The following is a 72,089-nucleotide window of genomic DNA, read 5'->3' on the forward strand; positions in this document are numbered from 1 at the left end:
TTATTTTCCAGGGGGCAGGGCAGATAATCCAGAAAAACTTGAGAGATTTTGTGACGTGAAAATGTAGGTCAGTGTGTGCAGAAAGTGAATTGTCAGCAAGTTCTGGTTAAAATGGAACTTCACTGGAGTTTAGTCTGAAATGAAGTGAGAATGCCATCAAGGTTCCCCTGACACTGTCAGCAAAATACTCGGTCAAAGAATCACTCACTAGCACAGATAAGTAATACATTATTTACTGTTCCAGGAAACACAGTAGTTTTCTGCCTGTTTCAACCAGATGAATCTTCTGTGGAACCCAATTCAACTGGCCTGAGGCAAGGGTAAAAAACATCAGTTGTTCTCAGTCCATACATTCAGGACCCCTTCTTTGGGATGTTAAAGGATCCTTTGTAGAGCTCTAGCTGGGGTTTAAATATACTTACAAGCAGAACAGATCAAACCTGACCTCTTACAAAAATGAAAACCCATTGAAGTTTGAGATAAAGTCTGAGAAATATTCTTCATCTGGAATGAAATGAGCTTGGCAGCACATATAGCTCTGACTAGTAATCTACATGTAAATCATGTAAAGCAGCCCCATGATGTGAAAAGCCTTCTGTGTGTCAGTAATACTGTATTATATGAAAAGGACAGTCTAAAGCCAAAAGATGTGGGAGAAAATACATATTGATAAAATTGTATATCTATTTTTCTTGGCAGTAAAAGTGCTCACAGGAAAATGGGAGTCTGACTCCAAGAGAATGTGGCTCAGAGATCTACAGCCAACACTTTTCGTTAGGGTTGTTCTTCCCCACCCTCTGTCTTCTCAAGTAATGATTTTAAACAGAATATTGTGATTTAAAATAAATGTTCTCACCTCCCACAAGAATATACTCTTCTCTTTCCTTGTGTAAAGGTTGTAGCTATTGAAGAATTTGTTCTTTTTTGCAGCACATGCCTCACAATTTGTTGCTTTACTCTAATTTTGTCTCATTATCAAAACATAGCCAGTTTTGAGCTTTTGGGGGGAATTTGTGTGAATTTCTTTTACACTTTAAAAGACAGGTGACAAGTTTTGCTCTTAATTTTGTGAGCTTGACTGAACAGTACACTATGTTAGTTTCTTCCAATACATGTACTGTGTTAGCAGAAAAAATAAAATTTACCTGTTGATATAAAAAAGCAATTTTTCATTTTTCATTAGGGAGTTTCTTCATGAAGTTATTTTTTTCTTTATATTGCAGCTCTGCAGTTAACAATCCTTTTACTGTGGAATAGCATTGACACATTCTTGTTTCTCTCCACAGGGGATGTTCACAACTGTCTGCTTCAGGCATATAAATTAGGCATCTTTAGTTTCCCTGAATTACTTCTCTGCTTGTGTTGACCTCATTTCACAGACAACCAAAAGGAGCTACGGCTTTTACTTTTGGTCCTCTGACTGGAGACTGCATTAATTTTCCCAGGCAAATAGTTTGAATGCCCATTCCTCCCAAGTGAATTAATTACCATCCTTGCTGTGAAATGGTGTTCATCCTCAGTGAGGCTGTTCAAACAGTGACCTATTAGCGACTCATTTCTTGGGGTTCTTCATATAGTGGCCACACCACATGTCACAGTCATTGCCTTCAGAGTTTCATGTGCATCAGGTGTTCCCTCTGCTGTGTTTGGACCAGGAGAGAGCTTTGTGGTACAGAAATCTGCACCTTGTGCATAAGCCTGTGGGATCAAACCCACCTCTGACTCATCTCATAAAGAATCAGCAATGGTGCTACCTAGACCTAGAAACATTTCATAACCAAGCCTATGCAAGTTTGCCTATGCAAATATTTTAAAATCCTAATAATGGTATTTTTTTTCTCTCTTTCTTCTATCTTCTTGAAGCAGAAAATATTTGTTCAGGTCTGCCTATATTCTTTAATGGGTCAAAATTGGTGTGGAAGGGATCACTCTGACCTCAGAGTGTTTTGGGGAAGCACAAAAAAATTTCTTATTTTATAAATTATGACCTACTGCTTCAGCTTGTGCTCAAATCTCTTCTTCTTATTTAATCTACTTCTCTAAGAACCATTGGGCCTGATTTTTTTTCCCCTGATAGGGCCTACACTGGGCCACCTCAAGGAGAAATATCTGTATTTATACATATATTGAAATCTAGACTGAAACAAACCAAATTCTTCTAATCCTTTGTCACAGAAAAGAGTTACCATTCCCTTACTTATTCTAAGATGTGAAAAATGCAACTTCTTTATATGTGAGATATATTTTTTATGACCTTTAATAAAAGTTCCAAGGTAACAATGATTTCCTAGTATATCTGAAAGTGTATTGCACATTCAATTAAATGATTAAAACAGTCTGAAAGTCAGTATCTGTTTAAGCCAAGGAATCTCCTATACCTCACACTAAGGTAAGTCAAATGTCACTTTCCAGAAGTCATTGGAATTAACTTTCTGCAAAACTTGAGCAAATGAGATCAGATTGGAAACCAATTTCTAAGTTACTGATAAACTTCTGTGGTTTTTATTTTCATAACAGAATTATAAATATGCCATTTGCATGTCTGAGGATTTCTACCATATAACTCATGTATGAGAAACATTCCTTCCCACAGTTGCAAAAACAGTACACATCTGAATAATAATAATTCTAAAGGTCTGACTTATTGTGGTTGTGACTGAGAGGTGACTTAATCCCTTAGAAAAATAAATTAAATGCAGCTATTATAAATGTCAGGTGATGGGAATTAAACAGAATGGGTTAGTTCAAATCCTTGAGGTAATTAATAGAGAATTCTGAGATACCTGATGTTTATAAAAATCTTAAATATAAATCTTGGTTTATTGGAAAACATATTTTTATATTAAGTCTTTCAGATCATTAAGGAGTGAATTGCCTGGAGATATTGTAATTTACTGTAAGAGAAATTTCAAGAGGGAAGTACTTCAAAGCAAAACTGTTAAAACTAAAATATCTCTTCCCTTATTATACAGTCGTTAATGGGAGAAAACAACTGAAAGGTGGATTTTCTTTCATAATTTTACATTTAAGACTTTGAGGTCACCAACTGAAGCTTGAGAAGGCCAGGGACAGATGTAAGTACATTACAAGGGAGTTAATTTTAGAATATTTCAGGGAAAATCATATTTCTAATGCAGTTCTGTATTTCTGAAGGCAAATCAGAGTTGAAATCTTTCTGTTTTCTATATGCCTATAAATATACTGAGAGAAAGGGAGAGAGGAATATCATATATACATATGTAGACGTAGTTATGTATATATTCCTGGTGACACATATTTAAATACACAGATGCACATATATTTGTACACAGATTTAGAGAGACAAAAAGGGAGGCAAGAAAGATTCTGTTCTGCTGTTCAAAGTCAATACAAAGATTTTAATGGAGTTTATTACCTTTCATTAAAAGTTGGCTACATTAAATATTTTTATTTTTAAAGCTAAGATGGGGGATTAGAGAACACCTCCCCCCACCAAAACCTCTAATTGCCTCTATTGTCTTTGTTCAGCAGAGGCAGCATGTTCTTCAGGATTCAAACTGGGTGTAATGCAAATCTGTTGACATCTACAGTTATCCTTAGGGTTGCAAACATTATTCCTACATGCCTTTGCAGAAGAATCCAGTAGAGAATGTTATCACCATCACCAGAGAAATGGTACTGTCAACAACTGCCAGTGCAATCAGACACTTATCTTTTGATGTTCAGTTACCTTCTGCTTGTTAACCTTGTCAAGGAGGGGCACAGAGGGGAGCACCAACCAAATGAAACCTGCAGTAATTACTGTAATTCGGAAAGAAATATATTCACTGGAGGCAGGCAGTTCCACCCTCACAATCAACCTTTCTGCAACTCAAGGAAAACACAAACATGGCCTGGCTCAGACAAATTAGGCATGAACAAATGTTGCACATTAAATGAGTTAAAGGACCTTGCTGAAAATTACAAGGGCTGCTTAGGGAAGCAATGAATCCCATTAAGGCAGAAACAGGCTTAAAAGCAAGTGGGCTTTGCAGAGACACTTACATATATATTTACTGTACTTGGTTATCTTACCCAAGGCAATTCTGGCCACAAAACTGCAAATATATCCAGATGATAATAGTATAATGTTCTTTGGGAGACATTCAGAGGGAGAAAAAGAGATCATCAGCTGGATGCTGTGAAACTACTGCTTCAAATACCAATACCTGCCTTGTCTGTAGCATTTTCCATCAATCTAATTTCAAGTGCCTTACAAAAGGATTTAGAAATATCTTAAACAGTTAGATGATTTAGAAAGCTAAGAAGAATTTGAAGTTAACTTTAAAAAAAAAATCTTCAAACAAACACCCAGTCTTAAACATAAAGGCACATTCTCTTTTTGCTGGCATTCACCAAAGTGCAATCCTATTGCAAAACATATGTAAACAACTATAGCCAAAGGAATTGTCAATACATTACTAGTTCTCTTTTTGCTCATCAGTACAGCTAAATTATCTTTTCTGAAAGAAACACTCTCTTTTAATATGCATTAGCCTTTCCTCCCACTGTAATTATGGGAGGACTAGTGGAAATTATTTTGCTTTAAACTGCAATGACAATAGATTTTCCCCATTTCTTTTTTTCCTCAGCTTTTGTATCAAAGAAATTCATAAAGAACAATGCTATGGAAGGTTTGGGGTCTTTTTTGTCTTTATCCTTGGTCCACACTGAAAGAAACACTAAAAACACTAAAAGCAGGTTTTCATTAAAATCTGTGCAGCTTCCAATAGTGTTTGAAGGTGGAGTCAGCAGGCGACAGGGAAGAATGTCATATGAATGTGTAAAATATGCATATTTGTAAATATGTTTTGAATACAAAGGTTAAAGAGAGGACAAGCTGAGCTAAGTCACAAAAGCATTATGAGAGGATGGTGGAAATACAGATCATAAGGTGCCATGTTCAGCATAAATCATGCAGCATGTAATACATAATAAGGGTTATTCATCAGGAGCTTTGCAGCAGCCTGTAACATCTCTGCAATCAAGACAACAATAAACCCTACAAAGTGGGAGCAATTTCCATCAGAGCGAGAGTGTCCCCTCCCTCATCTTTATTTTTAAATGCATGATGATCACATGCTAATTGTGTAGACCTGTTACTGTGAATGACAAATAACCACTTCCAAAAGGACATTATGGCTAACAGCTCTTTAGGGGTCAATTTTGTTCCCCATCATTAAAATCCCCATTCTGTACAGAATTAGGAAGTATAGTCTTGCCACAGGAGCTTGTTGTCCAAAGAATAAATAGAGCATGTTGGATTAAGGGCGAGCAAGTGCCATATTGAAAGCGATCTGCTGCGCACAGACTGAAAAGCTAGTGAAGGAAGCTGCTGCTTGGAGACATGGAAGGATTTGGGAGAGGAGCAGGGGGGTTTTAGAGTGACCAGCCCACACACTGCAAGGGCAGTTTAAAGGATTATTTCACCTCTGAATTACTCCAGGCTTTTTGCTCTGTGCAGAGCTTGTTCTGCTGGTGCTCTGGGATGGCAGAAAGCTGTGTGCTTGTGTTACCTTAATGCTGGGTTCCCTGTGGCAGGCTCAGTGCCCTTGCTAGCCATGCCAGCCAGCCAGCAGCCAGAGCAGGAAGAAATTGCATCTGCTCTGTAGCTGAGGAGACTGCCTGTATCTGCTGAGAAATGAAACATATGGGGCTTTAACCCCAGCTTAGGTGGCGACACCCTCTGAGCAGTACCTGGCACATCAGAGATGTTTTGGAACTTCTCAGCAGTTAACAGGTCTAGTCACTAGTGGGCTATGATTTTGCCAGGCTCTCAGCTTCTGAGGGATATCTGAGTAACAAAAGAAAGGAATAAAACTACCTGAGAAAAGAAATATAAAACAGAAAAGTGCAGTTAAATATCCCCTCTGATCTGAAACTTCAGGCCAGCAGAAAACAGTTCAAGCAAGCCTCAGAACCTCAGGGTAGCATTTTAGGGAATGCTATATCACTTAAGGGGATACAGTGTCTTGTCAAATTTCCTTTAAAATCAAGGAACCGACTATCAGAGATAGAAATATGAATATATTCCTCAACACATATTTAAAAAACAATGTTATTGAAAGATGGTGGAAACGGAATATGTTCTGTGTCCAAAACATGACTGAATAGTCTCACAGTTTATGTGGCCAATGAAGGTGCAGCTTAGGACTGAGATCTGCACCAAAGTATTGTTAATTTTGTTATTAACCAATGGCATAGCAATTCGAATTTAAAAGGGGCCTTAATAGCCCTGAAGTCTGGACTGTAGCTTGCAAAGGCTGAAAATGTGTCACTCTGAAAGGAGAAAAGGATGCAAAATATAGCATCAAAAGGAGTCCTCAGCAGGTGGGTGCAGAGTGCTGAGAACACTATGTAGCATGTTGTGGAAGTCAAAACAGCCTCAAAGGAGACAGGCTAAAGCAGCAGCAGGTATAATGTCATGCAGCTGTGATGCTAAGCATGGCTTATGTGTTTGTGGAAGTAGAGCTTTGAATGCAGATTTAACTTATTGAGAACCCCTGAACTGAGTTGTCTGATTTAGGTACCTGCTCTGTGCTAGATGGAGAGAGTTCCTTGCACAGCTGATGGCAAGAGACCAATACCCACTAGAGCAATTCATCCCCTCCTATGACACCTGAAGAATTATGCATTTATGTTTGTTCTCCTTTGTTCTATGCTGGCCTTTGTCATAAAATGCATCCAAAAATGTACCAGTTACAACCTAAATATCAAGCAGAAATCTGTTGGTTTGGGTAGTTTTACTGCAGTCTAGGTCCAGATTTTCAGAGTCAAGGTGATTGAATAAGAACATAGATTTACATACATAAAAAATGTACTAAAAGTACTATATAAATAATTTAAATGGTTAATTTCCTAATATCATTTATTTAAATGAATGCAATAGCAGTAATATTTTCATGAAACATCATGCTGAGGTCCTCAGCAGAGGAAGAACTTTGACTTGTTTGAGCAAGATCAGAGGAAGACACAAGATGATGAGAGGGATAGAGCTTCTCCTATGAGGAATTTGGACTGTTCAGCATGGAAAAGAAAAGGCTTTGAGGTGACCTAATTGTGGCCTTCCTGTATCTGAAGGAAGTCTGCAAGAAAAATGGAGACAGGCTTTTTGCAAGGGCATGTAGTGACAGGACAAGGGGGATGAAATTAAACTGAAAGAGCACAGGTTTACATTAGATATTAGGAAGAAATTCCTTAGCGTGTGGTCGGTGAGTCAATGGAACAGGTTTCTCAGAGTGGTTGTGGGTGCTCCATCGGTGGGAGTATCCAAGGGGCTCTGAACAACCAGGTATAGTGAAAAGTGTCTCTGTCCATGGAACTAGATCATCTTTAAGGTCCCTTTCAACCCAGACCATTCCACAATTATGTGAATCAATGACTACTATTTTATGTTTTTCTGAAGAATACTATTAAATTATAACAAACCAAGTAGTTACCAAGTCACTGTTCATTTGCCTTTGCCAGAGTAATTTATGTGTAGAACAGCGTCCTTCTAGGGTTAAATTTTATTCAAAATTTTTTATCTCAAGCCTTTTTAAGCAGAAGAATGGGATTCAATCCCAGATGTTTTTCTAAAGTTTAAATTGCTGCAGCACAGGTCTAGTGACAACATTGGAATTTGTACGTGGCAGTGGATTTGTTTCAGTATTAAAATGAAAAGTAGACTTGTCTAATGAAGAAAAAAATTCAGTCAAATGTAGACCTTGTCAATCACATAGATTAACAAGGGTGGGAACAGTGCCTTCAAAATGCTGTAAGTAATCAAAAAGATGAGATTCTTTTGAACATTTTAGTGCTCAGGAAAGCTGTTTTTCTGACAAGAAAAAAATATTTCTTTCAAGATTCTTTCACCTCAGAACAGGAACCAGTACATCTTTTATTCATATTATCTGTAGAGCTTGTCGTTCTTGTATCTGTATCTTAGGAGCTTTCTCTCATCCACTGAAATAACCAAAAGTGCTAGCTGGTATTTTTCATCTGACATCAGGTGAATTAAATGTGGACAATAGGAATTGAATATTTATATAATAATAGGTAGCAGACCTGACATGTTAGGGTCACTGATTACTGTACCAATTTCCCTTACAGTTTCATTGCTACTGCAGAATTCTTCATGCACTTACCTGCATGAAATCTTTCTAAAGCTGGTGAGTACAATTTGTTATCACCTCTTGCAATACTTACCCCTGCAGCCCGCTGGAGTTACAAGCCTAGCCCAGATCTGAGACAGCTTTGGGGGAAATATTTCAGGGTTAAGGCAAAAGATCCCAAAAGATGCTCTAACGCCCGATGTGGTCCAAGACATTTATTCCATAGGAGGAAGAGGGAAAGAGAGCGAACCAGGAAGGAACAGGGTATTATCTAGACCCCTGTTCAGGAAGAGCCAATTGGCTCCCAGCCAATTGGGTCCATAAAGGAAGGAAGAGTTAAACTAATATGGTTCCAGCTACAGGGGTCTTTGGGGGCAGGGAGACCATTCCCCAGAGTGGTGCAACAACCTCTGACTTGTTTTAGCTCTAAAATATCTCTCTTGGCATTCAGCTGGGCTTCAGCACTGCCAGGCATCAGTGATTCTCACCTTAATGTACACTTATCTTCACAGTTTCCTCAGCGACGAAACAGGCATGCACATATACAGTCCATAATTTTAGTTCTCCATGTGAAAGCTGCTGGCTATTTGAGATGCTACTTTTCTTCTAGCTTCTGATACCCTGAAACCACAGGAAAGGTATAAATACTGAACAGTAATAAACTAGAGGAGACTTTCCCAGATAACTTGGGAATGTAGAGCATACACTGATAAGAAAAGGACGAGTGTCTGTTGACCTGATGTAGCACAATACTGAATTCAATATCTCTCAAGCAGAAGTAATGTAATTCGTTAAAGGCAAATAAACAAAACCTCGAAAAGCACAAATTAATTTGTCTTGTCAAAGATTTCTGTGACAGAAAGAAAAATGAAGAGTGGATGGTGGAAAGGGAGGTCACTAGATTGGGGCTTTTGGCTTTTCTTTGCCATGGTTCTGGGCAGCGGGGATGTCCGGCTAGCACGCTGCTTCTCCGCTGGACTGGGGCCACCATGTGTGTTTGGAGCTCTAGGGGTGAGCCTCTGTGTGGGTCTGCCGTGCTGTAGCCAGAACCTGAGGCGAGACAAAGGGTGAGAGAATGGCGCTCTTTGCCCAGCAATGGTGAGAACTCTTTATTCCCGCATGGCTGCAGCGGTGGACAATGCAGCTGTCCTCAATTCCGCATGGGCAAAATGGCACTGGGATTAAATAGGGGGCAGGCCAACAGGGGTGGAAGCCCCCCTCGCCCAATGGGGACAGAGGACAGGGGAGTGATGCGGAACACGGCATCCTATGGGAACATAACAGGGGTGTGTACAGCATTCTGGGACAAATGGGATTACAGAGGTGGGGTGATTGATACAGAGCTTTCCGAGGGGAAGAAGGGAGTGGTTACAAGATTGACATATGTAATCTCCTGTAGCAGACAGCCTGGAGCGAACCATTATAGGGGAAAATAGGGGTACAGAGAACCGATCTAACTAACATTTATTAAATTCTCTAACTGAACCCACCTGGGATGCAACACTAGATTGTTGGATTAGAACAGATATTTTTGAGAGTGGTAAAAAAGGAACATTGCCATATTAAAATAGCTAAAATTTCTAGGGTATAAAACTGAAGAAACTCATATTTATGTAAATAAATAAGCATTCAGAAATTTACTTAAAAACCAGTATTTCATGTGTTTTCCCCGAGACAGAATTTTTTGCAAAGGGTAACAAAGTCTCCCTATAAAAGAACAACAAGCTGGTAGCATATGTGATTCCTTATATCTTCCAAAATGTTAGATTCCTGGATGAAAGCAAACAGAAGATCTCCCATCAAAAGATTTTCCTTTAATTAAAAATTGGATTAGAAAGCAAATCAAACTACAACCTCTAGCTATCTGTACTGATAATGAAGGAAACTTGGGCAGGAATGTCTAAAGCTGTGGTAATGACAAAGGAAAGAATATATGCAACACTGCATTTCCCCTCAACCTAGTTTCGAGAATTTATTTGAGACCACATGCTTGTAAAGTGTAACAGGCAGCTTATTTCTGGTAAGGTTTTAGGATCTCACAGATGCTTTCAAGAAGGAAGAAAATAGTTATCTCTGCAAAAGCAAAGTGCTGTAAGTGACCTTATAAGCTATTGAGTTTCTTTGTTGCCAAAGAAATCAATAATGTAACAGTGTGTTTGGATATCAGAGAAGCAGCACTCCTTTCTGTGATCTCTCAATTCTGTAAAATGAGCTTTTGAGACTAAATTCTCTTATGTAAAGAAATTTATTGGCTAAAAACATCTATTTTTTTTTCCATGGCAATTCCTTGAATGTTTTTAAATTTTACACAACACAGAAGTCTAATATATAATTGCCTCGTAAAAATAAGCATAATTACCAGACTGATCATCTGCCTTTCCGTCATCAATTACATTATTACAGAACTAACATTTGAAATTAGGCCTTTTTGAAGCTCATCAAGAGTCTTTGACTGATGAGGAAGATTTAATAAATATCTGGGAAAAAATTAATTTATATTGGTTTAATTATATTTTTATGCTAATTTAGTACTGGGTGACTTGATTGTCTAAATTACTGGTGCTCGTATGTCTGAGAAACTTTCAAAGGTACTTATACTTTTGTGTGACTTAAGTCCTTTTAAAATCCGTATGCCCGTTAAGTAATGACATCTGTTTGGTAACACAAATGCAACATTGAAATTTTTTTGTCCCACTAATGTAAATTTATGTACAGAAGTCAAATTGATGCTGTTTGAGGGATAGCTATGAGATTGGCATGTGATCTTTACAATCATGATGCTGTTACTTGCAATTGCAGAATAGTATTTAAACAAAAGTTCTGCATAAGGATTTTTTCTTTCTTTTATTTTTTTTTTTAATGCCCCCCAAGTCCCAAAGGGAATTTACAGTGTGCTTTTTCATGGCAATCATTTACAGTATCATCAGTTTCCACCTGCAGCTATGTCTTATCCAAACAATCACCAAGATTATTAATACGTTGAACGAACAGGGAAAGATTCAGTATGAATCTCTGCAGAAATTCTTTGGGAATGAATAAATACTCAGAGTAAATGTTGGCTGGTTTGATAATTTGATAACTAATTTTCATGATATGAAAATATATCCAGTATGTCTGGATTAAGATCACCAAAATAAATCACAAAACAACTTCCTAGAGATTTCTGATGATAATGGCATTTGACCTGTGGTATGAACCCTAATCAGAATGTTGCTTTGTCATCCTCCTGAGCTATTTATTCATGCATTTTTCAAACTAATTTATGATTGATATGAAAGAGACCTGCTGTCCTTGTCTGATTAAGATTCATGTCAATAAACTTCCAGTTGCTTCATGACCTTGTTCACTGCTGATCCCATGCCATATCAACATTTTGGCAGAAGATCAATGTCAAGTATGTTTTCACCTCACAAACCCAGCTTTACTTGCTTTATTCAGTCTCTGATCTGCTGCCTGCAGATGTTTTGATGTTTGTCTTGATGTTTTTCATCGTCTCTATAGGGTCTTTTTTTTCCCTCCAGCTTCTGTATCCTAAAGTATGCCATGCAACTTGTGCGCTGGCAAGACCTTTTCACAAGCAAAAGTTTCTTGTGGAGTGTTTATTTTGCTGCTTCTGATGTACTCAAAGCTTGACAGAAAGGAAATAAACAAGTAAAATATGTTAACTAATCAGGTTAATATCTCTTTAGCCCTGATCAAGAAAGATTAAATAAATATTGCTTCTGTTTGCCTTTTGGAATAATAACTCCTGGGGCATTTTACATGAATAGCTGTAAATAGAGATGGTGAAAGTCCATTTTAGAGACATACACAAAAAACAACAGCACCCTGATAACTGCATGCCAGTCTGATAACTGCATGCCAAGCCCAAGATTACAGACATGTCTGCCAGTTACTTTGAAAGGTATGTGTTCCATTAATCTTCAAATTTGTTGGCACTGATAGGTAGAGGACAAAATGAACCCTTGCCTGAAGTTTAAAGTGTTACATTATGCCTTAATTTACTACATATATGTAGCTCATGATCAAGAATAAAGGTGTTTAAACTGTGTTTTCTCCACTGTCTCCTTAACAGAACATTTGATCTTCACAGGGTTGGTGTTTAGGAAAGATTTGGCAGTCCCAGCCTGCAGGATGTGAAGGAAATTACATCTCTCTTGTGACAGTTTAGACCCTGTTTAGGATTTAATATTTGCAGTCAAGGATTAATTGCTAACAACTCTTTTATCCTTTGAAAATGAAGCAGGGTTTTAGGCATTCAGCTCCATTTGGTGGCTAAAGGGGCACTTTTAGGTGGTAAGATAATAGGAATCCCATCCTGGAGCCTGTATGTTTGAGAAAGGGTATATGGAAAACATACTGACAATTCCTATTGGAAAGAGCAGAAAAATGTGTCTATTGAGATGCCTAGCAAAAACTGGAAAAGTAGGGAGATTTCCTTTTCTGTAAAGCTTCAAAATGTTATTATAACTCTCCCAATATGTATAAAAATATTTTTAGTCATTACCACCCAAAATCATGGTGAAGGATGGAGTTGAATGGAAGCAGAGAGACTGAAACTGATTTAAAATGAGGTGTCAGTGAAAGCACAGACATTTTTAGAAAAGACACTACAGAGAACAGCAAATTTTATTTATTCTTTTTCAATTCCAATGCCTGTAACTCTAAAACACAATACTTTTAAGTCATCTAAATGGTTTTCCTGGCTGTATTCATTTGGGCTCTGAAAGTCAGGAGGGGTCTAGACCTTCAAAACATGGGTTAGTCCAGGGATTGTGAGTGGGTAAGGTCTTCACCTGCAGAAAGTCTGTGAAACACATTAAAAGTCAGCAGAAGGCATGTATTTCTGTCCCTGTGTAAAGGACTTTGGTTTCAGGACCATAAACTAAGCAGAGGGGAATCTAGTTTTAAATCAGAGAAGATTTTGGCTCCCCATAATGCTAGAAGGCTATAGCTCCACTTTTTCTCAGGCTGCAGTACAATGCCGTCAGCCATTCAGGGTCTCTGCAAAATCAATGAAGCTTCACTAATTTGCATGAGCTGAGAATCTGGTCTGCGTGTTTGGGGTGCAGAAGGGAACAGGGAGATTAACAGGTGCTTCTCTTTATTATGCAAGACCTCCCTGCACAGTTAGTTAAATGAAAACCTCTTAGAATACCTGTGCTTTTCTTGTCAATTAAGGCTACTCCCAAAATAGGTAGCATCCCTTATAAATCCTAACAGCCATTTCCCTAAAAAGTCCATTTAATTTTTATATCCTGTGTCTGTGGAAAATACCAATTTCAGGACAAAGACAGAAATGAGCAGGCAACATTTTTATAATGAATTGCTTGCACTTGGCAGAGCTAATGAAGTATACACCAGCTTCTAGCTATAGAAGAGTTGTCAGCTATTCTGTTGTGTATACAAATATATATCTATATCTGTGCATATGTATACAAACATTGTATTTGTAGCAAGACGTATACTTAATGTATATTTCTTCATCTTAGTTACCCTGCTTTAAGAATATAAAATCTGGAACTCACATTTTCTCACAGTATTTCATAGGCATGAAATTTCCATTTTTCTCTTTGCTGTTTCTAATGGATTTTCAATTTTTTTTTTTTTTTTTTTTTTTTTTAATTTGGGTGGGGCTTTTTTTTTCTATAAAACTGAAATTCTGAATTTTTATATATTCACAAATAATTTCTGTATACAAGGTCACCTTTTCATGTGACTCTGGTATTGCATAAGTAAACACCAGAAGTTTTTTTGAAAATTCTTGAGCCTAGCAATAAACTCAATCTATATCTGAAATTACCATATAATATAGGGGGCATTTGAAATACAAAGTTCTTGCTGACAGTGGGTATTTTAGCACAATTTTATGAAAGAATGCCTGAAGGGTTGGGGTTTTTTTTTTATTATCCATGCTTTCTATTTTTCCTTTCCTTATTGATTCATACTATAATGCAAATCAATGATTACTATTTAGGGTAGATTTAGTAGAATTATTCTTAACAGCTACTTTATTTATACGCAATTAGTTTAAAGGAAGAAGAAAATTAGGTAGGCTAAATATGGGAATATTTTCCAGTCCATTTACTTGTGAATCTCCTCCCCAGGGCATTTCAGTAAGGACAATGCCTATCTCATTATTATGGCTATTGATTTCCTGGATTTTTCTCTTGACATTCCCACTATTGATGACCGTCTACCCTGAATAGCTGGACCAATCCCAGCCTAACTGGAATTCCCTGATAAAGCTTTAATATACCATTTTTAGTAAAGTTTGAAGTAAATGAAATAAAAGTAGAAAATGGGTGAAATGTCTTGTAATTTCTTTTGCTTGAGGCTTGCTTTGAAATTTTTGTGCTGTTTGATAGTGTCTTGTGAACTTGGCCAGGTATTGCTTAGATAAATGAGTCATTACTCAGATGAACACCCACCACCAACAATAAGGGCCTTTGCTTAAGGCTGTAAGAAAGAGAGATTTAAATAATAATTAAAAGTGGTATAGCTAGTCATTGTTCCTAAATTTGTGTTATATCACAGTAAACTAGCATGTAGTAAACTACAGAGAAATCCCCAACAAAACTTGGACTGCTGCCACTCTATTTTTTCGAATGTAACTTGTTTCTCTTTATTTCAGCAGGAATCATTAGATTATATCTAATACCTGCTATATTAATATTATTTTTCCATTATCACAGGTGGAAAGGTGTGAAAATCTGAGGTAGGGATTTCTTAAGAATGTTTTTTTATCTTCAAAAAAATTTTGAAATGAAAATTTGTGAGAAGCAGTTAGCAAGAAGGAATTTACTTTTTTATTAGGTGAGGAAGGATAAAAGTTGGAACTTTTGAAATCTTTTCAGATTTTGTAGGTGTATAATTCTGGCTTTGAAGAAAAAAATCAAAATTATCTTTGGAAATTTAATTATACTAGCAAAATTAAATATGAGCAGAAATAAAAAATAACCCTTTGATTAATCACAAATTGACTTTTTATCTCCAAAAGTGGTCGCAAGTGGTTTCAGTTTGGATTTTAGAATTAGAGCAGAAATCCTTTTGAGTTGTGAAAATATTCTGGATTTCAGAGAATAATTTGGTTACTTGTGGAGCCTTCCCCTTCTGAAGGGGCTGTAATCTGATTTTATGACTTCTCCCATGGGACACCTGATAAAACCCCACAGCTCTGGGTCTGCTCGTTCTTTCTCTTTCTGCTCTCAGCTCTGGGCTCTCTGGGCTTGTTTCAGGCTCCTGGGCCTCTGCCCCCCTGCTCCCCCGGGCATGAGGGTGGCGGGGGGGAATAAAATGGACTCCCCTGCTGAAAACAGAGACTTGTCTCGTCTGCTTTCCCTGCTGCCATTGCGGCCTCCCTGGATCACAATCGTCACTGTAGCCACACGCTGCTACAATTACTTTTCATCTTCTCCATGGAAGCTTTAAGATGAGTGCATGGTTAGGTGAACAAGGGCAGAAAAATTACCTCACTTTTCTCCATCTCTGGTGTCACCAAATGTATGACATAGGACTTCTACCAGTGTAGCCTAAACACCAGAAGTATAAAGGACGTTTCTTATTGTTTGTGAGAGCATGAGGGAGATAAGGAGTGAGGACTAATCATATCCATGGCTTTGCTTTGGATCTTTTCATGCTCCTGTATACCAAATAGAGACAAAATGCTTTTGCTGCTCACTATATTCTTTCAGAAGATGTCCAAAAAGTCTGATTATAGCACAACCCAGCACACAAAGATGGTATTCCTTTCTGTGAAATGAAATGAGCAGGGTTAAGAAGATGCAATTATTCTACCAGTGAAATATTGAAGGGCTATAAGAAACATGAGCATGTGAGTTAAGCAGTACATATATCTAGGGTGTCAACACATTTCCATGAAAAAAGTGGACAACTGTAACTAACCATATAATTCAGAAAACCACAAGCTTTTCAAACAAGGCTTTGATGAAAACCATCATATTCTAAAGACATCACCTGGGTTCACCACACACAAAATACTGCATGCTAAGGCAAATAATCACACATTGAAGGCCATGCAACATCCCCTGCATTCAAAAAGTCACCATCAAAAGATACATTAAAAAAATTGTCTATACAAACATTATAAAAGGCTTTGAAAGTTCTGGTAGTTATATCAAATTCAATGGCTACCAAAGAAAATGACTACCAAACAGCTTTCAATTTCTGTAGTTTGTTTTCAACTTTCACTGAAAATATTTTTATCAGTAATTAAAAACATTTGTGTTAGGTTTTACAGATGAAAATAAGAATATACACATATTCCTGAACTGCATTTTCAAGTTATGACCTTTTTCAGCTGAGCAGAGTTTTACTGATGTATGAAATAGAAACAATTAAATAGACTATCAGATAAATGCTACTCATTAGTAATAGTATTTGATATACTGGACTAGATTGATCAAGGAGAAAATTGTTATCTATCTGTATGTTATCATTTTAAGTGCTTTAAAAATACATGTTTATTAAAACTGAGCATGAGATCCATAACTATTCAGATTTCTAAAAATTTTAAACAAAAAAATCTTATTTCAAAATTATTTAGCTTGAAAATTGAAAGATGCAAAGAAGGAAGGCCTGGATAGAGAGTTGCACATACCACTCTCTTGCTTGTGATGCATTTTTCTCTTGTGCACTGCAGGTGATGATGCCCTACAGGATAACTGGTCCTTTGTTCAGCTAAGAGCATATAATAATATATACACACAGCAACGTGTAAGACTAAGTGACATTCTTAATTGCATTACTTCTTGTAAAAATTGCAATTTCTAAGGTGTCTTGGTGGAACCAAGACACCCAATTTGTTCTAACTGTAATGTCCTCTAGCCTCAGTAATACCTGAATCTCTTAACTTTCACCATTCTGTGGCACAGACTTTTTTCACTTGACTCATGTATTGCAAGACCAGAAGATAAGGTGGCTTAATCCAACTCCTCTCCATTTTCATCCTTCAGTCATTTAGTAGTGTAGCAATTTATTTTTTATCTACCTGGAATCAAATTGACAACATTGTAGTAGAAAGTAGTTTGATCCAACCATCTTCTGGTGATCCATATCTTGGAATATAGAAACATAGAATCATAAAATCTCCTGAGTTGGAAGGGACCCACTAAGATCATCAAAGTCAAACTCCTGGTCCTACACAGGACCACTCCAAGAGTCACACATTGTACAAACACTTGAAATCCATCAAGCTTGGTGCTTCCCTGGGGAGCCTGTTCCAGCACCCAATCACTCTCTGGGTGAGGAATCTTTCCCTAATATCCAAACTAAACCTCCCCTGGCACAGCTTCAGGCCATTCCCTCAGGTCCTGTCGCTGGTCACCACAGAGAAGAGATCAGCATCTGCCCCTCCTCTTTTGCCCACAAGGAAGTTGTAGGCTGTGACAAGGTCTCCCATCAATCTCCTCTTCTCCAGGCTGAACAGAACAAGTGACCTCAGCCACTCCTCATGCAGCTTCCCCTCAAAGCCCTCCACCATAGTCACAGCCCTCCTTTGGATGCTCCCTAATAGCTTTATACCTTTTTTACATTGTGGCACCAAAACCTGCCCCCAGCACTCGAGGTGAGGCTGCCCCAGTGCAGAGAAGAGCAGGACAATTCCCTCCCTTGCACAGCTGGTGATGCTGTGCCTGATGCACCTCAGGACACGCTTGGCCCTCCTGGCTGCCACGGCTCTGCTGACTCGTGTTCAACTTGCCATTGACCAGGACCCCCAGGTTCCTTTCTGTGGCACTGCTTTGCAGCATGTCATTTCCCAGTCTGCACATGCATCTAGGGCTGACCCATCCCAGGTGCAGAATCTGGCACTATTCTTTGCTAAACTTCATACTGCTGCAGATTGCCCAGTCCTCTGATTTATCAAGGTCTCTCTGGAGGGTCTCCTTGACTTCGAAGGAGTGAACAGCTTCTCCAGTTTGGTATTAGCTGAGTACAGAAAGGTGAGTCATTACCCTCCAGTTATGTATCTTATATGAACTAGAAGAGCAACTGCTGCTGTGGCATGAACCCAACTTTTAACCTGTTAAGTTACACCTAAATTAGTACTGCAACTAAATGGCTACCAATGTGAGACAGAAACCCCTCTTAGGAAATGGTGGTGAAATGGTTACTCTTAGTTATTTGTTGTGAAATTTTGTCCTACTCTCTACTGTTCATTTTATTGTGTAGAAAAAAAAACAACCTCAACCCCTCCTCCCAACCCCCCATTTTCTCAAAGAGTTTTGGGAGAAGACAAATTTAGGCCAGAATTTTTTTATTTTTTTACATTAGGATAACTGAGTTCAGTAGACTCAAATAAGGTATGGCATAAAAAATGATGCCAAAACTGTATCATGTAGAATAAATGCTTAAGAGAGAAGGATATAGACTACTGATATGATTTCTGTTTTCAATTTCAATATTGAGAAAGAAGACTGTTTTTCATATTAACTCTTTTCACTAAGGGAGCTATGGAAAGCTTATATTCACCTAATTTGAGCAGAAAGTAAATCACTGAAGATCAATGATCAATATCAGTTTGATATTCATTTTTAATATTAGAAATATAACTTTCAAGGGCTATTGCAACCTACTGACACTCACAAAATGACACTGAGCCCAGATAACACTTGAGGTCTAATCTTGAATTTCTGAAGTCATAGTTCCTACTAATGTTGATGTTGCAAAAAAGACAACCTTGATACAACTTTCATTGGACAAAGCTGATATTTATAGGTATCACTTATATTTAATAGGGGATCAGTATTTATTTTCTTGCAATGCTTGTATGTGTGACCAAGTTTTGATAGCAATGTACTTTTTTGGATGTTTCTGATTTGATAGTTTAATTATTTTTAATACAAACATATGTGATAAACATGTTTATGAAAACATCTTTGTTTTAAAATGCAATTATGATTCAAAAATAAAACCTTTAGAAAAGATGGTTTAACTATTTTTACCATAGTGCAGATATAAAACTAGAAATGTCTTACAGCTATTTTACAGTAAGTTTGGCCAAAGCAATTTTTGAGAAGACCAGTGAAAATCACATTATTGCAGGTTCTATGAAAAATGAAACCACTGGATCTGCTTCATATTTTTTATACTTTCTACACAAAGAAAATATATAGTGATTTTTTTCCACTCTCCTCAAGCGAAAAATAGTCACTGCTGTGAAAATGCCAACTGTTCTCTGCAAAAGTAATGACTTTTCACATGGAGAAGAAAAGTGAAAATAAGTGATTCTTCCAGCAGGGCACTGGAAATATTATGTTAAGTTATATACAATTTTGTCCAGAAGTGAATGTACTTTAAAAAGGGAATTCATTGAAATATTATGCGTCACACAGATTTACATGTTCTTCTGAATAGTAGTCAAGAAATTGCTGTTATTAGCCTTATTTCTAAGTTTATGGTGTAGTCATTAAAGATAATGGCTGAAACAGGGTTATGAGGAGATCTGCAGTTCCTGCACTCTTGATGAAAATTATTTTCTGGTTTTAGTTTTTCTTGTAGCTATTTATTTGATTTTCTTCTTAAGCCCCATTCCTGAAATACAGGTATAGGCTGTCTCAGGATGATAGAGAAGTTGTTTGTCAACTGCTTTTTCTTCTAGTTACTTTTGCAAGACTGGAGCTCTTCATTAAACAGACATTAAGAAAATAGAGGATAAACTGCTGAGATGCTTTCCAAGAAGCTTTTCTTGTAGTTGGCACAGATATGCTGCACAAACTTAAATGGGAATTTTATTGAGAGCGTGGATGGTCTATACGATTGCAGGCAGGAAAAGAAATTCATTGTATTATAGGTTAATTTTGACATGTTCATTTATAATGGAAATCTTTGTACAGAAGGCATTAAAACAAGTAGACATGGCAAAAAATACCATCCATTTTGTAAATCAAAGGCAAGAATTAAATAAGATTTGGAAACTATCTTAAAAAGCTTCAAAAAGTGATTAACTTTGCAAAGAAATGACTGTAGGAAATAATCTCCAATTCAAATAGTTTAGTCCTGCATTACAGATACATGCTTAACACCAGAAGTTCTCAGCCCATGGTTCATGCAGGACCACTTTGTTTTGTCCTGCCTAATCTCCTTTGAAAATGAAAGGAAGGAAAGTAAAACAACCAACCAACAACAACAACAGCAACCCCCCTCCCTGCCCCAAACTTTGAAAACATTAAACCTGATGATAATATTATTTCTACACTAGCCTGGCATTCTGTTTCTTTATATATCCTATTGCTTTTACACACTAACAAGAGAGCAAAGATATCTCAATTTCTCCATGCTCTTTTATTCATTAATTATTTTTCCCTTAGACAATACTGTGTTACGGTTATCTGTCTCTTACTAGCAGAAAACTGTTAAAAGCACCAAGTGTGTCAAAACCAGATAACAGCAGAAATAATACTATCTTTTCTCTGTCTTCTTGCTTTCACTTTCTAGCCAGTGATTCAGAGTGGTGCCTTGATTAAATCTTATCTAGTAATGCCCTATATTTCTTTTAAACTCTCTATACTTTCCACTCAGAGCTGTTTCCTTACTGTCTTTACTCTGACATTGTTCAGAAACCGCAGAGGTTGGGACTATTTGAGGCCAGAATTTGCTATCAAGTCTTTCTTCTCCAGGCCCACATTCTTATTGATAATTATATGTAAAATGAATTTATGCCTACTGCAGCAAAACCTGCTAAGTGATCTGGGTAGGACCTTTTAAAGAAGTAGATCAGGGTCTTTTCTAACTCACATTTCTCGAATAAATATAAATTTAAAATCTTGATGGAATTAATTAAAACTGATTTTTTTTTAATTAATGGAATTATTTGAGATGTTTATTAGACCAAGACCACAACCCTTTCAACCACTTGATCTCCTATAAAACTATCACAAAGTGCTATAATTTTTATTAGCTTTTCTTCATATGATTGCTATATAAAAATATTCACCTTATAACACCTTAGTAAAATGTATTCTTGATCTAAATGTATTTTTTATTTTTGATATGTAACTAGAGAGTCTTATTTCTGATTTTACTTCCTGATATTCTTTGAAGAATAAAATCTTTCTGGAAGCTAAGAAAAAAACATAGACATAATCCTTCTGTTAATAAAGATGGTGTAAATAATGACTTGGTTATTCATTCATGCTATAAACAGTAGAAAATCCTTCATTTCAGCTGATCACCAAAAGGGAAGAGCTCTGTTTTAATTTTCCTGCATGTGGGTTGTAGAGTTAACCCATCCTTTTCTCTAGGGGAAATAAAATTAAAAAAAAAAAAAAAACCAAAACAAAAACCAAGCAAACAACAGGAAAAAAAAATAAACCAAGTGAAAATCTGTCTCAGTAGGATTCATCATATTTCTTTCTAAACTAGGAACCTATAAGATGTCCTTCACACCACAGTTAAGTGTCCCCTGGAACACTTGTTTAAATCTAATGCAGAATAACTAATGCAGAGACTGCAGCTGTGGCACCCTCACCTGTGTTTGGGATGTATTTAGGAAGAGGAAGGAAGGCATTCAAAATAATCTCTGGGGAAGACTTGTCAGCTGACCTGGTCTGTGCAACAGCCTCGTTCCATAAAAACCTTTTCCTATTTTGTTCTTTTGTCCTTTCTACATCAAAACACAAGATCCGCAGGGCTACAGTGCTAAATGGAAAGATTTTGTAAGGTGAGTTTTGGAGCGAACGAATCCCTAAATTCTTCCTCTCTCTTGCTTGAAAATAATATTTATAGAAAAATGGTTGTTCTTTAGTAAATGTAGAGCTACCTATCTTAGATAAATAATGTTTGAATGACAGACTGAGCATCAAGAAAATAGGTAAACAAGGGTTAGAAATGAGCGCGAAGAGTAAATTTGTTCTAACGTGGAACAAGCTGAACCTTGGAAATCTAGACAGTCACTTAAATTTGATAGTATCATGGTCTTCCTTTGACAGTAATAGCTGCAAAAAATTACCATGGCATTATACCATATAATAACGCAATGTATTCTCTCAAAAAGTTAAATACATAATTGTAGAACTTGCACAGCATGTGGATGGTCATAAATGGCATAGAGTGGTTAAAAATGTGTTTCATAGAACTTACACATTCATGTTAGCACCAGTTAATATGTGGTATTCAACACTAAAAAATGATCTTATTCAAAGGGGACTTCAATTTGTGCAATCTCATGACTGAGGTTAAAAAAAAAAACAAAAAAACAAAAAACAAATGTCAGTGTGTCTTGCTATAATTAAAGAAAGAATTGTACTGACTCTTACTGGAGTCTGTGTATTCTTGAATTAAAATAGGTCTGCACATCGGAGAGATAGATTTTATATCTCTTGGGCTATTTCAGCTAAGGTGGCAACTTTAAAAAATAAAATTTTTACTAGCTGACAACAAGGATCACTGCCTTGTATTGATAGCAGGTAGCTAAAAATGTGGAATGTATACCATATTGTGTTGTACAACTGAAAAAAAATCAGAATGGATTCTCTTATCTGACAGAATTCTAAAACTTCAATGCAAACAGGGAGAGGACAATTGGTCAAATACCACTGCAATTACAGGAAACATTTTCATTAGTGAATCTTTTTTGTTCAATGATAGTTTGATAAAAGACATCTTTAATTAACAATATTATATGTCTATATATATATATATATATATATATATATATATATATATGTCTGTGTATATATCTATATATACAGTGGCAAGTCTGTGTGATTGGATAATATTCATTGAAGGGAGAAATAGAAGGAAGCTTATAGTTTTATTATACTTACTAGAAAATCATCTAAGTAGAAAATTGTCTTATGTAAGTGTCTTTTAAATTAAAGTAAATGACAATTATAGGATTACTTTAGTTTTTCTTATTTTGAAATAATCTATTCAATCATAAACTATTCTCTACTTTTTAGATGGAAAAGTATTAATGTAACAAAGATTATTTCTTTTAAAGTCTTGTTATTAATGGCTATTTTTTCCCTGAACATAAATGAAATTCTTGGGTCATGAAGACAGTTAAGTGGCTGGAATGTCTGACGTATGAGGTGAGGCTGAGAGGTCTGGAACTGTGCAGCCTGGTGAACATAGAGCTCAGGGGAGGACATATCTCATCAGTGTGTTTAAATTCTTGATGGGAGAGAGAGAAGAAGACATTTCAATCATGCCCAGTGAAAGGACAAGAGACAGTAAGCATAAGCATAAATACATGAAATTCCTGTTGAACTCTTTCCTGTGAGAGTTGTCAAACACTGGAACATGTTGCCCAGAAAGGCTGCTGAGTCTCCATCCTTGTGATGTTCAAACCCAAACTGGACACGCTGCCGAGCAACCTGCTCTAGTTAACCCCTCTGATAAGGGGACTGGACCAGATGACCTCCAGACTTCTTCCAGCCTCAGTTTTTCTACACTTCAACTATTCTATGTAATGGCACATACATGTTTTTGTCCACTTACCAGAAAGCACATGCAGAAAACTCACAATCCAAATTGTATCTATTTTGAGGTGCTGAAATATGGCAAATTTTCCAGGTAGTGTTTGCATTTGAAGATGTATAAAATAAATCAATTTTCAACTATATGTTATTGTTTAGGTTTCTAAAGATTTTAGTTAAAAAATAGACACTAACCTTGAACACCTTTTTACTTTGCATAGAGACACCAGAGTCTCTACAGGAATACAATGTTTTATCATCTTCTTCAGATATAATTTTTCTTTATGTCTAATCATAATTTCCCTTACTGCAACTTGTCTATTACCCTTCAGTCTTCCAATGTGGAAGTCTTCCCTCTAGGAATCGCCTGGCTTCTGATATATTACAAACTATCAGCAGTATCAGCAGCTAAGGAGCAGGGTGAGCTCCAACTCATGGAACGGGGGCCCATCAAAAGAAGTTAAGTGGTGGTAGCAAAATATGTTACTATCAACTAACAAGGGGATTATTAGAGAAATCTTAGACTGTTTCAACTGCCAAACAATAAAGAATTTAATCCAAACTATACCTTTTGACAGTGGTATGTGAATGATGAATTATGAACTAAGATAGGTTAACCCAAACCTCTTTCACAGTTCCTCAGATTTATTATGGTCAGTGAAAGTGATAAAATGTAAGAGTTTTTAATGGAAGGAACTCAAAAAATTGTGAATGGCAGAGGGACAAAAATTTAGGTTTAAATGCTTAGCTTCATCTGATGATATGTGAGAAGAAGAAATTACAGGACTTAAAGTCCAAGACTGAATTTACTGAAGTGAGAAATCAAACATGAATGGTTTGACTTGTGAGTTCACTATGCCAATTAGGTTAAGGATATCACAGAGATAGCTGTATGCTGGAACATGACTATATTCTTGCTATTAAGGAACTCTAGAATTTAATGAAAGGGATCTAAGAAAAGGAAAGGTGGACAGTCTAGGCCAGAATAGATCAGTATTATACAGCAGAAGCTAACAAAAATCAGCGAAGTTTAGAGAATATATGTGCAGAACTGCATTCTGAGATAAGCATATCTCCATCTGCAAGAACATAAGTAGGCTTGTTTTCCAGTATAGCCCCCCAGATTCAGATTCAGATCAGGAAGGAATTTTCCCAATAGTGCCACCTGCTAGCTTCAGAAAAAAGGACTCTGGGACTTGCAGTGAAAGTTCTGTCATCTGCTAACTACACCAATAACTTCTGAGGGTGCTAGGAAAAAACATCATTTGAACATTTGTTGTAGGTTGGTTTGGTTTAGCTAGGAGGTTAATTAATGGTAGTTAGGTATGTTCCTTGTATACCCCTACTTTTCCCTCACAGTGGTTTGCTCCAAGTTATTTACCGCGGCTGTGCGTTACTTTTCTTGGCCCCAGTCAGCTCTCGAGCACCCGGCTCGGGCGTCTCAGCTTTTCGTCAGGGCCAGGGCTCACCGCAATTCTCAGGCGCTTTTGCTGCTGTGCTCTGGGGTGGGCTGCTGGCCGTGCTTCACCGTCGGCACGAGGGAAGAAACAAAGAGGCAGGAAATTCGGCCAAATCCGTCCGCGTGGCAGCTGGATGCTTTATTGGCTGCAAGAGCTGTGGTGGAAAAGCTGCAACCCGCTCCCAACGTCGCATGGACGAGAATGGCCCCGAGCATGCAGCAGAGTGGGATGAAATAGGGATGGGACAGGGCGGACTGGGAGTTCTCCCGCCCAATGGATACAGATATCTTGGTAATGACGTGTACTACAGTGACCAATGGGAACATGGCAGGGGTGGACATGGGGCTTTGGAGCGAGTGGGACTGCGAGAATGCGGTGACGGTCACAGAAACCTCAGGAGTAGGGGAAAACCCAGGAGGTGCACGAGGGTACCCAGAACCAGAAAACTAACAAAGAAAAAACCTGTAATTTGAACCCAAACCCAGGATGCAACAGTTTACCCCAAGATTTCCCACCACTCAGATCCACAGTTAAATGTCAATCTTCTCACGCCTCCCAGGTTTTTCCTTATTTGGTTCTGTCAGTCAAGGTTTGTTCACTCCCTGCCAGGTATCATCATGTCACCACTCCCAGCTTCTTCATGAAAGTCACGTATCAATCACCCCACCTTAGCCTTTCTATTTGTCCCAAAATGCTGTGCCCACCTCTGTTATGTCACCACTGGTTGTGAAACCTTATCACGTTTGTCCCCATTGGGCGAGGCAGGTTTCCGCCCCTGTTTGCCCACACCCTATTTAATCTGCTGTAACCCTTTGTTGTCCGGTATTTTTGCATTGCATTGCAAAAATGCAATGGGGCAGTTGTTCCGACCATGCATGGAGGAATAAAAGTTTTTCGGGCTTGCAAGCAAAGTGTCCTTCTATCATCCCTTCACCTCCTCTCAGCGTTAGAAGCCACCAAAGCTGCGTTGTCCACACCGCAACATTACCAGGGAGGCAGACGCCGAACCCCTGGAGTGCCTGCACATGTGGCGGGTGCCTGGCCTCTCATGGGCAGTGCTAGCCAGCGCTTCTTGACTGCTTGAGGTCGTAGCAAGCAGCAGCCACAAACATGCACCAGGACAAACAGCATCACTGAATCATGCAGCTCTGGCTTTCAGACGGAGCAAATCAAGGCAGATGTCAAATGGTTTCTTCTGTTCCAGATAAAATCATAGAAGCATCAAGGTCAGAAGAAACCTTTAAGATCACCAAAGTCAAGCTGGTGAAACCTCCAGGTCAGAGAACTGGGTATTCTGAGGATAAATGGTTTTGATATTGAAGACTGAGGCAAAGAAGGCATTAAGCACCTCTGTGTTTTCCCCATCCCCTGTCACTACCACTACCCTCTGCATTCAACAAATCATGGAAATAGTCCTTGACTCTGTTTTTTTTGCCAGTGTAGAAACTTTTTTTGAGTCCTGAATTGTAGCGGCCAAATCAAGTTCTAGTTGTAATTTGGCCTTTCTAATCTTTTCCCTACATGAGCTTGGGACATGCTTAAAGTCCTCCCAAGTTACCTGACCCTCCTTCCAGAGTCAATAGTTTCTCTTTTTTTCCCTAAGTTCCAGCCAAAGTTCTCTGTTTAGCCAGACTAGACTTTTTCTCTGACAACCTGTCTCTCTACATGTGGGGAGAGTCTGCTTCTGAATATTTAACTATTCCTTCATAAAGCACATTCATCTTTCCTGGACTACTTCACCACTGAGGACTGATTCCCAAAGGACTCTGTCAATCAATGTTCTAAACAAGCTGAACTCTGCCTGCCATAAGTCCAAGGTGAAGCTTCTGCTTATGACTGTCCTACTTCTCTCAGTATAGAAAATATTCACATTTCCGGGTCACCGTGCCAAGACAGCCACTGACCACCACATCACCTACTCACCCATTTTTATTCACAGTTGAACAGGTCTAGCAGGGCACCCCCTCTGGTAGGCTGATTCACCAGTTGTGCTAGGAGTTTTTTTTCCACACAGTTTGGGAACCTCTTGGAATCCTTCCTCTCTGTTGTATTGTATTTCCAGCAGACATCTGGCTCAGTTCAGCTCATTTTCTTTTTTTTTTTTTTGTCTTGCAGACCTAATTCATACTGTACCACATATTCCTGTATGATTTTTTAAACTTTTTGAGATGATGCATTATTTCAAACTCTGATTTTTCAAACTTCTATGGGTTTGTAGTATTTTATTTTTTCAGCCCAAGTCTCATCTAATGCAAAACATCATGCTCCATTAATTTCAGTTAAAACATATTGATTTGCATCAGCAGATCATCAAGCCAATAGCACTTACCTGAAATTCATTTTCATAATGCTTGTGTTGACAAAATCTGTGTATTAGCTCCATAATAGCAAGTATATTAGAAAAAAGATGTAGCTCAGAAGATAAATATGGTGTGAGACAGAGTGAAGGTTAGTGGGTCTTTACTGAGAAAGGTTGAAAACTAGTGAGAATGCAAAATGTCAGCCTGAATAACTATTTCCCACCCAGTATGAATTTCAAGAGACATAAATTGAAAAGAGAGAGAGAAGCTAACTTCCGGCAGATGTTAGCAGCACTTTTTTCACTTAGTACATAATAAACATATGGAATGGCCTATCAGGCACTATTGCTGAGGCAAAACAAAAGGGTCATTCAAGAAGCAATCAGATGTTGTTCTGCAGAAGTTGAATACTTAACATAGATGAGCCCCGATGTGCTAATAGTCCTGATGGGCAAACCTCTCACACGAAAAAAATGCTATGCTCTTATATTCATTCAAATGTAAATATCACTTCAATAGCATCTATCTGCTTTTTGGCTTCATGGGGACACTGTTTAATTTCCTTTTTTTTTTTTCACTACAAAGAAAAAGCAATTACTCTTTTGCAGTTTCAACAGAAGAAAATCAACATCTACAACACAGTCTTCCCCTCTTCTACTTGACACATAACTGGCTTAAAGAAGCAAAAGAGATCTGAGATGGCAGCAACTGAGTTGCATTTTTATATGGTATAATACGTTCAGATATTTGAAGAAAGGCAAGTAGCCTTTCTAGCTGTCTCAGAGAAAGTTACCCAAAACAGCTTAAATCAGAAATGCTGCTTTTGAATACTGCCCTTCTAATTAAAAGATGGAACCTCCACCCATGTTTTCTATTTCTTTCCAAAACCCCAAAATCACCTGCTTTCATATCAGTTTCTGAGGAGCAAGCAAAGCAGCTTATCTGTGTGCTTCCAACTGTACCATATGGAGACTTGCAGGTATCTCAGCTGAATTATTCATCATGTTAGTGCTCCTGAAGTAGACTCAGGGTCTATTATTTCACTGATTTATTTTCCTGTCTTAATGTAGAGTGACACCAGATAATACCTTTTGTCTTAGTTTTGCTGCATGCTCTCTGTCAGAGACAAAAAATCCCAAATATCTACCCAAATACATCATTACTACTTTATTATTTGAAAGACTTCCATTTCAAGATGTCAAATTCTCTTTTCAAAAATTTCATGAGCTTGAAAAAGCAACAAAAACATCACCAGATCCTCTCCCCTCACCACTGCTTATTTTCTGTCTTTCCAGCAAAAGTGTTGAGTCAAAAAACAAAAAAAAAACAAAACAAAAAACAAGAAACAAATGAAGAAAACACCCCAAAACAAGCAAAGAAACAAACAAAAAATTCTCTCAGGACTCCCCTAATTGAAAGCAGTATCAATTCATAGCCATTTGCAAAGTCATTGACACAGGCATGTTGCTGTTGCAGAGAGATGGATATCCATTCAGGATAGGCCAAACTGGTAGATAATCTACCTCATGTTATTTCTTGTGTTAGTGGTAGACTCTTCATGGATTAAAGATTAATGTAATTTGGAAATTATAGGTGTTCTGAAATGCAAGAAATGTTTCGATCCTGAAAACATGTACAGATGGATAATTAAATGAAAACAGAACAAAAGAGCTGTCCAAACTCTTGTTACAACAAAAGGTTGGAAGAACATAACAGTAAATTTCAGAAATTACATTTATATGTATGCTCTTGGTTAAAAAGAACCCAGACCCATCCTCCCTCCGCCTAGCATGGAGTAAATTACTCTTACTCTTATTATCTTACTCTGAGAAAATTACTCTTATTTTGTTTAACAACTTGTTTGTACTCAGCAAAAAGGAAAACTGTAGCACAAAAACCTTAGCACATTTTCTGTCCCTGAAAGCATTCAGTTTTCCCAAAAATATATACTGCCTAATCAGAATCAAAATGGTTTCTCTAATTTCAAAAAGGATCTAATTTTAATCACAATTTACTTTAAAAGATATATTATTAAAAAAAAAATCTAATACTGAATGTGCTCTTCGTTAAAGAGGCTTAGGTAGAATTTATTGACTAGTGATATATTCACTGAGGATAGAGAACAGTACACATAATAGTTTTGTCCTTGGACTTAAGCAGTTACAACCTAGTTTTCATAATAGAAAAGTAGTGAAAAAATAGTGAAGTGCTTTTCTGATGAATATGTGCCATATTTTATTTCCTTGTAAAAGGAAGCAAATATGTTTTGGTATGAGTTCTCATTTGCTTTTATTTTTTTCTTTCCCATTTCTATTTCCCTACTCTCAACAATACTTTTTCTAATGTATAATAATGAGAATATAGCTTTAAAATACTAAAGTAAATGTGAAGACTTTAAATAGGTTTTAATTTCAGTAGCATTTTCACTTCCACCAGCTAAATAATAAAGAAATTAAAAAATCAAATAATATAAATATTCAGTTATTTTTGTGGCATGAGAAGATCGTCAGTTGATTTAAAAAGACTTCCCCATGTTCTACTACTGCACACTAGGTATATGACAGAATGGTAGGCTAGGACTGATTACCTAGTATTTCTCTTTCATGTATTGGTCCATTACTTAAACAGCAGCATTTTCTGTGGCAGAACTGTATCCCCTGTGTTCTTAGCCTCATTGGCTGGCTGCAAAAGAGGTCATAAAACTGTGGCTTGAATATGGTCAGAAAGTAATACAAACCCCCTGACACTTTTCTTTGTGGAATTTTACAGCTTGTGAGATTCTACTTTGAAAGTAAGAGGCTGCTTTGCTGTGGGTTTAGAAACTCTGGTGTTGGTTTGTTTTAAGATAGTCTTATAATCCTTAAATATTAACATTCTACTCTCGGATTTTGGGTTCCGACATTCTACCTTTGTAAGCATGTATTTATAATGTAAAAATAATAAAGTGTCTATACATAAAAATGTTACTTTTCATTCATAATAAAGGGATAAAGTCCTGCTCCAGTCTTTGTTCTTCTCAGACAAACACTGTTTACAAAAGTATGTAGTTAACAGGCCATGGGAGAATGGCTTCAAACTGAAAGAGATAAGTTTAGATTAGATATTAGGAAGAAATTCTTTGCTGTCAGGGTGGTGAGTCCCTGGAACAATTTGCCTAGAGAAGCTGTGGGCGCCCCTTCCCTGGAAATGTTTAAGGCCAGGCTGGATGGGGCTCTGAGGAACGTGATCTAGTGAAAGGTGATCCTGTCCAAGGCATACAGGTTGGAATGAGATGATCTTCAAGGCTCCTTTGAACCCAAGCCATCCTATGATTCCTTGGTTTCATAATTCGGTGATAAAGAGATGAATAATTATGCTACCTTTGTAAAAATGGAAATATAACCAAGCAAAATGATTTTTTTAAACTCTGTTCTACAGATTCCCTGTAAAAAAAAGCATTGGGAAAACAATGTTCTTAGATATTCTTTATAGTAATATGTGACTGACACTGTAAGTAGACTTCAGAATTAATATCTCTGTGAACTCTGCTGGAAAGTGATTGAAGAAAACTTGTTTACTATAATCAATGACCTTAAGAACAACTGTTGAAGTAAGACAGGTAGAGAAATGTTATTTGATGAGGAAAAGAGAACAGGAAAAAGAAGAAATTTCTGTGGGTATAGCCGTCAAAAACCTGGTCAGAGTCCTGATTTCCATTGTATTGTTCTAAGTATGCCATAGCCTTTGAACAAAAAGTCATTTAACAAAACACTCAACATTTTGTACTACAGAAAACTACTTGGTACATATCCTCCTAGTTTCATCTTATCCTTTGGGAGCAAACATCTCCCTTGTTGAAAAACCCATGCCAATGTACTCCTTAACAGATGTTATTGGGCTTGCTTTTTCAATTTTTACAATGTTTTGAGATAAATATTTTTTGAAAAACCCATGCCAATGTACTCCTTAACAGATGTTATTGGGCTTGCTTTTTCAATTTTTACAATGTTTTGAGATAAATATTTTTTAGCTGCCAGTAAAGAAAAATATGTTTCTTCAGAGGGTTGCAAAATATAAATGTTTGAGTACCAAAATATACATTGACCTTTGTGCAAGTCTCTACATCTGTACTAATGTGAATTATTTGCTTATCTAAGTATGTGGGGTGTGAGCACCATTCAGCAATACTGTGATGAGCTCAACAAAGATACCTTAGTGCAAGCCCTTTGGTATAATAATAAAGTCTTAGAAAATATGCTCATTTTTAATTGTTTCATTTCTGAGATAACGTCTGCCCAAGGCAAGAGAGAATCGAGTATGTATTTCTCTGGTGTGCAAAAACATTTATTTAAAATATATGCAAATTAACCAAACATTCTCATAAACAGCAATACTGAGCTGATAGATAATGACAGTAAAAGCTGATAACTTAATGGCGAAAAAAAACCCAAAACATGACTGATTAATAGGCTTTAAAACCTTCATGAGAACAGGAAGTCTCAAAAAAATTCTAAACTCTTACAAAGCCATTTCTTGGGCTTCAGAAGTGCTATGTTTTTATTTCACAAGTCAGGAAAGAGTCTTGACAAAAGGGACACACAAAAGATTATGACAATTACCTAATGCATTCTATCTCTTGTATAGGAATTCCTGCTTCGAGGAGAATATATTAGAATGATCTGCTGTGAGGCAAAAATTTCCTGACCCAATAACAGACCAGCATCTCCTAGGGAAATTGGTTAGGCTGACCATGCAGATGCAACATGGAAGAGCAAGCATTATTATAGTAGGAACAAAATGGATGGGAAAATCATAGGAGTGTAGTTTGATGACATGGTAAGTTGACCTCTGTGGAAGTCAGACAGCCACAGAGATACTCCATCGCTCCCCTCTTCAGCGTGAGGGGGTAGGGAGAAAATAAGGTAGAAACAGCTTGTGGTTCAAGATAAAGGCAGTTTCATAAAGCAAAAGCAAAGGCCCTGCAAAATAGAAAAGAAAACCAAAAGATTTTGTTTTTCTACTTCTTAGCCACAGGTGAGGTCCAGCCACATCCTGGGATGTTGGGTTTCAGTCCATGTAGCAGTTACTCCTGGAGACAAATGTCCTAAATAATTAATGCCAATCCTATTTCCTCCTTCTTCCACTTAGCTTTCATTGCTGAGCAGACAACATATGGTATGGAATGTCCCTTTGATCAATTTAAGTCAGCTGTCCTGGCCCTGTCCCCTTCCAAAATCTTGCCCACCTCCAGCCTGCTGATGTGTGTACGTGTAGTGTTGGAGAGTCAGTGCTGATGGTGTTCCAGCACTGCTTGATAGTAGCCAAAATATTGGTGTCTTATCTACATCCTTCCAGCTACCAGTACAAAGCACAGCACTGTAGGGGCTGCTATGGGGAAAATTAATTGCATCTTAGCCAGACCCAATATGAATGCACAAATGTGTTTAGTGAGAGAAAAAAGATAGGAGAGCAGTGGTACTTAAGTAAGGAGAAATCCATAGTAAGGAACATTAGAGTCGCTTTGGAAGAGGAAGCATATGTCTTTCAGCAGAGCTTATTCTATAAAATAGAAAAATCAATGTGGAAAATTATCTAAGGTGATTAAGTCTGAAGTCACTATTATCTTCCTCCTCTTTGCTAGGAAAAAGTCCTGGGGATAGTTGTTATTTACCTGCTTTCTTAGTTACATGAATGAAATAATGTTGTGTGTGATCTTTAAATCTTAAAAAAAGCAGAGATCTCACTGCTGTCAAATCACACTATGTCAAATCACACTAAAGTGTTTACTTAGCAGAGCCAAGAGGCTGTCCAAATAGGTTCAAAAGTAACAGGCTTGGAGAAACACTAAAAGATAAAGTGCTACCAGAAAGAAACAGCTGAGTGGAAAGTGGTAGTTTTACACAGGAATGTTCCAAGAGTAAATGGGGGCTAAAGAAAAATAACAAACAAAATATCAGTGCAGCTTCACAACAGCCTACACCTTCCCCTTGCATGATCGCAGCAGGGAACAGAGTGCTCAAAAAATGCTGAGAGCTGAAATAGCTTCTGCTCAATTAATTCATACAGGTCTTGCTTCTTATTTTAATTTAGTGGAGGTGAGTGAGCTGAAGAGGTTTTAATATGCTGAATGACAATTAGCAAGGGACTATTCTCAAAACGTTTGGGGTTTCATTGCTTGGAACTTATCAGACCCTATTCAGTCGTGGCATCTCAACAAAAAGACCCAGGAGAACAAGTTTCTGCAAAGATTTTTTTCTGCTTCCTAGTTCACCTAGATTGAAAATATCACAGAAACCTTACTTTTCTTACTTTAGTTGAAACACTGCAAGGAAGATTATTGATAGTAGTCATTAAAAGGGACAGGTGTTTTTTCTGGCTGTTGTAACAGCTGGCAGCATAATTCAATCCGATTAATATGTAAGGATTCACATATGGGTGGGTATTTTATGGATGGCTGGAACAAGTGACAACATTTAACAAATTACCTAAAATAGGTCTCAGGATGTTTCTGTTTCTAGTGCTGAAAAAACTGAGGGTTCTATAAGCTTATCTGTGTTTGGAGATTGACTTTCATGCATGTTCACGTTTGCTATATTTCTTTAAAAGCAACTGGTACTTTTGAATTTTGTGATTCTCTCATATCAGTATAAAAAAAACCCCTTATTTTTTTCCAACTAAAAATATTCTCAAAGTTTGAAACTGTGAAAAACCATAGCAAAACAAAGAAATCAGTAACAGTATCCTGTTTGCAGTCAAAGAGCAAATATTTATTTCAGAGTATGACCAAAATTACTTTCTCAGAAACACATAGAATGTAAAATCATAATGTATATATTATATATTGTCCTTAGAAAGACCAATCAAAAGATTTATGAAATTACAGAAGAGAATCTCTTAAATGAGCAGTATGAAAGGTAGTTCAGTGAGAGAGAATGGAGGAACAACCAAAGCCAGTATATTTTATCTGTCATGGGTTCTTGTGAGAAAACAGAACTAGAAAGCTCTCTACAGAGGATTTTCTAAATGTGATAAACTTAGTATATCACCTCTACTTTTGTTGTAGTGCCCATAAAACATCACACTAATATCTACTTCCATGTCATAGTGTTCTCTCTCTGAGTGCTCAGCCATGAAACAGGAAATAATCTTATTTTCCTTTGCCTCAGCTTTCCACACATAAGCATTGTTTTAACCTTTAAAACTTCTGCACTCCTGGGGTCTGAGGTTTGCAGATTTTTAAGCTTTTCCTCTAGGATACTATAAACACACTTGAAAAAGTGACATGTACTACATGTGGGGAAGCATAAGTCATACCTTACACCCCTGAGAGTGAAAAGCAGCTGCTGTAGGCAAATATTTATATGCACCTGAGCAGCTTCTCATTTAAGGACCTCTCCAAGTGAAGTGTGAGGCTTGGCTAAGCACTCTCAACACAAATCCAGCTTTTTTAACTTTTGACTGGATTTACTTCTCCAGCTGCAGAATGAACTGTTTGGTTATAAATGTTAGCCATTAAATTAGCTCGAGGAAGATTGCACTCATATAACAATATAAAAGAGAAACAACTGCACCTCTCCTGTGTGGCATCTCCATGAGCCATTAAGAACAGAGAGGAATTCTGCATTTAACCTCAAGGACACAGAGATTGCTTGATTTGTGTCTGAACCTTCACTACCTCTGAACTCCTATTGGTTTATGCCATGTAGTATCAAAATAAATAGATATCGTTCTGCCATAAGAGATTTTGAACTTAGCCTGTACTAAAATAAAAACAATTTCAAATTCAGGCAAGCTGTAACCTGAAACAAGATGAAAGCCATATGGTTTTTTTACCCTTACTTGGCCAGTTCAGTGTTTTCTGAGTGCCATCTCCCCAATTAATTAATTTTTTTTTCTTATAATGTAGGTTTTGATTAATCCTCCCCCAGGAGGATTGTCTAAGTCTGTTAATGTAACTCTTTATAGCCATATTTTGTAACAGAAATTGTAAAAATCAACATAAAAATAAAATCTAAATTTCATAGAACCTTTTTGCCTGGCAGATGAGGTCTTTCATCACAAAGATCATATATAGATGCTTCAGTGACAGACTTTCTATTAACGAGCTAAACTGAAAAATAAGTCACACAAACCTGGTGCAGCAAATATTGGGACAAAAAAAAATTTGCTTCAAAAGGCTAGAATATTTAGTTACATTCACTATGGACTTTCCTCCTTTTTAATTTTTTTAGAGAAGGTATAGCTAAATTAAGTTAAAATTAAGAACATCCATTAATTAGAAAATGTTTAAATTAAACTACAGAATTTGCTGAGGCTTTTTTTCATTATTATTTTAACAAGCATAGAAAAAAAAGTGCCAGTAATTCACAAATATTTTGGCTGACCAGTTTCTCAATTTGTTCTATAATAAACATGTAGTCAAAAGTGTCAGTTCTGCCTGGAAAATACTTTGTTGTTAGATTGCTTTACACTGACAGATGTGCCAAGAGTAAACTGAAAGGCAGAAGATTGAATTTCGCACAGATTCCAGACTCCAGATTCTTTATTGTTTACCCTGTCTCCAGGTACAGCTGACGCCTCTGTGAGAAATCCTGGGTCTGCTTACAAATGATTCAGTTACTCACAAACTTGTCATAAAAACAGGTGCTCCAATTACATCTACAAGCTTATATCTCAAACTTAAGACTGACATATCCAGTGTTTATAATAATCTTATAACTTCAGAAAAAACACTACATTATGGAGCACAATGGAAAAAAATTGATACCAAAGATATCTGAATAAGGTGAAAGACAAAAGTAAAACATGCCTCCCTTTTGGTTCACGTTAAAACATAAAGTTTACTACAATGTTTTTGTAGTTGATAGTATTTTTCTTTATTTCCTGTATGCTCATCAGAGCAAGAGGGACCATTTATAAAATGATAACAGCTAGCCAAATTAAAATAATTTGAAAATAACTTAATTTTCAATATAGTAGTAAACTTCTAATAACCAAAATTATTTTAAAGTTCACTAAAATTTCCTTCTTTCAGAAATGTTATTTTAAGATGATGACAATGATGATTTTTTTTTTATTATGAAAAGTAATAATGGGAAACAAAAAACCCTTTTCATTTTAAAAAATCATTAAATACCTCTGCTTACCTGTGCATTTATTATTAGAGAGGAATTGATTAGTCTGTGTTACCGACAACCTAATAGAAAAATTTCAATAATACATTCATTAAAATACCAATTAAGAGAGCGTAAATGGCCAGGTTGAACAATTCAGTTTGCTGATCTTGGTAAACTGTACAAAGATTTATCACATTAAAAATAAAATAACATAAACATATTGACTAAAATTATTAGAACTCTGAGTCATATTTACTGCAGCAATATCTCTGATTTTGTGTTGTAAGTGGTCTGTTACAGTCACAGATGACTGAGATTGCAGGTTAAAAAACTGAATTGAAAACTCAATATTCACTGAAATGAATATCCCATAATTTCTCTTCTCTGAAGTATTTCATAAAGCCCCACGGTACTACTACACAATATGCAAATCAGATTAATATAGGATCACAGTCTCCATGACTGTCAGTACAGTAGTTCCCTGCAGCATTAAAGTCCACAAAACCTGATTTTTAATATGTCATGAACAATGAAGAAAATACAGGTTGCATGCAAAAATAGCTACACCTTTTGGAAGGACAACCAACCAGATGCTTTCATTTCTAGGTTGGCAACCATGGGGATGTAAAAAAAGGGGGAAGTGTTAGTCCTGGGACTTTACACCTAGGATTTTCAGTAATAAATGTTGCTGTTAGTGGTACACATAAGGTTTCCAAAAGTTTTTGCCATTGAAAAGGCATGGCTAACTCCTAGTTTAAGTTTTACCTTGTGCATGCTCATTTACAGGCAAAACTCCCTGTGGTGGGAGGGGGTTTGTATTACAATTGTTTTGTTTGATAACACCTCTTACCAGAGCAGAATTTTATAACTTGCCTCATTTAATAGTACTGTTAAAAAAGGTTTTGCCTTTTTCCTACTTTGCTGAATCCCTTTGCAGTGTACAAACTTATCTATGATTCTCTGGGACACAGACAAGCTATACCAGGCAGCTCACGGGGTTCCTCCATGGATGTAAGATCAGGGGCAGAAATCACCTATTTCCTTTCTGCAAGTCTATGTACTAAGCAGAAGTATGATTGGGGCAGTTTCTGTGTTACATTTTTCTTTGTATGCATAGAGAAGTTTGTCACAGAGTTCATTTCCACTGGAAGAAAATCATAACCAAGCTTTTGTGAAGAATGGAGGTGTGAGACCTTGCCCACTGAGATTAGAGCTTCCACTAAAAGAACAAGTGGTCCATGGCAAATATATGTCAAAGCTCAAAGGTGAAGTACACTAGTTAGGTTATCAGCATGCCCTTGTCTTCCCTGGCTTTAGTTTTTCTGGCTGTTTGAAGAAAATAATCACAAATTAGAGACAGATTTATAGGGAAAATTTGGGAAATTAATTACACTAATCTTCTGAGATATGAGAAATAATTATTTTGATACAAGTTTTATTAAAAAGAACTGCAAGTTATTTACCTCAAAGGCACTGGCATGCTTTCAAAATCAAATCAACACGGCACAGACAGAAACCTATTGGAAGTCAGCAAACATGATTTTGACAATTTAGAAGAACTTAATTTTAGTAGATGTTGTACTAAGCCTTTTGTGTTCCTCAAATGAAAATTATTGCTTTAGCAAAGCCAACATTAGTCCTTATTAGTAAGGATTCATTTCCTTAGCTAATGCTGCCAAGGTGAATAAAGGTAGCAGAATCAGTGTCTGCTGATTGAAATACCATCTTTTTCATTTCAATACAATTTTTTTTCCTCAACACAAGATTAAGAGAGAAAACTGTGCTGATTACAACTTCTGTTCTATTTATGCATACATTTACACACCCCATCATTATTTCAACTTGGATTTTTTTTTGTTGTTAAAGGTATTGTAGCCTGGAGCAACTGAAGGAACTAGTTGAGTTGTGTAAATTCCATGTTGTGCAAATTATTATGTTTTTAAATGGAATTAATAGGTGATCGGAGCCTGGGGCTTGGTTGTTTGATTTATATACATATTTTTAAATATAGAATTCATTAAAAGAAATAGCAATTTCTGCTAGATCCTGTTACACATTTAACAAGATTTGTTGATTGTAAGAGGTATTGCAATCTAGCCAGTCTGACTATTCAGCACATAAATAACTATAGATAAAGGGAGTTCTATAAATCAAAATGAAATAACTATGCACCTTTAGGAGACTTCAGAATTGATGGTAATTTTCTGGTAAAGCCATTGTCATTAGGTCAGACTAGCTGACAAAAACAATTTCTCTGTCATGAAGATTATTGAGAACCTGCCTTCATAGTGGATCCTGCAGCATTGGGAAAAGTGGGGAGAAGATGACATTTCAGACACAGATTGCTTTGTGAGCTAATGGACTGAATCTAAGCACCAAGGAAATGATGGAGACTTCCAGTCTACTGAGCACCATCTACTCCATATACACAGGGGTCATGTGCTTTGGGTGACCCTCTCTCCCTTAGACTGTCTTTGTCATCCACTCAAAGCAGATTAACTTTGTTGACCTGACTCTTCAGAGAGGCTCCATGCAAGTATAGTAGTATTCCTGCTCTTTTAGGTTTACAGCAAATAAATATATGAAAATTTCACATGTTTTTGTTTGCAATTTTTTGGTCAAAATGTTTTCAGCTAGGGCAGAGGATGAAGACATTTTTTCACTTTTCTCCTTTATAATTTGAGACATTCAGTTGACCTTGAAAAGTTTTAGCTTCTCTTCTGTGTATTGGGAATAACACTGAGTTCCTAGGATAAGACGGTAATGTCAGAAATTACAGCCTCATAAAACCCTTAATTCTCATCATAAAAATAATATATAAAGTAGAGAACTATGAGGGTGCCTTACATATTGCACTGTCAGGTTTAGGAGCACTACAATAAAATTTACAATGCCTTTTTATTTGATAGTCGGTAAGAAAGAAAGAAAATCTAGCTTAAAAATTGCCATGCTATAAACAAGTGAGAGTTTCTAGGGGTGGAGGAAGGGAAGCAGGGAGCTTGAAATGCTGGGCTTTGGGTCTTTTACTACATCTTTAAAACAATGTTGTTAAGAATCCCAGATGTTCACTCCAGGTGAAGTTTTAAATACACAATAGGCTAAAATGTTGAGAATTTGCTCATTGTGAGCCAAATGCTTTTCTTAAAATATTTGATGATACAGATAGCACAAATACATTTAGGACCTTCTGAGAGCACAATCAGAGAGCACCTAAAGAGCTGTTTCAGGCAGGAGGCAACAGATTAAATCCCATGTGTGTTATGGCCTCAGGGAGTTTTCCCACTGATACTAATGAAGGCAAGTTTTTATTCAGTTTCCCTAGGAAACTTGCATCACCTGTTTTCTGAGCAGTAGTAATCATCTTTTTTGTCACCACTTTCTATTCTGACTATGATTTTCTTTCACGGCTAAAATTCTAGCATGACTCTCTGTACCCAACACGCAGAAGATAATGGTTTGTTGCAACTCCCAGCTGTAGGAACTACCTGTCTAACTTGAAAAAGAAAAGGTCATATTTCTTCTTCCAAATAGTGTCTGAAATGATGGTTGCAATAAAATGACAAATATGTCATATATGATATAACGAACAAGTCTTAATATATCCATTTTTCAACTTGAAGACTAGAATGTAACAGATTTCAGCATCAGTATTTTCTTAAAAGAAATCTCACTAAAGATGTTTACTGTGTAACATTGTATAAAAACATATAAACAGGAGTAGAGTATGTAGAATATGGAAAGATATAGAAAGCAAACATAAATACAAACATTCAAGATCAAAAATAAGGGACATACACAGAGGTGTTTAAAGAATAAATGAGGGCAATTTTTCTTTCCATTTTAGTCACTCATCTTCAACTGACTATTTATCCTAGGAGGGACAGGCTTAGTCATGTCACACTTTGCACAGCATGCTGGCCACCAGAAACTCCTGAAGGGTTAGCCATCCTGCAGAAGCACTTTTTATTCTAGCCTAGCTAGTGGTAGACTCTTATTCTGTGAATCTGTTATGGAATTCAGTGATTAGAAGAAAATATATATAGACTAGGGACCACATGCTATCTTTAGAATGGAGACTCTGAAATGCTGTATTACCTGAGTGATTTTGCAAGCTATCATTCATATTTGTTTAGTTGCAAAACTGTGGCTCACAGAAATAGCTCTATTTTTTTCTTCAGAGATTCACAGTGCTCTGGTAAATATTTTCATACATGGTTAGACTTTCATACATCATTATATGGGCAAAAAGTAAGTCTATCAAAAATTTAAAACAACCAGTTGTTCTGGAAGGCAGCAGATGCTGAACATTTCACAGATGCCTTCCCCCCATTTGTTTGGTTTCACTACTTATGTGGAGATAACTGAAACACATTTTCTAAGCCTTGGCAGTGCACTTGATCAGCACTCTGGTGGCAGATGAGTTTCAATGTAATTGTGTCCAACAGGTGTGAAAGGGCAGAATGGGGCTTTCATTGGAGTGTTTTATGGATGTCTGCTAATTGCATACTGCTTCTCCCAGCACATGCATGAGAATCTCACACACTTGTCATCTCTACAAGGCATGCTAAGGGTTGGGAGATCTACTGTCTGAGGAAATACTGCCTTCTTCCATCGGCACAGCCTGACAGATAGTGCACCCATGGTCAAATCGGTTTGTTCCCAAAGCTAGAGAGCAGCTATCAAACTGCAGTGTACCTATCATGTACCTATTATGTTTGTTTATTTTTAGAGAAAAAAGTACTAATTACTTCAGGTTGCATTTATTATGCTAAGAAGGATAATTTGTCACTTTTTTGTAAGGACTAGAATTTCAGTAATTTCATTTTACCTCTAGTCGGTTAAAATGGCTTATAGAAGGGATTTAATCAAGAATTTCTGCCTGTCCCTGTGAATTACTGGCATGCTATTTGGTTTAAGTTCTTAAGCTTTTAGAGTAATTGAAATGTTGGGTTGAATCTTAGAAAGAATTAACTACTGATATTTTTAGAATATAAATTAAAGCTTTTCTACTTTTCAGTGGATGAGCCTTCTAAATTTCCTTTAAGATTTGTATGCAGTGTCACTTTTAGAGAGAGTTCTTGGCACTGCCAGCCCCCTGAATCTCCTTCACAATATCATTTTAATGAAACATGTGGAAAAAAAAAAAAACAACAAAAGCCCAGACATAATTTTAGGTGACAAAATTCTTCCATATAGTTGCTTTTCTTAAGCAGGTACACAAGTTTATTGTGTAGCTATCAGAGTCATGCAGCATGTTAGGCAACAATACTTAATATCAGCTATTGTCTTGAGGCAGATATTAAAGCCTACTGATTTTCTTTGGCCAAGCACAGTGCTAAAATTAACATCTGAAAATTCAAGACATAAAGACAAAAAGACATATATTAAGATATAAGCTTCTCAAGGGAAAGGTAATCTCAAAGAAAAATATCCCTAAATATTGTTAACTGTTCAGCTGCAGCTAATAAAAACACTGGAATGCTAAGATATCAGCGTATAGATCTATAGCCATTGTTCCATCACAAAAAATGAAATCAAAAAAGATTGAGAGAAAATAAAGCATAAACTTATAAATTCTTTCCAGTGAAAACAAGAGGGACTGCAGTCCACAGCAACTGTTGTAAAATAGCTACTTCAGAGGTAGCTACTTGATTTGAGAAAATTTAAAAGCCCACCTTGCAAAAAGCATGCTCAGAAAATGTATATTTATAATAGTAACTTTCTGTGAAAAGGTCAGATAATTAAGGATCATTAAATGCAAAGACAACATTTTTTTACTACTTTTATGTTAGATGTTATCTTAGCCTGCTTTGTCAGCTAGAGAAACTTGAAAATAATCACTTTTTTCTTCAAGTTAATTTACAGGGAAAGGGAAAGGAACAGAAAGACAGTTTGGCATTGAATGAATACTTATGCTTCTTTAGTCCTGTTGAATTATTTTGTTAACATCCTTGTTGAATTATAAGGTTGTTCTGCAAGGCAAAAAAAAAATAAAAACACTCTCACTGTATTTTATAAGAAACACACCTTTTTACTTGTTACAAACATGTAGTCTGAATATTTTTAGTACTAAAAAATTCCCTCTGTCTTTCAAAAATGACCACATTTTGTGTTATGTGATAGATCCACACTGAAATATATGGGTTAGGTACAAAGAGGGGCCACTGCTCCAGGATGAAGACCCTCCTACAGCAACTGAGCTCTGTCCCATTCACAAACCATGATTTCTTCCTCTTGAGGCCTGCAATGAACACAGATAAACCACAAAGCATTTCTAGTCTCTTTACTTTGCCATAAAACAAGGCTTATTTCACTTCTTTTGCCATCTATGTGAATTTCACACTGCTAGGAGCATCATCAGAGAGTATCCCTGTTAGCTCTGCCCCTTTGAACTCCTCTTTAAAAGCCAATTCAAACTAAAAGAGTAGCAAAAAATTTTTCCAATCATCCTAGATGACAACATCCTGCCATAAGAAGAAGTTTGATCTAAAATGGAACATACTAGCTTACTGGAAAGAAAGCATAGGCAATGAATTATTCAGGATTTCTAGTCAACAACCTTTTATATTGTGCTCTATCCCAGGATAAATGGTTCAGACTCAAGTACCATATTTGTCAACAGTAAACTAAACTTGCTGCCCAAATCCCACACTGACAATGTTAAACTGCTTGTATATTGTTACGGCTGTCATTTAAGGCAGCTAAAGCACAATTCAGAGCAGGGCTGTCCCCGTGTTCCTAACTCATCCCCTTGTGTTTTCACTTCTCATGAACTCAGAAAACTGGCAGTGCCGGAAGAATTACTGGGGCTGAAACAACACCTGGGCACAGGGGATCCCATTGAGAACAAGAGTACCAGTGATGCTGAATGAACTCTGGGTTTCTTTTATTTGTGCATAATTTAAAACATTACTGCAGTCTTTTATTTCAATAAGATTATTTTAGAAATGTAAATCCCTTGGCCAAGGACTGCAGATTATAAAGAGATGAGTCTATTTCCCTGATATGATACTTCAGATGAGCCCATTAGACTTGAACCAGCAGAAAATTAGCTCAGTATTATCGCTACACATACTAATTTTGTGCTTGTCTCTTATTTCTTCAGTGTGTTGAATAGAGTGTTTACAAAACAAAAAAAACCAAAAAAATTAATAAAATAATATCAACATAAATTACCTTGAAAATTCTCTCTCCCAAAAATCTTTACATTAAAGAATATTTGGAGGTAGCTTTTGGGCACTTTAGTAATGGAGACATGAGTGCAGTTCCACTATGTTAAATAAGGACTGACTTAGAGCAGATCATATTGGGACCTTTGATTCCGACTTACAATCCAAAAAAACATTGACCCTTTCAAGTGCACTACTAAATCTGCCAAGTCTTGAAATCAGAAATGTTTTTGGGGTCAACCAGGCCAAATTTTTCTTCTAACTGTTAATAAAAATAGTGTCATAAGTAAAATAAGATCAAAGTGCTTGGCTTCTTATAAAAAAAACAATGGTCTTATCACATTGCTGTTGCCTACATTTGGCAGTGCTTAATTTTATATCCTTCTTTGGAAATGCTTTTCTCTATGAATTCATTCATTCAGAATCAAGGATCCTGCTTCATATCTTAATAGACATTTTCTCTTTGCATCAGGTTATTTTTATTTCAAAATATTTATAGATGGATTTACTTTTAGAGACAAGTTACTGCACCAATCAATTTCTAGCAGATATTCTCCTCTCAGACACCTAGATTTTTACTGGGGTAAAAAAATCCCCAACACTTATTGAAACTAAATGCAAATTTATTATCTTACTGTGTTGTGGCATCAGTCATAAGTCAATTTCTGTGGTGTGAATTATTAGAGCTGGAGAGAACTCTGATCTTTTTCTTGTGTATTGCAATCCCATAGGCCTTTATCATTTCTACAAGGTGCTCATTATACTGTCAGTGATTCTTTGTAATGGCTATTTTTCTGCTTCCTATTCTCAGAAGTATTTCTATTCTGTAGATGACTTTGCATTTTGAGAACTTATATTGACTTTTGGAAACACCTCTTTATAGATGTTGAAATTAATCTCAGTTTTTCTGATATAAATTTTGCATAATTCTTCTAAAACAGCCCACACAATATTATTTTAAAAAGATCCATAAAGAATAAAATGCTCAGATGCATATTAATCTCAATAATATAATGTGAAATTAATCTGTTTGAAATGCGAAAAATATCCATGACTATTTAAAAATAATGAAATCAGATTTCTAATAATTAGGATGTGAATATTAGGAAATGCCAGATTTGACTCTGATTTGTCCCTATGTACAACGTGTTGCTCTAATTATAGCAGGATTGTACTTGATAAAAATATTTTATAAATATCAGCCAGTCTTCCATGTGCTGGTACCCCATGTCAACAAACACAGAGGCAGCAGATACAGACCAGATGGCCTAACTAGGAATGTGTTGTTTACATAAATTTGTATGGTTTCATTGTGTGTTGTGAATGTGTAAACCTGGTCCACATTCCTACAAGTGATAGTTATCCATTTTTGTCTAATTTTTAGTAGCTTGTTTGCACTGTTAGTAGCAGTTTCAGTTTTGAGAAAGTTATTTACATGATCAGTTCCCTCGTTGTACGAATACAAATTAGTTTCATTTTGCAAACTTTTCTCCAAACTTGGAAAAGTAGCTTTGCTAATCAAAGCAAAGATCTGTTCTTGTTGTATACTATGAGCTTAATATGAAACTAAGTCCTAATCTAGAAGACACAATGATTTCCTGGTTTAGTTCTTGTCATAGAATGATAATCACAGAAATGCTGAGGCTGGAAGGCACACCTGAAGACAGTTAAGCCAAATGGTGCTTCTCAAGCAGGGTCAGCTAAAGCAGTTTGCCCAGTACTATGTCCAACTGAATTTTAAATAGCCATGGATGGAAACTCCAAAAAATTAATGATAACCTGTTCTAGAGTTTGACCGCTCCCAAAGTAAAATAGCTCTTCCTTATATTTAAGTGATTTTTTTTTTGTATTGCAAATTGTGCCCCTTAACATTTGTCTTTTCAATGCACACCACTCAAGAGTTTCAATCCTTATTAATTTTCTCCCATCAGTTATTTATACTTTGTATAGTTTGCATAAACACATCAATAAGATTCCCCTGAGCCTTCTCTTGTCTAGGATGAACAGACCTGTTTCTCTCAGACTCTCATATGAGTGATGCTCCAAGGTCTTGATCTTCTTTGTGGCCCATTTTGTTGGATTTGCTCTAGTATTTTCACATATGTCTCTGTCTCTTTTACTGGGGAGACAAGAACTGGACCCAACACTCCAGATAATTCTTACTAGGTCTGAGTAGAGGGGAAGGATGACTTCCTTCAACTTTCTGGCAAAGCTTTTCTTAATGCAGCTCAGCATACTGTGGGTCATCTTTTTTCAAGACACATTGCTCGCAGTCAGCTTGCAGTTCACCAGGACAGAAGACCCTTTTCTCTTAAGCTGTTTTCCAGGCAGACAGGTGCATTCCAGGCACGTAACTTGTGTTTATTTCTTCCCAATCTATAATCACTGGGACTTGTGAATGAGAGGTTCACTCCAGTTGTTTGTAGAAGGTCTCTTCTACTTCTTCAGGATCAGACAGCCAGTAGAAGCACATCACAACATCACCATGTTGTTGTTCCTGTTTATTTTGATCCATAGACTTTCAAGTAGCTTTTTTCGTGTCCAGATCCACAATATGCTATAACTTACAGGGATAAAAATTTTGTTAGTGACTTCTGGCTTTCTTGGACACTTTCTTCAGTCTGTAAACACTTCTGCTGGTAGGACAACCTCTTTAACTGCTGTGTCATTCATCAGAAAAGGAAAGTACCATATCAAACTGTAAAGAATCCCAGTAGCCATCAATCAGATTAGGGGTTTAACTGCTGTAAGCAGGTATCGTATCTTCTGTTTGGTGTGCTTTAACATTTGGAAGAGAGCTGATTGTTTTAACTGTTTTAGTCTGTGTCTCAGTGAGACACAATGCAGTAATAGATCCTGCTGATTATTTGCGTTTCTTGTCTTTGTTCCTATTTTATCATTTAAATCAAGTTATTTCCACTACCTGCAATTTGTGAGCTTTAATTAATTGGCATGAGATTGATTTTGTGTGACCTGTATGATATTTTATCAGTAACATATTTGCACTTTGTGCATCCAATTACAATATCTAGATTTTAGGTAACCATAATTAGCATTATACACTAATGATAAGGTTGCAAGTTTAAAGGAAATACACAACTGCATTGTAAAACTACATGATTTATTAGAGATTTTAAAATAAAGTCCAATTTACATTTTAGCAAAACAGGACACAGTATAATATCTTCATGTCAAGGGAATACTCGTTATTAGTAATTAACAAAAATCAAATGTGCCTCACTTGCAGTCTTTGAAATAAGAATGAAAATGAGGCACAATTGTAAACAGTTTCATGCACCTAGCAAAAAAAAAAATCATCTCTTTTAGGTAAGAGCTTGACTGGGCTGGGAAAAGATTGTACTCTCTTCTAGCAGCTGCCCTTCTTATTTAATTACCAGTAGACATTTTGTAAAATGGTTTTGTAGCTCCAACAAATAATTTGCACATCCACTGCAACAACCAGACACAGAGGGTGTCTTGCATCTAAGGCAGTTTCTGAAAGCACGTAAACTTTTACTGACATATTGATGAGAATCCCTTTATCCTCGCCTTACAATGAACTGATCTAGTGATTATTTAGGGTAATATCTAGATCGCCTAGGCTGGCTGCTCCAACTTAGGTGTAAAATAGTGTCAAAGCAAAGGACACAGTCATTTAGCAATTCAGAGATGCTATGTGGAATCCTGTGTGGTAGGGAAAGTAGGAAGTTAGGAAAGTAGAAAGTTAGGAAAGTAAGGTTGCTCCAAGATACTGATGCAAATGGCTAAGGTAAGGTTCTGTACATTTCTTTTTTTTTTTTTTTTAGCCTGAAGCCCAGCATTTGAGATGGTGATACTTAGTGGTTGCCTGCAGGCTTTCCAGTACTTCATGTTCTCTGGAGAATTGTCCTAAAGTTCCTCTCTTTGCACAGAACACAAACATCTTAGCCTATCCCCTGACTTTTTCATTTTAGATATCAAAGTGAATATTCTGAATCTTACCCTTTGGCAGCAAGGAATTAGGGGATTGCCTTTGGCTGCACAGCTGAGTGATTGAGTGATGTGAGGAAGTGAGTATGTTTGAGAATTTCCCCCTCAACATAAGTGAAAGTGCAAAGGAAAGAATGAGGACAGCACTTATTCTTTCATGGGGAGTGGTTAATCATGCTTTACAGGAGCAACTAGACCCACCCTATTGCTCTCTGTCTGCCTGACTCTAGAACAATGTGTCTGACATATGCTGACCATGCTGAAACTGGACTTCTGTGCCAAGAGGAGTTAGAGGTCCATCAGGCAGAAACAGCAGAGGAGATGCGGAGGCCATATCTCCAAAGTAACCAAAGTATTCCGTGGAAAGAGGGTTGTAATGAGATCAGAATGTAGCTGCCTTAGGTGATTTATGTGGACAATTCTGCTGTCAGGGTTTAGGTGACCATAACAGTAAAGGACTTTTGCGTTGATCCCCTGGACTTCTGTGCCTGGCCTCAAGCTATCTTGAAACTGATGCCATAGTAGATCATATTTATCTTATCCTTTACCACAAAGAATGAGGTAATGGTTTTCTTGTGACATAGTTGAAATAAACAGCATTTTATTGGTCCTTATCAGAGTCTTCCTCTGAAGGAGGAAAAGTCTGAAAGGTAAATGGGGAAGGAATTGGAAAGGAAGGAAAAAAAAAAAAAAAGTGGGGGGGGGGGAAAGAAAGAAGATAAAGGAATAACATAGATAACCTGGTCATCAATCAAGTTGTTGCAGTCTAATCCTGGCATCTGTAAGTATTACCTGAGGCAATTACCTGTCTAATTCTTTGCTTTCACTATCTACATTGATTTGTTAGTGCTCCTTATTGATGCTTGATGCTATTGTTCCTTTACATCAACCTGCTATGACTTTGGAGTTTTGTTATAAAAAGACTTCAGCTTCTCTCTCTTTCCTCATAATCATTATTGAGATGTATCTACCATTGTGGTTGAAAGAGGAGAAACTTCAGTGTCAGATGGAAGAGGGTTGGGAGAGTGAATGGATTTTTAATGCAAGCAGGAGCCTGAAGTGGCTATAGAAAGTGAAAGGGTGTGTAAAAAGAAGAAAGCTAGGGGTGCAGAACATCAGCAGTAGAATAAAAAAGGAAACCCAGGAGGAGACATTCTCCTCTCCTAGGAGAAACTTTTATTTTTATGGAACCTATGGAAAGGAAAAAAACAAAATTAAAAGTGCAGTAAAAAGGAGGATGGCAAAGATAAAAACAGTCCAGGAGAATGAAACAGGAGAATCAGGCAAAGATTAATTAAAAAAAATGGATCTAAAACAAAGTGAAGAAAAGCACAGAATTTTGCAATTCCTTTACAGTGATTTGGATTTATTGAGCAGGAGGTCTACATCTATGGACAGTGTTTTGGCTAACAACAACAAAATATTTGATGTAGTTCTTGACTTTGAAAGACAGTTTTCAGCCACATGAAGAAGCATGACCACAGCTCTTTAGCACAAGAAATAGAGACTGCAGTCCCATGAGCTGCAGTTTCCCCATACAGCTAAACAATATAGTTCCCTGCGACATAGGAAGAAATCTACTTACAAACTAGCCTGTCACATTCCCTGGAACATATTTTTGGTTTCTGTCATGTAAGTATTACTCAGTCAGTAAGTTTTCAATCATATTGGACATTTAAGATACTGATTAATCCAGGAAGAGATCATCTTTGAAATATTTACAACAGTATTGATGTGCTGACCTCCTTCTCTTCTTATGACAGGCAGAATTCTTCAGAATCACTTATTATCTCAGTGCTATTTTCAGAAATTAGAAATTAACGTTAAGGCCTCAAAATGTACTTGTGTGTCAAATAGGATTTTTATTCAGTGCATGTGTGACCACATTCAGAATATGAAGAGGAAATATGAAGTAGCTTATTCAGTCACTGATCAAGTAGTTTTCCATTTGAATTTTGGAAACCTCAGTCTAAATGCCAATGTCACTAGGCTGCAGGTATTTTAAGGCTTTTCTTAAAATTAATGCTTTTTAAAAGTTCATCCAAAATAAGGTCATACCTTAAAAAGCAGCAAAAATTTTCTAAAAGGTTTTCCAAAACTAAACTTGGAAAATAAAAAAGAAAATATATTCAGAACCATTTCACCTTGACCTAAATTACTTTGTAAGGATTTTAGGGTTAAAGCAGAGAGAGTGAGAGAGGGGAAAAAAAAACAAAAACAAACCCAAACCAAAACAGGGTAACCTTCAGAAGACATTCAGCAGAACCTGACAAAGTTTTGATTGAAGAAAGATTGATTGTCTAAAGTTTGAATGGTCAGACATGCACTGAATTTGCTGAGGTTCATTGCTATATCCTAGAAAGTATTTTCATCCCTTCTGTCCTAATGAGCTTATTAGTAAAAGGCTGAAAAGATCACAGGTTGTCTATCAAATAAGATTGTCAGTCACACACTGTTAGCAACTCTGCTGTGATTTATATACCATGATTACAGAAGAGAGAGAGGTATGAACAAATGAGCCTTATTGTGTCCTGTGACCAGTGCAGTGGCACAAAGTACAATATACAGCATTGTGCTTAGAGGATTGGAAGGTGTATATTCTGGATGAGGAAGCCATAGAAAATTAGATAGAATAGTACCTTTCCTCCCTTGTTTCCTCCAGTGATAATTATAGTGCATAGAAGAAATTGAATTACCTGCAGCAGTAATAGTTATGGGTGAAAAATATGCTATTATACATGATTTAAAAATGGGGTCTCATTCAACATGGGAAGGGGAAAGATCAAACTCAGCTCAGCTGCTGCCAGAAACAGGCGTTTTCTACACTCTCTGTACTCAATGTACCCAGACACAACTGATTGTCAGTGCAGTTCTATGTCCAACAGAGACCTTTCTTTGATATTTTTGATTGAATTTTTATGTAGCAGCAGGAAATATTGATAACTTATAGAAGAATATAATTTAGGGGGGGAAAGTTGGGATAATTTGTTTATTTCTGAAATATTTTCAAATTGTTAAAAAAACAGGGTGATTTTAATAAAGCGCTTCTCAGTGAGACTTGCATCTAAAGGGAATGAAAATAAAGCTTTCAAAAATTACAGTTAAATTACCAACTAAAGATCCAGGTTGGGCTGAGCTTCACAGAGCTGAGAGCCATACACACAAGTATCACGTTAGTTCGGGTTGTTGGATAGCCCCAAAACAGTCTTTGGGCACAAAATTACCTTAAACCAAAACAATCCCTTCCAGTTTCTCCTGTCAGATGCTGCTTTCTCTCCCACACGTTAAGGGTTCCTCTCTTTCCTTGAGATAACCAAACAGCTCTGTCAATGGTTCCCTGTTCACCATTGCTCTTCTCTTGTGGCCTGGCTGATTCCTGTTGATAAAGATTGCATTGTAAGTTAGCAATTGCAGTTGTACTTGAGGTGTTTGCTACACAATGAGGATATGCATCAGTGGAAGCCTTTGGGAGTGACTCAGCTGGCACCTTGCTTATTATAAATCTCTGCATAGGCTTTGGTAGGGAACAGTCTAGGATCATCATTTGTGCAGCTGTCCCACCATGCTACTACTGACAAGTAAATTCAAATCCAGCCAATAACCTTATTACTGGAGTATTTAAAGTAGTCACTTCGATGAAAGCTGTGTGCATTTCAATTTTCAGAGAGAAAATTATGTGAGACAGAAAATTTAAAATAATCAAAGGCAGTCTGTATGCTTCACCAACATTCTAAGGAAAACAAGGCAGATAGGAAGAGAGAATAGGGTTTTTTGTGATCTACCTGCTCTGCTTCCCACTCTCACTATCTAGTTAAGCACAATATTTTTTTTAAAACTATCCTCCTAGCTATTTTAAAATTGCAGAAAGAGGAACCTTATCTTCTCTCCTTAAGAAAAAGAAAACAACAAGATTTAAAAATTTGGACAATCAAGAAAACAGCTATTTCTGGGAAAAAACGTCATTAAAAACTAACAGAGTACCTTACATTTCCGAGAAGCTCTTCAGACACGTTCACCAAGTATTCCTATTCAGTACCTGCTGCATAATAGAAAAGCTACCAGTTTGTATATGATGGAACAGAATAGCTTCATCCGAACCCTGGTTGAAATAGAAAAATTATATCAAGAAATTCCAAGTAGATGAAAAATACTTCAAGATAGAATTCAGTGTGTACTTAAAATATTTTGATGAGATGAACAAAGAATGCTTCAGGCCATGCAAAAACATATCTTTAGGAGTTCCTGTTTTACATATCAAATATGTGTTTTATGCTGTGCTATCCTGCTGTCAAGACAAATGGTCATTACTTGTTGTCTCCATATATCTCTTACTAAGAGTTTTTTTGTTTTGTTTTGTTTTGTTTTCTTGTGTTGATAAGCATGGAACATTTATCACAGTCAGGGCTTCATGGTTCAGATCTTCTTTTTTAAATGAAAAGGAAAGAAGAGCATATATTATGGGAATGCAAAATTTTATAACCTTGTCTTAGAAAGCTAGGCATTTAAAATCTGCTCCAGGAATACCACTTATGTAGATAAAGCACATAGAATTAGTAGAGATCAAAACAGTTAACAGAGAATTAAAAATACTTCACAGTATACCATCTTGCAAAGCTTTGCATATCAAATAAATGTCTTCTTTAAAGCTATAATTAATGATTATTCTTATCTTTATACTGGTGGCATAAAAGCCACTATGTCTGACACAGATCCCACTATACCCATTATTTGAAAACAGGACAGATTTACCAATTAAAATTTAAACAGAACAGCCAAACACAAGTTAAAGGCAGGAATAAGGCACAAGACAGGTCAGGATTTACACAACATAAATACATAAATTGGTTAACTAATTGGTGTGTTGTCAAAAGAGGTGAGGATGTGGTTTACCAGGCCAGATGACATGGCCTTTATGCATTACTGTAAAAATGAGATATTATCTGCTTGAAGTCTGTAGTTTCATTAGTGATATCTACATTCAGATTACGTTTGAACTGAAGATTCCATCATGAAATTTTTGGAAAATGTATTTTAAGTTAAAAGGGCATATTGACAAATCAGTGCTGTATTTATAACAACATCTACCTTTTTAATTTAAGAAGTCTAAAAGACTTCTTTCTTTTATTTCAAATTAATTTGGGAACGTGCTATTTTAAATATTCCATTTTATCATGGAAAACACAACATAGAACTTAAAAGAGTAGGCAGCTATTTCTGTAAGAAAGTCTTAAGTTCTCCATTTGGCCCCAAATTGATGTTGTTTATCTCTTGAACTAGCTAGAGACTAGCATTATTCATTATTTTTCCTGTTAGTCCCCAAAAGAAATTCATGAAAGTGAGACTTGTGTTCAGACCAAGCCCTTCACCCATTCAGATCTCAGCTCCTTTGATTTGCAGAACATTGGTTGTCTAGATTCTCCATTGTTTTGGGTGATTTTTGTTCTGCAATTTTTTTTTCATGTATTTTCATATCTATCCTTTGATAGAATTTTTCAAGTTCTCTCATTTCTCATTATTGGCATATATATGATGTAGATTTTTACTGTGCTCCGTGCTTGCATTTCACATTGTCCTCAATGCGATTTGATGACCAAGAGTCCTGCAAATGAAAACATTTGTGACCTTTGCCTCAAAAATCTACACCCAAAGGAATCCTGCTGCTATTCATTTCCCTTTCTAGAAAGTGCATTAGGAGATTTCTCTTTCACAAATAATTGAAGTTTCTTGCCTTTAAGTTTGACTCTGTTGAATTTCTTGAAGTACCATGAGCACATAGGGAGCATTGCTATATAAATCAAATAATAATATGTATAAAGGAAAATCACAAAAGGGAAGAAAAAGTCTCATGCTGTTAAAAACAAATTATATTTAGATATTGGGAAGACCTCCCATGGTTTAAGAATGAATTATGATATTAACAGAAAAAATATCATTCAAACACATTGCATTTATTTGACATGATAACAGAAAGATTCAAGTGTTTGTGGAACCCAGACTTTGGTTGTTTCAATTCACATTAATTTCTGAGAGGAAATGTTTTAAAAAATTGTATATAGGAAAAAAATTAATGTAATATTATTTAGTATAGCATGTCTCAGTTGAATGCTGTTTTTTCCTTTGACATCTGTTATCTAATATTGCTTCTGCCTTTGTAGAATGACCAATATTACTTTATTGAGGTCCTTGAGCATACGCTTAACTATAAACATATGAGTATATTTGGGCATATGTTGCTTAATCACTTCAAAAAATATTTACTCCTAAGAAAGATTAAATATTTAAATTATGCTGTATATACAATTGATCCATGTGCAATTGTACAAAAGATGCTTGTCTGGGAGTATAGCTAGGAAGAAGTAAAATTGGCTGGATGAGAGATTCCCCAAGAGACACTGAAACAGCTGCCACAAGCATATGCTCTTCTACATGCAGACCAAGTAATGGTGACTATTCCTTCCACTTTGTGAAGAAATGGGGCTGTAGATTTGTTAACTGGGCTTCCACTTGTGGTGCTATAGATTCTCAACAGTCACTTCAGTATTAACAGTACAGTAAATTGACAATATATTGCACCAAAATATGAGACTGGTGTTTTATTATATATATTAAATTAAGCCTTTGACACTGACAATTGAGTTTTTAGACCTACTACTTAAAATATATATTGAGGAAAATTTCTGGCCACAGAACAGTATAATCAAGATGGAATAAACAAATGGAAATGAGAGCAGAAATAGACACACATGAAAACTAACTAACCCCTACCCAGGGGTAGGTGCCATGATGATTAGGGACCTTTCCCTTTTCCAATCCCTTGCCTAATTTATTTTTTAATATGAAGCAGACTCCTATGTCCACCTGAAGATTTCTAGTCTTTTGAGATACCTCTTCAGATACAATTCTTACAGTGAAACGAATGAGTTGTTTTCTGTTAATATAAAATATTATCTTCATAGTGTACTTGTTAACATAAGGCCCCTTAACTTCTCATAGAAAAACCTCTAAGACATTATTTACGGGGAAACTATTTCACTCGCTGCCTACACACGCAGAAATCTTCAAGGGCTTGAACACTGTGCAATAAGGAGAGCTGTATTTCCATGCCATTCAGTGCATGTTCTCTTTTAAGTGTCCTAGAGAAGATGCACAACTGGTATTTTGAAGGAGACAAAATGTTTGCTTCTACTCTTGCAATTTATGCATGAACATTGATTGACTCCTTATGGTGGGGTTTTCAGTAAAGAGAGAGAAACTCATTGACTGTATTTGCTCATAGCTTGTTTTCATATTGTTGTAAAGCAATGGAGTATCATGCCCTTAGAGAATATGCAGAAGTCTTACCCAATATTTCAGTTTGGTGTGTGGTGCACTGAGGATGAGTATTAGCAAGATCAGTCATAGTAACTGAACAGGTTTCATGAGATTAGAATGTTATTTTCTCTGAACAATTTACAAAAACATTGCTAAATAAGGTTGGAAACCACTAGACTTTAGCTTCGCTTTCAAAACAAGTAGAATGCTGAGTACTATGTCTGTGACTAACTGACCAATACGCATTGCATTTTCTTATAGCAGGAATGTTTGTGCAAATATATCTATTTGGGGGAAACTGCCCTTATTCTGATAGAGCACCATGGTGTGTTAGAACAGTACTTTTCTTATGCTCTATCAAAGAATGTGGACGCAGCTTGCTTGTCTTTGAGCACAGGGTCTATAAACATCTTTTTTTAGCTAACACACAGCTGGCTGTAGATCACTGATTTTGTCCTTGACAAATTTTAAATGAATTTCAGGATGAAAAGTTTACTAGTTTTCATTGCAAATGCATTTCCCATCTGCTACTGTGCAGAGATGGTGAATGCAGAGCTGAAATTGGGCTAATGTAACTAGTAGTGTATAAAATTTCTTCTCCATTTTGTTTGTTTATTTGTGTTTTGTTGGGCTTGGGTTTTTTCAGAATGACAGCTGTTTTGCATTGAAATAGCAGCTTCCTGTCATCTGTTTGTTGTGATCTAGATTCTCCTCTCAACTTTAGTTCAAACTAAAGTGAACATCAATGAATGCAATAAAAACACAAATAGATTTTATGGACTTGAAAACTGTAGTCTGTATTTCTTCCTTTCACTAAGACTTATTACCAGCTTCAGAATTTAGTAGTTCTGGAAAGGTCAAATGAAACATGGAAGAGGAAACAAGGTAATGAGAATGGGAGAAAAAGGAGAAAGGCAGAAAGAGATAATGGGATTTGCTTACCTTCAGTTTTTGTGAAGTTTATGAGGAAAGAGAAAAAAGGCAAGAAAATGCTGTAAAGAAAATCAACAGTAACTCAGTAGTCATAGAGAAAACATGTTGTGAAGGTGTACCTCAGCTCCTAAAGATGTCTGTTTTGGCTTGATATCATGTGATAGGTCAATCATAATAAGTCTTTTCATCTTCAGAAGCCTTAACTGTTGTGACAGTAAATGTTTGTGGGCTTTGTTAAGACTGGACTCAGATGAACAAAATGTTGCTGTTATGAATATCTAGTGTTCTCTAATGTTACTTCAACACAATAGACCAGTTCCACCATAAGGCTTTGGGTTATCTCTGGTTCACTACAAAGAAATTAGGTCAGACTATTAAAAATAGCCATCTGCCCAGTGGGGATCTGCCTATAGGACCAGCTCTTTACATCAAAGAGCTTTACTCCCTGTCACATTTGGATTTTGTACTGCTAAAGAAATATGTCAGGAAAACAACATTTTGAGGAATTTGCAAGATGTTTAATAAATTATTATTCTCATAACTCAATAATTTAGGGATGGTGGCTGAATAATCTGTTGTTTTATAAAGAAATAAAATAGTGAAGACTGCTTTATTGAACAAACAGGGTTGGTAACATATTCAAAGCTGCAAAGGTAATCTGAGGATTTGCATTTAACAGAATTGAATTTCAAGGAAAACCAAGGTTATGCCCATCCTTATATTTCCTCCTCCCCTTTCTCTTTTCTTTTTAATGAGATTGAAGTCTCTGTGATACAAATAAAATCATAATTGCTAGCAAGTTTGTTATTCATTGATACATGAGTGAGTTCTTGCCTTTCCGTCTTTTCACTATTTGAGTTGACAGTTTAAACAATCCTCCAGGACAGGGCAACCAAAAAAGGCTTAACTTTCACTTCATAAGATTTAATATAATTGATATCTTTAAGGTATGTAGCAGGTAGAGAAATTTTACCTAAGTGTCGATTTCACAACTTTATGTTACGTTTTGGTGAAGTTGATGGAATGGATGTCTTTGATCAGCATATTTTCACTGAAATAAAAAAGCTGTGTGGAGGGAAAAGAACGCTTCTTTTTTCTCCAAAGAGGACATCTTTCCTTTACTTGACTCTCTTTGTTGTGTTGAGTAGCAAAAATTAGTTTGCTGTCTGAGATAAGACTGGCTGCAGCATAAAGCATCTGGTTGCTACAGACTCCAGGAAAAAAATGAGTTAGCAATTAAATAACGTGCCAGCCTGGAAGAGAAGCCCACTATTTTGTTAATATTGTGGAAGAAATTTCACACTATATGAAGTCTTTTTCTCAATTGACTAAAATAGCTCAAAAATACCAAAAAACTCTGCATATTGTAAGACTGGTTCAAAATGCCATAAAGTTAATAGATATCTCTATTTGAATCTTTGGAGGATAAGATACTGATTGATGTCAGGATCTGAAATACTGCCCAGTGTCTTGTTTCAGCAGTCCATCTCCATTCACCAAAGCATTTAATCATGTACTGTGTTCTGGAATGAAATGTGATTTATATGTGCCTAAGTACTTGGATAAACAGGGATGAAAAGTAAAAATACATGTAGTAGTTGTTGTCTGGTGTCTGTTGATTAATATGATACTTCAGACCAGTTGTTAGTGAATTATTAATATTATCCAGGAAGAATGATCTTCTCTGTTGTGTATCAGAGGAGATGGGCATAGAGTATATCCACTTGAAGGTATCACAGATTATTAATATATAGAAGATATGTTTTAATGATTTGCTTGGAAAAATGTGATACACACAATTTCTAGTTCACAGATATTTGATTGCAATGTGTTAATCTGTTTTTCAGGTTTTAAATTGAAGCATGGCAGCTTTTTCAAAAACCATGTGTGATAAGGTCAGAAACACTGGGAAAAGCTGCTGTCATTGCAATATCTTCGATATTTTCTTCAGACAGAATTTCAAGTGTTTGGGTAGTTTTTTACCTCCTGGGGATCACAAAAGGTTTGATTCATGTAAGCTAGTAAGGTATCAAGAGCACCTTGGAGAAAAAGATTTATGTAAGAGCAAAGCAGCAATAATGGTAATTTATTGTAGAGAGATTCTTTTTGAATGCAACAGTAACAGAAGGAGGAAAAAGGCCACATCAAGATTTTGGTTCACTCACAAAACCCCCATGAATACCTACAGTCCCCAGATGTTTAATTTAAGGCTAGTTCATTTTCTTGTTTTTCTAAAGCAGAGGAAAATCTATTAGTTTTTTTGTTTATTAAGATACTTACAATCTATTATTTAGTCTTACTAGATTTATTAAACTTAGCCATGCCATATGTTCACAAACAGACTCATAACAAAGTCAGCACTAAACTTTCAAAAAATATAAACCAGATCTTACATCTTACCATGAGGATAGGCTTAATAAAGTGAGATATATTATTGAAAAAAAAAAAAAAAAAAAACCCAAAAAAAACCCAAAACAAACAAAAAAAAAAAAAAACAGAAAAACTCTGCAGAAAAACAAACAACCAAAACCCATGGTTTTGAATTTTTTAAAGAATTTTCAAGAAATTTATTGACTGTATGCAAGCCTATTCCACTCTCACTCCCAGAAACCCAAGATTATTATGAAAGCAATTTTTCAGGAATTTGCATTCTATAAAAAGGTATTCTCTTTAATTTTCATAGCAAAATTGTAGGATTTCTGAACATTACAGAGTCCATTTTGAAGTTAGGCATGAACAAACATGTTTTATAAATTCTTCTCTTGAAAATCAGGCTCTCAGCAAAATGAAAATTCTCACATGAAGGTTTACATTCCTAGAAAATTGTACTAATTTGTTAAATAATACAAGGACCAAAAACCAGACCTATATAAACAAGTATCTGCCAAAGACTGATACTTCACCTGAATTTTTTTTCTTTCTCAGCAGCATTTTACACAAGGAATATTAACATATAAATATCTTTTAGGTGAACTAATCAGAGCAAAAACCTTTTGATTCTAAAAATAAAGCTTTCATGTAACTGAGGCATGAACTATTATTAGGGGTGAAATGTACTCTGTGGTTCAGAGGCTGCCTTGTATCAGCCACCTCCAAGCATCCCTGCTGTGGGTGCCCCGAGCCTGCTCAGTGGGGGCAGGCTGGGAAACAACACTTTTGCTTGTTGCTGTGCTGGGGAAAAAGGTGCAGTAAAGAGTAGAGACAGCTAGCCCAGACCAGGGACCAGCACAGATCAGAGAAAAGTCCACAGAGCAGAAATCTGGTCTGCTATTTATTACTATTTATGTACACTCAGATGAAAGAGTTCAGTCCTTCAAAGAGAAGAGAGCAGCGAGGGATATGAAATATGGTACTGGTGCTGCTAATGATACCAGACTGCTCAGCCAGTGGCTGTTAGGGTGCTGAGATACTGCGTTTTCCCTTCTATCATCATTCTTACAAGGGGCAGAGAAAAATGCTGTTGACCTGTAACTTATACTAACTTGCTTTGGATAGATTAATGTTTTTCTTTTTAATTAGGTAGATACAAACAAAAAAACACTCTGTGTTTATATATCTACCTAGCAATGGAAAGTCAGCAATGAAATGCAGCAATACTTCAGTCTCCAAAAGGTCATTTATATTTCCAGATGCTCAACTACAATAGGCAGATACGTGAATTAAGAGACAAAGTTGAAGTCTAAGCATTCATATAGATAGACCTGGGATGCTGAGGCTTGGCAAGCCTAGGTTATACTGAATACATTCAAGGTGCCTGTTCCATTTGTATGCAACTGGAAGGACTCATGGGACCTTCACTGGCACTAATTACATGACAAAATATAAGATCAAAGACATGAATCATTGCTAAAGTTGTCAAATGCTTCAGGATTGACCTTTCTGATCCTAAATTGAATGGGAGTATTAATAAGGTATGAGTTCAGTAAAAGCAGTAGCAAGGTCTCAGTTTGAAAACAGAAATATAGCATACAATATTTCTGCAGTAAATATGTATAGCAAAAAATATTGGAGTGTACACAGAGCTGTCTTAGCAGTTTTGAAAATGTAAGAGTTATGTCTATGCTGCTTTGATTTCATTTACTGTATTCCTATGCAGATAAAATGGCATAACTCTATTCATTATTAAAGAGCTGGAGAAGCTTTTATTACTATCTCATTTAGAACTCAGAGATAAAATTTCAAAGTTCTATTTCAAGCAAATGTGGTGTATTTTAGACTGATCAAAACCTCCAAGATGCTTCACAAGATTAACTTGTATGGTATAAAAGCTGCACTGATAGCACAGCACAGAACTCACTTTTTTTGAATGCTGCCATTTCTTGACTGGAAAGTGATCAAATAGCATCTTCTACTCATTGACTAGAACAGGAAGTGAAAGCACCAGAGACTGTTAAAACTGCCAAAACTCCCCAAAACCTGTATATATGAAATATTATAAATAGTGGGATGCATTAAATACCAGTCAAGACAGCTAACACTACTGTATATCTTAGTTTAATAAAAAAGGCCATAGGCAATTAAGGCCTCTGTCTAGGTGCTTATCAAAATCCTGATATCCCTAATTGCTGTGCCTGATTAAGCTTTAACCAAGAGATAAAATCTTGGTTATTGATCCTGCCTACCTGAACAGCATGAATTTCAGGAACAGAGTATGTCCTTTAAATGTAACAATAACAGAAACAGTCACCTTATTCTTTCAATCAGTGAGATTAGCTTAAGAAAGGGACCAGCCTCTCCTTCGGGAAGATGAAAGTGAGAGTTCGAGAGGCAACAGTGAGGGGAGTCCATGATAAACAGGAAAAAAAGGGATGCTGAAATGGGTGAAATGGGAGCAAGCACAGGGCAGCAGAGAAAAGTGCAGCTGCATTCCAAGTCTGTTGTGTCCAAGTTAAATTGCCTGGAGATAGAGATCTCATGAAATGCATCCTTGGCTGCACCACTATTTGGCTTCTTGTTATAAACCAGCATTGCCAAGAGACATTAAGCAGTGATATTTGAAAACACTTTGCAGGTGCCAGGTTGTACTTTCCTCTGTGTTAATGAGAATTTGATCATCTACTGTAGATATAACATACAGAGGAGGAGGAGCAGACTCTGTGAATCAGCCATTTTTGTACCAAGGGTGGATCATTGGCAGAATAACAATAGGATGTCTCAGCATCTTAATAAAAAAAAAAAAAGGAATCACTGAATATTGTGCCAATCCATTAAAAACTGGTACTTGTACAATCTTATTGAGATATCTGGTCACTTTACCTTGGACATTGATGAGAAAATAAAGACAGCCAGGCCTGGAATCTGGACAAATCTGAGATCAATTATTTCTACTGTTTAGCTGTTTCCTTATCAGAGAGCTATCTGATTGCTAGATGATCTAAATATATGTTAAAGTAGAAGCCATAGCTATGTGAATTCATTTTTCTCTTAGAATGCTTTTCTTCATTCATTTTTTTACTATTCTGCATGGGAGAAATACAATGCTCAGTTCATTTCCAGAACCAAAAGGACTCTGTCTTTTCCTTGAGTTATTCCGCCTCCTTTCCTTTCTTCATGCTTGTTTTTACCCTTCCTTTCGCCTACAGCACACACATAAACCCTTTATGTTTGTGAGCTGCACATTAACCCAAAAGGTTAATGAGCATAGGGCTCAGGTGCAGTCCGTAGTCTTGCAGCATTACTAATGCTGTGGTCATAGGTTTGGAATGGCATTCTGGAAAATTAGTTCTTTTGTGATCTCTGCGCTGAGAGCGACTCCGCTGTTTTCTCTGCTCCCTAACTGCATTTTTATGCTGAGCTTTCTGTCTCTATGAGAACATGTTTTTTTGCCCCTTCCATTACCCGTTCCCTGCAAGCACAACAAAATTATTTGTGAGATCAAAACCAACTGCAATATGGTGAATATGTCACTGCCAACAAACTTTCTTAAATATTCCTGTGCATATAAGTTCAGCAGAAGGGCTGATGTCAAAGTGGCAGGTAAAAGCTTTGAATAGGAAAAATGTCCATCAGAACTCCACTGAGTTGGAGATTTAGATGAACAAAACCCCTGGAAATATATAACAACAATTCAATCATCTTCCTTCTGAGACTGGTTATCAAAGTAGACATCAAAAATATTTAGATATATCTCTGTTAAAACGTTGCTGATTACTTAACCATTATATGCCCAAGAAAATCTGATAAATGCTCCTTATGGAAAGAAGAACACCCATTCTTCTTCTTTTAGTATGTCTGCAACTCAGATATAAGGGATCATCCAGAGCAGTCTGGTGAGTCAAACCTGCCGGCTGGGGTTCTAGATCGACTGAGTACATGGCCAAGCATGGACATGGCTGCAATGCTCACTGTGTGGCTACAAGCTAAGGCCTCCCCTCAGCTCTCTTGTCATCCCCCACCAAACCAGGTCTTGGCAGCCAATCGAACTCCACTGGTGGAGAATGTGTTCAGGCCCCTGGCATGAGGTTTGGGAAGACAGTGATTTAAAGCTAAATAGTAGTTTTATTTAAGTACTGGTGATGATGACCATTTTCTGTATTGTGCTTAATGAATTCCCAAATTTGCAGTGGACTAACATCAATTCATTAATTAAAAAGTTCAATACAAGTGTGTATGTCCTTTATAATCAAGTATTTATCTAGATGATCTTGAAACATCTTAAATGGAAATTATCTCAAGGAAGAATGGGAGCGTAGTAGGGAATCTGAAGTGGGAGTGCTGTATGTCGGTCCTTCTGGGCGGGAAAAACTCCAGAACAGCAAGTCCTAAGAGCTATGAGAAGAGTGATCAAAAAGAGTCTTGACAGTAATATAAGGTGAAGAAATTTTGAGGCATCTATATCCACACAACATATACTTTTATTTTTTGTTAAAGCCTGGAGGTAAATGCATATTTAGCACATGGTTATCACACCTAGATGGTGGTTATATCTTCCTGTGAGGTCAGTGGCATTTGCTAAAATTCAGGGCCACACCCTAATTTAAATTAGCACTCATTTTGTGAGAGGGAGACACACCCGCTCAGAACAAACAAGGCTACATGTCCCAGTAGGACCACTGGGTCGCAGCAATTTGGGAAGCGGCAGCTTTCCAGCACAACTAAGTGTACGGTGACTGATGCATCTAAATACACAAAACTCTGGAAAAAATTGATACAGTGGCTTTTTTGAAAAATGCACTTATTGCTTTAGAAGCACATAAGGGATAAGAAACTGTAATTTATATAATTAAACTGCCTCAAGCTTAGCATTGTGACAGCAGCTGTGGCCTTGGTACCTCAGGACCTTCTGACAGAGTGAGAAAGGAGAGATTCCCACAGTTCCTGTGGGCAAAATACTTCTTCTTGACTTCTGCTCACAGGAGCATAATTTGGCCTAAAGCGTAATCACCTGGAGACACTTCAGAAAATGAATGCGTATGTGCTTCCTCTGAGCGATTTGTCTGCAAGTGTGTCAGTTGCTCAGCTTTAAAGCTTTGGTGGATATAGAGCTGTAAAAGTACTTCAAAATATCAGAGGGAAAGAGATTAGAAATAAACAAAAATGAAAGGTGACTAGTTCTGGGCATAAGTACAAGTGTACCGTGTATTGATAGGAACTCCTTTGTTGGAGAAATAAGGCAGATTGCTGTCTTGCACAGCATGGTGAACATCAACCAGGAGGAGACATGACCGTGGTGACTGGATCTGTGGAGGTTCACAGTCAAGAAAATGAGGCATGAAAAATAAGTGGTTCAAGAAGCTTAAACAAGAAGCTTTATTATATGAATATTTTGAATATTCAGTTTCCTTAAAATAAAAAATAAGCAATGTACAATGTGTATAATCATAAAGAGCTAAGAAAAGCTGTTACAAAAATGCATACCTTAATTATAAAATCTACCAGTTTCTATGGTAGATCAGAATATATAGCAATAATAAAGTCTCTTAAATGACATTATTTCAGTCCTTGCCTCATCCATGAAATCTACAAAGGGCTTCATAAATTGACTTGAAAACTGATGGGTCTCATCTGGTTTAACAGAGGGGAGAGAGACTTTTACAGTATATGGCCCTTTTCCATGAACACCCTATATATTATTCAGTCCTTATCTGGAATAGATACTGCATCAAGTGCTACTGCAATCTTGCAGTCCAAAAACTAATCCATAACATCTGACTATTTCTTGTCTTTCCTAGAATCCAGAGATCTTTCTCTAAGCAAAATGTTTTGTCTGATGTCTTTTCCCAGTGACCCTAGCAGTACTGTTTGAAAAAGGTTAGAAGTCTTCTGATCCAAGATGTGAAGACATCCAGCTTAGTATATTCACACAAAGCTTTACCACTTTGCCAAGCAAAGCCTTACCAGTTCATGTCTGTTTAGAATCCTGTAGTCTCCTGTCTTCTGCTTGTGTGCTGTTTGGCACATTATTCTGAGCTTGGAAAACATGAGCATAGATGGTTTCCAAACCATACTAAGAAACCAAACTTTCTGTAGTATCCAAACCTTACTGCTTCTTCTGCTCTTCCAGACTAAATCAAGCTTAATCATAAATTTTCTCCAAATGGTTCTGTTTTTTTTTGTTTATTTATATATTTATTTGATTAATTGTTTATTTGTTTTACCTACCCTTTTTGTGTAAATATTTAAAGATTTTTCTGTGTTGCTCAGTCCCTCTGGCTACTTGGACTCCAATGCTGAGGGTAAATTTGCTTAATACATGACCTCTTTCACAGAACTGAATCTATGCTGAATAAGGAGCTCCCCTTGTAAAGGAACATAGTATCACCCAACCATAAGTTACAGCTAGACAAGGTAGCTTTTCTAAAATAAACTGGCCCTTAAGTGCAGTTGTAGAAAAAGAAGCAAAGTTATTGAATCAGAATGTCATCTCAACAAAGTCTTTGTCAGAGCACAGAAGTGACCATCTTTCTTCCTGAAATCTTCAAAGCATTTGTCAATGTCTCTCTGTTTCTAATAGACTCCATCTCATTGAGCAGTCCTGTATTATTTCTTTCCTTGACCTTTCCTCAAACAAGCATCATTTCTTTCATGTCTGCAGAAAAGTAAGAGAGAAATCATTGTTAAATGTTAATGTCTGGTGAAGGATATTCCACCATCCTTTCCAGTGAATATCCTCCCTCAGGAACAAAGCCTTCTCTAGCTCTGAAGGGTCATAATTGCTGTACTCCAAACAATGGAAATGCCCCTAACTTCTTACCTCTCCAGGGATTAATATGTTCTTCCTCTGAGAAAACCACACTTACTAGTGAAGGGACTGAAGTCTGAGCAGTGAACATGAAAATACCACAAAAATTCATTCATTCATTCTCCAAAGAGCAATCCAGACTTCAAATCAGATTGACATGGAAAGTGATTCAAGATCTCTAGATATTTTCCACTTTAAGTAATTGGTGTGGAGAGGAGGGTGTGAAGAATGATTAGGCCTTCACCTGTTTTCCTTTGTACTTTTCTGCTTGATGACCCAACCAACCTCACTATTGATCCTAAAGAAAATGATGCTATGTCTGAAATGGACTTGAGAAAGTGAAATGAGGCAATACAGTTACTAGCAGTCTGTGTGGGTTTAGACAAAACAAATACTGTTGACCTAATTTAATATTTTTTATGACATTATGGATTTTGTTGATAAAGGTATTTCTATTGATGTAACACTCTTACATTTCTGCAAGGGATTAGATAAAGAAACAGGACAAAAACAAAGTGGAATACTTTAAATGGTCCTTAATCATGACAGGCTGAAGTCTTCAAACAAGGTAGCAAATCAGCATAACACACAATATGTCTTTGACTATGGTAAGACATAAGGTCATCAAGAGCAGCAGTTATGTGCCAACAGCAAATTCCTTTTCCTGGGAAGTGGTGGCAAGAGCCTTAGCAGTTGAGCCTTTAGGCTGGACAGCCTAACAGACAGATATCTCTGTTTTGATATTCATGTATCAGCATTTCTGCTGAAATGATTAATAAGAAGCATAGAAGAAAATGGGAAGAGTTCATGAGATTTTTTTTTTTTCCTTAAATGAAAATTGAGTAGCATTGGACTATGTATTCATTGACCCTCCAGCATATGATCTGGACTAGTCCTATTTAGCATGTTACACACATTTCTGCAGTTCAGTAAAGCATTTCATTGCACGTACCCTATTTCACACATATTCTACCACCTACACACTGAAACTGAAGATTAACCTCCAAATCTTACTGAGATACAAAATTAACACCTAACATGGTTTCCATTTCTCCTACTGCTCCTCTGGGCATGTAGGTAATGTAGTAGCTTCTTCTGTGCCATCAGAAAAAAAGTCCTGAAAAAAGTTCTTGCTCAAGAATAATTCATTTCATAATTTAAGTTGCTAATTTAAAAGCACAGAAGGATCTGTTGTACTTTCATGGTTAGAGTCTATGCTCAAACTATACAGCCAATATGTTGCTCATGTCCAGCACTGGTGTTCGCTGTACTTTCAGTATTTCACACAATTGTCCACCCTATTTCACACTATAAATTCATGTAACATCTTTCTCATGCAGCAGTTCAGCTGTGCAGGCTAGAAATAAAGAAAGAAATACAAGAAATATATTGCACTGAATATTTTCAGTGCAGAGCTAGGTAATGCTTTGACTTACTTTTCCAGGACCATATTCACTAGAAAATTAATATATTTGGCTAACTTTTTGGGTAACACAGTGTTGAATAGGTTCAATAATAACAGATAAAGAATATTCTTCCCCACTCATTATATACTTAAAGAATTTGACATTCTATAGCTACAGGCAGCTGCTTCCTTACCAGAGGAAAAAAAAACCAAAACCTTAAACACAGCAGGAAAGATGAGATTTAGTGGTACTCATATGCAAATTCAGACACATGTTTAAGTCTTTCCAGAGTTGAGGCCTAGGGTGGTGTTTTGGGTTTATTTCAGAGATGAGCAGAGAGTCATCTTGTTGGAGAGACATGGGATAATGGAAATGCATCATGCCATCTGTTGGCAAACCGCAGTGCTGCAGCCGGAAGCTGTGCAAAACCACCTGAAGCTGTTACCACCACCAAGCAAATTAGCAAAAATCATAGGGAGTCCTCAAAAACAAACACACATATAAGAGAGCAATTGGCAGAAAATCTAAATTTGGTTTTCTCTTTATTTGCTCACATCTGCTAACTGAACACATTGCAATTTGATTACACAGCCAAATTACCATTTCCTCATACAGCCGCTGTTGTGAGATTAGTTTCTTCAAAGTGTGAGTTTCCTGCATCTCTGCCCAGACACTAGGATGGAATGAATGGGTATAAACATATATTTTCATATAGCTTCTTATGATTTTGCAGAAAAGACATCTTTGAAACAATATAAATTGCTACTTATATATTTAGACATAAAAAATAACTTACTTTAATAGAAACAAATATAACAATTCCTGTCATTATATCTGAGGAAAATTCTGATGAGGGATAAATTCATAAATTAAGCCTGTTTCTGAGGATGCTACAATAAATTATGCAAAAAGGCTTCTATATGTTTTTAGGAGCTGAAGACATCCATAGAAAAATGCTGTAGAGAATTAATTTCACATAATGTTTGTTCATTCATTTTGTGGGACTGGAAACTCGAGTCATGTCATCTAGTTTGTGGATAGCTGAAGCATTTACTCATAAAAAAGCAGTGTATCTCTTTCCAAAAGCCAAGAGATGGCACTTGTACTTTTGGTATCTTCCCAGGCATTTTGGCTCCCCTTAGGCCTGCAATCCTGAACTGCTTAAACAGCTCTGTCTAATGTCTGTGAAGGTTTTTACTTTAAGAACCTTCCTCTGAGCTCACAAAGCATCTCAGTCTTACATGTGTTCTCTGAGACTGTCACAAAAACCTGTTGATGCTTTAAAGTGTGACTTGAAAATTCAGTCAGTAAAGTCACAGTCCTTTTGCACAGTAGTAAAAGATCACCAGGCACTTTCTCAGCAAAAAAGTAGCCCTGCATCTTTCCCACTTGAGCTTTCCTAAGAGTGTCCTGCATAGGCTATCACAGATCATGATGGCCAGTCTTCCTGAACCCATCAGTGGAACACATAACACCTTCATCTGGCTGTCAGGCACAATTTTCTCCTGCTTTTGGAAAGATGGCCTTGCAGGAGTTGTCAGTGGCAGAAGATGGCGATGGATACCCAGTGTGCTTTCACTACAGGATAGAGTTGGCTGAGTTTACCATCTCATGTTGGGGAAACCTCAGGATAGGGAGTTGAGAGGCCGCAGCACGTCCCTATCTTCCTGGAGTTGAGGGTTTGGGGCTCACCAGCTGCTCTCATCAGTCTTGAGCTGTCAGTAAACTGCACATAACACATGCAGCTGTGTCTATACTTGTGCATCATCTGCTCTCATTTCCTGAGTAAATATTTAAATTGTTAAGCTGTAATATGGGAGGAGCACAACATCTACTCCTTCCTCCTATAATTGTGAAGATAGAAATTATCTCTGTTCACTGAAAAAATAATGAGACACTCACCCACTTTCACTAGGAAGTCTGAAGCTGTGGATATCAAATGGGTGGAGGTGGTTTTTCAAATCCCCTAGAAGCCTGCCCAAATCCATTGTGACAGCTTGCTCCAGCCAACATCTTCCTGGTGTCTAAGTTCATTTGCACTACTTTTGAGCCCTGTACCATTTTCATCTTATGTAGAGCAACTGACTTTTCTCATACCCAATACAGAGAGTCTCAGTGTGCAGAACACAGAGCATGATTCCACTGGTGGTACCAGCAACCTAAAATTTTTCTAAATATTTTACTGTCCTCAAAGTCCCTAGGACTGTCTACATTTTCTTGCTACAGTTATGTTCAGGGAACTTCATGTTTCAGGAAGCTTAAGTGCTGAGATTGAGCACATGTTCCTGACATAATCTGCCCTCTAGGCTTGTGCTTTCCTTCTGTGCAAATCAGAATGGGATGAGATGAGGAATTGCTGCTGCTTTAGTCGACATTTATTGGTATAGATTTGGGATGGAGCCAGCGTTTATATCTGGAGCCAGGAAATTGAAAATACTCTTGAGGCCTATAATATATTTGTAGTCAGAAATATCTTCTCTGAATGGGAAATAGGATTCCCTAAGAAGACTAATGAAAAGTATGTAAAACATATAGTCTCTTAATCTCTTGCTGTACCATAAGAAAGAGTAAACAAATATTTTTACCTCAAAGGGAGCTGAAAAAGTCTTTATAGACAAGAAAATGCAGCCAAGGTGTACATAGCGTTAGGTGTGCTTCTCCTTGCAACTTTTCAGCTGAGCTATTCTGCTGTTTCTAGCAAGACTATTTCCTCTTTCTGCAACATGGCAGATTTCTTTTGGAGACATAAAAGAAGTCCCAGATACTTACAGCTAGTTTTCTTATAACATCCACCTCGGTATTGAAATACCATATCTTTATATTTCAGGAGCAGGTCTGAAAATCCTTGGGTCTTATGAGATAGTAGAAGCCAAGACAGCACTAATAACAACAATTCCATCTTCCACAAGGAAATTGATAAATAAACAATGCAGTTAATACAAATACCTCAGTAATATCCCCCCAGTGGATTGAATTTGGCTGTCGACTGTATCTCCACCAAGCTTCTCTTTCACTTCACCTCCTTCACTACACGTTCACAATAACACAAAGAGAGAAACAAGATGAAAAGCTTGTGGGTCAAGATAAAGACTAGGATATTACTTTGTTGTAGTTTGGGTTTGTTTAGCTGGGGATTTTAATAAATGTTAGTTAGGTTGGTTCTCTGTACCCCTATTTCCCCCTCACAATGGTCTGCTCCAAGCTGTCTACCACGGGAGCTCTTACATTTCAATCTTGTAACCACTCCCTGCTTCCTCACAGAAAGTTCTGTGTCAATCACCCCACCTTTGCATTCCCATTTGTCCCAGAACACTGTACCCACCTCTGTTATGTTCCCATAGGTCCTATGTTCTATGTTCTATGTTCTCTGTCACTCCCCTGTTGTCTGTCCCTATTGGGCAAGGGGGTTTTCCACCCCTGTGTGCCCACCCCCTATTTAACCCAATGCTTTCTCTGTCCCAGGGCCATTTTGCCCTGCATCGGTGCTGGGAATGGCTGCTCCGACCACCGCTGTGGCCACGCAGGAAATAAAGGTCCTCTGCCTCACTGGCAAAGTGTGCCTCTCTTGTCCCTATGTTTCCTCTCAGCGTGAAGCTATCAAAGGTGTGAACCCACACTGGAGCGCTCAGCACTAGCAAGGAGGCGAACGCCATAGCCCTGGAGCGTCCGTCCACGTGGCAGCCATGGTCTCTGCAAGGGCAGCTCTAGCGGGGTGTTCCTGCTGCCTGAGGCCGTGGTGGGTGAAAAGCCACATTACTTGGCAGTTATCACCATGTCAGACTGGGGAGATTAATTTAAATTATTGCCAATTAACAGTAGAGTAGAATACCAAGCAACAAAGTCAAAACTAAAAGCTCACATTCCCACCATTCTTCCTTCCTCTCATACTACATGTCACTCCTTCCTTCCCAACTCCTCTACCTCCCCCCAGCCTGAGCAGAGTAAGGGAATGGGGACATGTGGTCAGTCCATAATAGTTATCTCTTACTCCTCTCCACTTGCTTCAACATGAATCCTTCTCAAGGGCTGCAGTCCTCCACATACTGCTTCTGTGTGGGTGCTTTCCACTGGGTGCAGTTTGTCAGGGACAGACTGCACTGTTGAAGGTTCTCCCAATGGATTTATTCCCTCATGAGCTGTTAAAAAATGGGACCTTCTCCCTGATTCCAGTCTTCGGGAACTTTTTCAGCATGGGTTCTCTCTGTGGGTTACAGTACATCAGGACCATACTGCACTGCCATGGGTCTTTCATTGGATGCAGATCATCAGGAAAATTTTGCCTGTATGGGCTTCTTTCCATGGGCTGAGCTCCTGCCTGGAGCCTGCTCCACTGTGGGATCTAGACAGCCTGTATCTTCCTTTGGCATATATCCACTTGCTGTGGCACAGGATCATCTATGGGCTGAACTGTGGTTGTATATTCCAATGGGGACCTCAGTGAGCTGCAAGGGGACAGACAGCCTGTGTATCCATAGTCTTCACCACAGACTGCAGGGGAATTTCTGTTCCTGTACTTATAGCACCTCCTCTTCGCCCACTCACTTGACATCTCCAGGACTGTTTCAATGACATTTTTCTTACTCCTCTCTCACAGTCTCTGCTCAGAATTTTGCCCTTTCTTAAATATGCTTCCCCAGAGGTTGCCACCATGTTGTCTCAGGGGCTCAGCTGTGTCCTGCGGTGGCTCTGTTGGAGTGGTTGAAATCTGCTGTTTTTATCATAGGACAGTGCCAATCTCCTTCCCCAGAAGCCCTCTCTCTTGCCCCCTGTGCCCAACATCTGGACACCTCCACCCAATATAATCCAAATGGTCACTGATACAGTCCAAAATCCTACCATATCAGCACCTTTGTTAAGTTGTCTCAGCACCAGCAGTCCCACAAAGTTCAAATATCTGGCAGCCTCCCTGTGTTTGCTCAGAAAATGAAGGAAGATCAGCAGCTTATTCACACAAATTCTGTATTCCCAAAGTCAATTTGAAAACTAACATGTAGAAATAACAGGCTGGGATGACAATTTGGCATTTGCAAGTTATTGCTTGCACTTAACAGGACTGGGATCAGTTTGAGTTATTTATCACTACTGCAAAGTGTACAAGGCCACTGTAACACATACGGCAGAATTTGTTGCAATTCAAAAGAACTAATATTTTCTTCTGCTGATATATCTGTTTCAGTGTCAACTCTACTTATCAACTAAAATGGCAGCAGACAGATAGGTGGGTGTTGCTTTGGGTTTGAAACACTGTGAGGCTGGATTTGTCATAGGGATGTGCTAATCTCTGCTTTCCTCAGCTAACTTCTTAACTAACTATAGACAGTCATATATTCTGTTAAGTAGGGCATTTTTTTCAGCCTGAGTTGTGTTATCTAAGACATCAGCTGTCACTTTCCTGAATATTTAATGTTTCAAAAGGCTACATGTATAGGTGAAATGTATGTATGTTCACAAGGCTTTAGGTATGACACATCTTGTACACTGCAAGCTATCACCATAAACTGTACAGCTGCAAGTGTGCAACTAGCATCTTACAAAGACAAATATGATATATGAAGCATTTATGTTTTACATTACCTTTAGCAGAGTTTTCTTTTATTCCACTGAAAAGAAACAAGAGCAATGTGAAGCTCACCATGATTAAATTATTCTAAGTCTGTCATAAATAGAGTTTAGAAATTAGACAATACCTGGCTGAAAGGTGAATATGACATATG

This window comes from Anomalospiza imberbis, chromosome 1 (genome assembly GCF_031753505.1).
Source record: "Anomalospiza imberbis isolate Cuckoo-Finch-1a 21T00152 chromosome 1, ASM3175350v1, whole genome shotgun sequence".
NCBI lineage: Eukaryota > Metazoa > Chordata > Aves > Passeriformes > Viduidae > Anomalospiza > Anomalospiza imberbis.